This window comes from Chenopodium album, chromosome 15 (assembly GCF_948465745.1).
Source record: "Chenopodium album chromosome 15, dcCheAlbu1.1, whole genome shotgun sequence".
NCBI lineage: Eukaryota > Viridiplantae > Streptophyta > Magnoliopsida > Caryophyllales > Amaranthaceae > Chenopodium > Chenopodium album.
The window spans coordinates 10,474,409-10,538,908 of NC_137848.1; the positions used below are offsets into that span (position 1 = coordinate 10,474,409).

At 35.2% G+C, this 64,500-nt stretch overlaps 3 protein-coding genes and 1 non-coding gene across 6 annotated transcripts; 2 read left to right on the top strand and 2 right to left on the bottom strand.

Annotated features, from left to right (window-relative positions):
• Positions 1–7,677: 7,677 nt before the first annotated feature.
• On the bottom strand, positions 7,678–7,783 carry LOC145583535 (small nucleolar RNA R71). Its single transcript, XR_014100175.1, has one exon. It is a non-coding gene; the product is annotated as a small nucleolar RNA R71 (small nucleolar RNA).
• A 1,684-nt stretch (positions 7,784–9,467) lies between these two features.
• LOC145582923 (transcription initiation factor TFIID subunit 1-like) lies at positions 9,468–36,369 on the top strand. Of its 2 annotated transcripts, none has more exons than XM_081639979.1 (22): positions 9,468–9,602; positions 9,830–9,924; positions 10,366–10,478; positions 12,027–12,089; positions 12,175–12,226; positions 13,016–13,354; positions 15,139–15,251; positions 17,076–17,244; positions 17,611–18,697; positions 20,637–20,839; positions 20,995–21,232; positions 24,924–25,260; positions 25,472–25,681; positions 25,811–25,903; positions 27,964–28,188; positions 28,886–29,089; positions 31,636–32,119; positions 32,252–32,451; positions 32,596–32,715; positions 34,470–34,526; positions 34,602–35,603; positions 35,738–36,369. In XM_081639979.1, exons 2-22 carry the CDS (start codon positions 9,879–9,881, stop codon positions 36,089–36,091), a joined length of 5,709 nt encoding a protein of 1,902 aa, XP_081496105.1. In that variant the 5' UTR covers positions 9,468–9,602; positions 9,830–9,878; the 3' UTR covers positions 36,092–36,369. The 2 variants fall into 2 exon arrangements, with proteins under 2 accessions (XP_081496105.1, XP_081496106.1); XM_081639980.1 differs by having other exon boundaries at positions 10,369–10,478; positions 35,738–36,368.
• Positions 36,370–36,916: 547 nt separating this feature from the next.
• Positions 36,917–51,447, bottom strand: LOC145582924 (BAG-associated GRAM protein 1-like). 2 transcript variants are annotated; one of them, XM_081639981.1, is made up of 18 exons: positions 50,947–51,447; positions 49,887–49,937; positions 49,396–49,493; positions 46,902–46,977; positions 45,116–45,247; positions 44,989–45,029; positions 43,848–43,989; positions 43,358–43,474; positions 42,473–42,502; positions 42,284–42,383; positions 40,417–40,523; positions 39,935–40,078; positions 39,731–39,835; positions 38,761–38,907; positions 38,615–38,668; positions 38,433–38,496; positions 37,479–37,540; positions 36,917–37,376 (listed from the first exon to the last, which is right to left on the bottom strand). In XM_081639981.1, the coding sequence occupies exons 1-18, from the start codon at positions 51,139–51,141 to the stop codon at positions 37,260–37,262; spliced, it is 1,782 nt and encodes a 593-aa protein (XP_081496107.1). In that variant the 5' UTR covers positions 51,142–51,447; the 3' UTR covers positions 36,917–37,259. The 2 variants fall into 2 exon arrangements, with proteins under 2 accessions (XP_081496107.1, XP_081496108.1); XM_081639982.1 differs by having other exon boundaries at positions 49,396–49,503; positions 50,947–51,035.
• A 3,261-nt stretch (positions 51,448–54,708) lies between these two features.
• Positions 54,709–59,757, top strand: LOC145581878 (NADPH-dependent aldo-keto reductase, chloroplastic-like). The gene is made up of 8 exons (XM_081638909.1): positions 54,709–54,890; positions 56,792–56,923; positions 57,085–57,135; positions 57,389–57,465; positions 57,870–57,957; positions 58,191–58,466; positions 58,993–59,238; positions 59,388–59,757. The coding sequence occupies exons 2-8, from the start codon at positions 56,792–56,794 to the stop codon at positions 59,469–59,471; spliced, it is 954 nt and encodes a 317-aa protein (XP_081495035.1). The 5' UTR covers positions 54,709–54,890; the 3' UTR covers positions 59,472–59,757.
• Positions 59,758–64,500: the final 4,743 nt, after the last annotated feature.

Consider the following 64,500-nt stretch of genomic DNA (forward strand, 5'->3'; position numbering starts at 1 on the left):
AAGGAATTTTGACTACCCATTATTTGGGATTAAAGTAAGAGGTTTTAAACGAATTTTCAGCTTTTTTTAATTAAATTATGAGTGGTTTTGTAAGAGTATATATTGCTGGAAATTTGTGTGGAGTAGATTTTAATGCCATATTATGATTTTGGATTGTAGGAGACTTCCAATGAGTGATTTCTGTTAGTCGTGGCGATTTAAGATCGTATTCAAGATACTTTCGCGTACTTGATATTTATTTGGTGATATAGGAACATGCTAGGCTTTGAATAATTGATTCCAAATAGTATCATGATAGTTTTTGGTTGGAATTTATTATTTGGTTGATGTTGGTGATTGAATTATGAAGCATAGATTATTTGCGATGGATTATTAAATGGAAAAAATTATTTTGTCATGTTATATATGATAATATGAACCACACTTTTATTATTGGCATGTTAGAGAGCATGTTTAATTAAACTATATGTTTAATTTGGTTTAGAACATTAAAGAGGAATTTTATTATGGTTTATATAATTTTTATTAATGCTATAAGCATGGGAAAATAGCTATGTAAGTGTCTATGTACACGAGGAATAAATTATATTTTGGTGCCTTAATGCACTTAAGGTGTTTCTAACACCGAGGGATAGGAATTGTGGCGCATTACGCGTTTAAGGTGTCTTTGACACCGAGCTAGATTTAAAAAGGGTTCTACATTAAATATTATGTGGTCATTAATTATTCAAGAATTAAATTGGAATGTTTAATTATTTGGATAATTATAATGTTTGATTGTGTTATGGTTTGAGAGTCATCACCAAGTTTAATAATATGTAAATAACGTAAAGTGAAAGAGATTACGTTCCAAAACTCTTGGAACGTATATACCTTGAGTATGAACATATGGGGGGAGTTATGCGACTTTATTTTTTCCATAACTTCTACTGGGAGTATAGGACGCTGTATTTTCTTTTTATTATTATGCGTAGGAATTCCGCCACTTACGAGTGGTTATTTTATACTAGCACGGTTAGCTCCCGTGTTAGTACCCCTTTATTGGGGCAGGTTAGGGGAAAACCCGTTCGATGCGTAATCAATGTTAAATGATAGGTGAAAGCATGTTAGTGTGTTTAATTACACTTATGTACTCAGTTTTGTTGATTGTGTGTTTGTTGGCCTTGTCTTTACCTTGGCCCTATTGTAACCCATTTTTAATGGAGAGTAGTGGAAACAAGTAGAGAAAAGCTTTTCAGGTGATGAAACATATTCATGATGGGCATGAGTGAAGAGCGAATCATGCTAGTTTCCATAAATTTATGATATGTTTATTACTTTGATATTTTATTATATTATGCCTGTGTGACTAACGCAAAGATTTTAAAGTTGGTTTGGTTTGATAAGGGTCTACAATGGTTCCAAGTTGTAGGTTGATTTCGTTTTACTTTGGTTTGACTTTCCTTTCGTTTGGTTGACTTTTTAAGTCGAATTGTTTTGAATGGTTTTTAAAAGTAGTCTTCCGCTGTGTGTCTTTGATAGCTGCCTTAGCCGTTTTCACGGTGGTGGTAAGGTCTTAGATTTTCTTATTTTGAGTTTTAAAAAGAGCAAAACAAGTATTTTAAAGGGAAGGAATTTCTAGGGTGTTACAGTTGACCCCAAACTCCGGCATTGACCTACCCCACGTGACTTGCATGTGACTTGTAATGAAACACCCCCCCTCTTTTTTTTTCCTTCGAAAATTTTGGTGTTCCACCATTCTCTCTCTTCGATATCTTTTCTCTCACCTCTTTTTCTCTATATCTCCTCTGTTATCTGCAAGCTCTAAGCAACATCCACCACATTAGCATCAGCCATGACACAACCACTATGGTCGCACATTTATCACGCAACACTTGCTATTTCCTATCACAGCCAGAAACTTTCCACCTACTCAAATACAAGGTTGTGGGGTGGGTTTTGGGGAATTAGCGTGAGGATAGGGTGGTGAGTATGGGTTTTCAAGGCAGGGTGAGGTATTAGGGGTGGTGGGTCTAGGGTTACGAGTGGTGGGGGTAGGTTTTCGAAGTGGTGTGGGTAAATTCAGGGAAAAGGAGAAGAGCAATTTAGGTGGTTGTGGTGGGTTTTTGGTTGGTGGGCTTGGATCCGGAGAAGGGGTGGATTTAGGTGGTGGTAGGTGGTTGGGTTTTTTACTTTTCGTGATTGGTGGAGGTGGCTGCGTTTCTAAACCCGTGACAAGTTTGATGAAAAAGGAGCATAAGTTTTTATGGACTCCAGAGTGTGATGAGGCATTTAAGATCTTGAAAGAAAGGTTAACCACAGCACATGTGCTGGCTTTGCCGGATGGAAGTGATCTGTATGACGTGTATAGTGATGCGTCGAAGTTGGGATTGGGATGCGTGTTGATGCAAAATCGAAAAGTGATTGCGTATGCCTCGAGGCAGTAGAAGGTTCACGAAGGGAATTACCCAATCCACGATTTGGAGTTAGCTGCAATAGTGTTTGCCTTGAAAATCTGGAGACATTACTTGTAGAATTTTCACAAACCATAAGAGTTTGAAGTACATTTTCACCCAAACGCACTTGAATGGGAGGCAGAGATAATGGTTGGAGTATATGAGTGATTATACATTGGATATTCAGTATTATGAGGGAAAAGCTAATGTGTTGGTAGATGGTTTGAGTAGGAATTCAGAGCATACGGTGAATGTGATGGTGGTACCAGATCAGTTGTGTGTGGAATTTCAGAAGTTAAACTTGGAGATGGTGGAGCATGGTGAAGTTGTTAGGATGTTGACTGTCTTGGTGGTTCAACCATCCATTTATGATGAGATAAGGGAAAGTCAATTGGAAGATGAGAAGTTAAAAGCAATAAAGAAGAAGATTGATGAAGGAAAAGTGTTGGATTTCACCATTGGTGATGAGGGAAGTATTCGTTTTAAGGGAAGATGGTGTGTACTGCAGAATCGTGGTGATCTGAAACAAAGATTGATGGAAGAAGCTCATAATTCTCCTTATTCAATGCATCCTGGAGGGGATAAGTTGTATAAGGACATGAAGAAGACTTTTTGGTGGCCCAATATGAAGAGAGAAGTGGCTGAATTTGTGGCTAAGTGTTTGACATGTCAGAAGGTGAAAATTGAGCATCGCATGCCTCAAGGAAAGGTCCAATCCTTGGAGGTGCCCAAATGGAAATGGGATTCGATTTCTATGGATTTTGTGGGAGCCTTGCCAAAGACCAAGGTAGGGAATGACACTATTTGGGTAATAGTGGACAGGTTGACAAAGTTAGCAGCGTTCATACCCATGAGAAGTACTTGGACCATGGATCAGTTGGGAAGAGCATATGTGAAGTTTGTGGTGAAGTACCATGGGGTACCCACGGATATCATTTCGGATAGAGATTCAAGATTTTTGTCTAACTTTTGGCAAAGTTTGCAAAAGGCAATGGGAACTAAGTTGTCAATGAGCACAGCGTTTCACCTAGCGACAGATGGTCAAACGGAAAGAACGATTCAGACATTGGAGGACATGTTGAGAGCCTGTGTTATGGAGTATCAAGGGTCTTGGGAAGACCACCTGGATTTGATAGAGTTATCTTACAACAACAGTTACCATGCAAGCATTGGAATGGCACCGTTTGAAGCATTGTATGGTCGAAAGTGTAGAAGCCCAATGTATTGGAATGATATAAGTGCGACTATGGTTCTTGGACCAGAGATGATTAAAGATATGGTGAAGCAGGTCAAGTTGATCCAGGAAAAGATTAAAGCAGCCCAAGATCGACAGAAAAGCTATGCTGATTTGAAAAGGAGGGAGGAAGAATATGAAGTTGGAGAGAAGGTTTTGTTGAAGATTTCACCCATGAAAGGTGTGATGAGGTTCGGAAAGAAGGGGAAACTGAGCCCAAAGTACATAGGACCTTATGAGATCATCCAGAAAGTGGGAAAAGTGGCTTATAAGTTGGATCTGCCTAACGAGCTAGAAAGGGTTCACAATGTGTTCCATGTGAGCCAAATTCGAAAGTATATTCCGGACGTGACACATGTGTTGCAACCAGAAACCATTGAGATGGATGAGAATTTGACTTATGAGGAAAGACCAGTAAAGATTCTTGACTCTAAGGTAAGGAGCACAAGGAACAAGGATGTGAGCATTGTGAAAGTGTTATGGTCAAATCAGGAAACTGAAGAGGCTACATGGGAAGCTGAGGCTGATATGAGGAAACGATACCCAGAGTTGTTTGCCTAAGGTTAGTGGTCGAGTTACGGGGGCGTAACTCCTTTTAAGAGGGGTAGAGGCGATGGAGTTTCGCGCGTTTACTTTTCGAGTCATTTTTGAGTGATTTCGAGTCTTATTTGAGTTTAGTTGGAGTCTAGAGTCAAGTTAGGATGTGCATGAACCAATAATTTCAAAATGATTTTCGTTTCTTTTGACTAAGTTTCGGGTCGAAACTTGTTTTAAGAGGGGTAGACTGTAACACCCCGTATTTTTATACGTATTTTCCTAATTAATTAATTAATTATTATTTTCTAAAAAGGGTATTTTAGTAATTCAACTTACTATTTAAATCTTGGAGCCAAAATGATATTTGAATTTTGGCGCCAAAAGTATTTCAAAAACAAATTATTATTTTGGATAAGATTTATTATCCATTTATCCTATTTTAAAAACCGGATTACTTACATATTTCGGATATTTTAATTAAAGCAAAATAATTTTTTTTAATTAATTAATTATTATGGCCGAAATTACCTAATAACTAGCTAGGATTTTCGGATTTTCCATGCATGGAAAATCTGATTTTTCTTGGTTATTTATTGGTAAATAATTGGTATTTAATTAATTATTTAATTATTATTATGTATTATTTATACAATTATTTTATTCCTTAAAAACCGAGCAAAATATTCCTAAATATATCTAGAGGAATCCGAAAATTAGAGCTATGGTAAGCTCCATATTTTCGGCCCTCATGAAATATTTTGGGGGAATTTAATTGGCAAAATTATATTTTTAATTATGTCCCAAAATCTCCTAATTTCCTTAATTCTAATTCTCCATCTTTTAAATATCCAATCATCATATATTCTTGCCATTCATTCTTCTTAATTATTCCCCAAGTAATTCCAATTTCCTTAATATTTTTCATGACATACATACATTTCATATTCAATTATACACAATCTCTTTAATATCAAAATTTACTTAATTCTTTTACTCACTTCTCCAAGTAAACCCTTAAACCCTACTTGCCATCATTCTTCCCACATTCTCTTGCTATAATTATTGCATGAGCTAGCCTATAAATACCCCTCCATACCTCTCACATTCTTCACACTAATTCTCTTCTTTTCTTCTCTTCTTTTTACACAAATCATCCCGTTTATGTTTGAAGCCAATTTTCGGGCACTTCTGGTCAGTTTTTGGGGTATTGCTGTTTCACAGAAGACCGTTCCTCTAAAAAAATCCTTGAGGTTAGGCTCAAGAATCACCCAATTCGGAGTTATATTCAAGTAGTTATAGCCTGTGCAAGTTCTGCCTATTCTTTCCAACGAAAATCCAATTCTTCTCTTTTCCTTGGTTTCTTATCTTTTCTTCTTCTCTTCTCTTATTCAATTATTATTATTATTATTATTATTACTATTATTATTATTATTATGGGGGATTTATAAAAATTATTATGAGTAGTTTTAATTATATAAAATTAGATTTTTAATGATGTTTATGAAAATTAATTTAAAAGGTTCATGTACATATAATTGGGGGTTTTTAATTTCATTATTTGTGATTATTTGTTAACTGATAAATTGTTATTTGATATGATTTTAGGGTGATTTTGAGCCTTGTTTACTCGATATATTGGCATTTTGGTTCACTTCTATCCTGTTTTCATTCAATTTTTGTGTATCCCTTGCTTCACGGGTTGTTAGTGTTTTTGTTGAGATTGTAGGTCTAAAAACGATCATTTGAGGCATATGGATGATAAACCAAGGATAGAAGCCGTGACAATGGAGCAAAATCAAGGAAAATGTGAAGAGAAGGGCCTAGAAGACCCTGCACGGACGTGCCATGTCCTGCACGGCCGTGCAGGACAGTCCCAGCCAAACCAAGCTTTTAAATCATTAGTTAGATTTCAATTATTAGTTTGGAATTCTCAATCTCAATTATTGTAGAAGACAAGTTCCTCCATTGTTATTCAATTTCAAGGTTCAATTAGTAATTTCTCCAACCTTTTCTACTTAAATTCTGATTTCATTTGCTTTTGCATGTTATTTAAATCTTCTTAAGTTCTTGGTAATTTGTTATTGGATGATAGTTATTTCAATCGTTAACCACTTTTCCCCAATTATTGAAGTAGTTAGAACCCTAATTGTTGATTGCATGTTGATAAATATGAGTTGTGAGTAGTCTTCTTGCTAGGGGTTGGGTGAAGCTCAACCTTTTGGGTTAGTTATGCAAATATGGGAGAAACATTGATGTTTGTATTGCAATTAAATTGATTATATGAGATTGCTTGTTAGTTCTTCATGATAGGATTAGCTACCCTTGACTTAGGAGCTTGATAGCATGATATGCCTAATTTGACATGGAAGTGTAAATTGAGTATGTCATTACTTATTGTAATTTGATTATGTATCATCTATTGCTAGACTAATGAGGAATCTAAGTTTAGTAGTGTGAGTTGTTTTCTTATTGCATGAGGTTGATTTTACATATAGTCCTTGCTATAGCTTGTCTATTTTACTCCCGTTTGCCTAATTGCCTTGGTTGAGTGGATCCCATTCCCTAGTGTCTTTAATCCATTGATTTAGAACCATAGTTTGTTTGTCTACTTGACGAACCCCTATTCACCATTGACTTCGAATTAGCTTAAGCGTTAAGATCTTTAGCAACCATATCCCGTTCCTTGTGGACCGAACTCTTACTTGTCATTATGCTTGGTTTGTAAGGTGTTTGTTAATAAATATGTTTGATTGAGTGTGGAATGAGCGACTGTTCTAACGCTACATCAAAATGGCGCCGTTGCCGGGGAGCGGTGTTGTTGATTGCTAATTGATTACTTGAGTCTAGTTCACCATAAACCATAAAAATTTCAAAAAGAATTGTTTCTTTTTGGCTACACTTGTAGCCTTGGTACTAATTGCGTTTGTTGAGAGTGTATGCGCAGAACTCATAACAGGATCTTGGTACCTTACGATCTCGAGATTGAGCAAACTTATAGAAGGAGAAAAAGAGCCGGTTCTAGGCCGTTCAATACTCCCCCAACTAGAGAGACCAATTTCGAGGAGGATCGAGATCAAATGGGTGACGCGGAACCACCACCTCAAAGACCTTTAAAGGAGTTGGGAACTCCGGGAGCTTATAGAGCTTCAAGCGGCATTGCTCCACCCGTCACTCAAGCCAATGACTTCGAGATTCGGCCCGCGATGATAAATTTGATTGAAAGGAGGCAATATAGTGGAGCAAAACATGAGAGCCCTCTTGCACACTTGAACGAGTTCGAGAAATATTGCAACACAATCAAGGTAAATGGGGTAACTCAAGAGTTTGTGAGACTAAAGCTATTTCCTTTTTCTTTGATAGGAAGGGCTCTTGAATGGCTTGAGAAGGAGGTGAGGCCTAACTCCTTGAGAACTTGGGACGAGGTCACCACGGCTTTCTTAGGGAGATTCTATTCTCAAAAGAAGACGGCCGAGGCAAGGGCTTTGATCCAAGGCTTCCGTCAAAGGGCTAGTGAAACCATATATGAGGCATGGGAACGATACAAAGAATATCAAAGGGAGTGCCCTCATCATGGCATTCCATCATATCAAGTGCTTCAAATTTTCTATGGGGGATTGAGCCCACAAGGAAAGACTAGCTTGGATGCGGGAGCGGGTGGCCCGATTATGAACAAAACGGAAGAGCAAGTCATCGAGATAATTGAGGATGTGGTGAGACACCACATGGATTGGCAGGAAGGAGAGAGGGAGTCTTTAAGCAAAGGAGGGAATGCGGTCTACTCCGTCGATCACCTCAACGCCATCAATAATTTGACATCTCAAATAGCCAATCTTGGCAAGGAGATGACATCTATCAAGGCAAAGCTAGAGACTTCCACTTCACAACAAGAGCATCCCTCCCAATCTAAGGGGAAAGGTATGAATTCTAACTCTTCTCCTTCTACATCTAATAACATGCCACATGGGTGTTTGTTTTGTGAAAATTGTGGGTCATATGACCATGATACCTCTTCTTGTAATTATGATTCCCAACCCAATCCCATTATGAAGAGGGTAATGATAATGAAAATGAACAGGTCAATGCTTTGTCTTATGATAATAGACCTAGGAATGACAATCAAAGATATTTACCACCGAATCGAAGGGAACAAGGGGGAAATGCTTATAACCAAAGAGGAAATGATTATGATTACCATAACCAAAACCAATTTTGATTATGGAGGTGGATGTGGTGGTGTTGATGAGGTGGTGGTTATGGAGGGGGTGGTGATAATTGTGCGATTTTGGGGGTTGAGCAGGGGCTGTGACTGGTTTGGAGTTGCGGGGCTGGGCGGTTGGGAGTTGGGGGGCTGAGCGGTTTGCGAGGTTTGGGTTTGGAGTTTGTGGTTGTGCGTTTTTAAGGGTTGAGCAAGGGCTGTGGCTGGGCGGTTTGGAGTTGCGGGGCTGGGTGGTTTGCGGGTTTGGGTTTGGAGTTGGTGGCTGGGGTTGCTGGGTTTCGGTGGGCGGTGGGGATGGGGTGGCCAGGGAAGGTAAAGAGGGTGGGGCTATTAAATAATTTTTTTGTTTTTTTTTCCTTTTTCTTTTAATTATTATTGTTTTTTAATAATTAAATAAATAATTAACATATTAATAGTTGACACGTGGCATGTAACTTACAAAAACCAGTCATGAACAGGTAATGGATCTGTTGGAGAAGGTAGGGTATAAAGGTTGGATTTTTAGGAGGAAAAAGTACAAAGGTTGGATTTTTCTTTTCCATTTTTCCAAACAAAAACTAATGAGTAAATAACCTTGAATATACAGTACTCCCTCCGTCCCTTAATACAAAACCTCATTTCCTTTTTGGGTAAACCAAAATACAATGTCTCTTTCTATTTAAAGGTTGTATTTTTTGACATTATTACCCTCTTTTTGATGAGTTGTCATATTTATTCTTTTACTTTTAGCATCAATACCCAACACTTTCTCTCTCTATCTTTTCAATTATTCCCAACTATTTTTTCTTTCTCTCTATCTCTCTTTAACCTTATATGCTCATATGTACTTTTAATTATTAGTTTTAAAGAATTTACAACTTTCTTTTTTATAAATTCACTCGCAAAAACCAAAAGAGGCTTTGTATTAAGAGACGGAGAGAGTAGTTTTCTTTTAAGACAAAGGTTTTAAAGATTTTTTTTTTTTTTTTTTTTTTTTTTTTACAGTGCAAATTTCCTACGGTAAAAAAAATTCTTATTAATAAATATTTTTCCTCCTACCACTATTCCCCTTTCCCCCCTACGCTTTTTCACGATTTCGCTGTATCGCTCCCCCATCTTTCTCTCTCCATTGAAGCGTACTCTGAATTCTCCATTGAAGCGTCTTGTGAGCTTTCTCTTCTCCATTGAAGCAGCTTCCGAGGTAAGATGTTTTTTTTCTTCAATCACGAATATCAATTTCACAACCTAGTGTTAATCGCTAATTTAATTGTCACTATAGTAAATTTAGGGTTCTTCTAAGGTGGATTATTGAACTTTTGGTTATGAAAGATTGCCAACCAGCGATCTCGTTGTTAGAATTTTGCTATTCATAATCTTAAGCGAGAATAATTTAATGTAATTTTTTCTTGATTTTTTTTTTTTTCGTAGGGTGAGTTGGTTGTGATTTAAGAGTTCTTGGGAGCTATTTTTTGTTGATATGAGTTTAGAGCCGGCAAGCGGTTCGCATGATGATCGAGAATCAGGTAATTTACCGCGCTTGATTATGATTTAATTTGTTGGGGAAGAAATTGTAAGTGGCATTTACATTCGAAATTGAGTATGAAATTTGAATAGGAAGATACATTTTTACTTCCATGGATAAGAAATGGAGAAAGTCATCTTAGGAAGCTTAATTATTAGTTTAATTCGCAGTATATGGTGTTTGAGAAGTAAAGTTCTATCTAAATTGCTGCAGAAAATGTCGCCGTTAGAATAGAAAACACCTAGGTCGCATGTTATGCTAAAAAAATTCTGTTATTTGATTAGTTTTCTGTTTGTTCTCGACTCTTGAAAGATAAGCCTATACTTTAATTTTGTGACTATTTTGAGTTCGTAGATAGTTGCTTAAAAGGTTGTGAAAATGTCTAGGTGCAAGCTAAATGTAGTTAGGCCCAACTAAATTTGTTTGCTCTCATTTATGCTAGTAGATGATGATGAAGAAGAACATGAAGAGGCTGGTGGAGGTAATCAGCTATTGGGTTTTATGTTCGGGAATGTTGATAATTCGGGCGAACTTGAAGTCGATTACCTTGATGAGGTAATATTCTGTGCTTCACTTGCCATCTTTTAGCTCTCAAGAAAGGTTCCTATAGTGTATGACTTTATGTGGCTGCAATAGTATACTTGAATTTGTACTCAGTATTTATTAGATTTATTGACAAAGATATTTGTGAAAAATTTCTATTTTTTTGCATGTCTTTCACTATGTTTCTACACATTTAATACCTGTTTAATGGTAATATATTGTGAGATATGTGTTGTACATGGACCTACACTAGCATTTTGACATTCTACCAAATTGGTATTTTTTAATTTTATTTAATTCATTATGCTGTTTTTGTTGTGATGCCATTTATATTACAAGTACGAATTCTAAATCCCTAGAATTGTATCTCAAATGATTAAGGTTGTTCTCTTCACCCAAAATTTACTTATTTTATATTATGAGCCTTGAATTCAACTTGTATGAACTTATATCATACTTCCTCCGTTTTTTAATAGTTGCAACACACTTTTTCACGGTATTTAAGAAATGTGGGGTTCACATGATATATAATATGGGATGAGTGGTTGCTAGTAGTGTAATTTAGGGGGCCATGTGCTATAAATAAGGGAAATAGTATAGTTTTCCTCTAAAATAACTTTCCATTTATAGTGTGTTGCAAGTATTGTGACATTTCCATTTTAGGGAAGTGTTGCAAATATTAAAAAACGGAGGAAGTATTGTTTTTGTGAATTTTATTTGAGGGACCCTTCATTGGTCATGAACTGAACTTTGCTGAACTTATTGGCCACAGACTTACTTATCTTGAAATACTAACTAAAAACTATCATATTGGTTTACTTCTAATTATCAAAGGCTTGAAATTTGTATTTAGTCTAATGCTTTTCAATATTAAGCAGGATAGATTTGAATTAAAATTTCATACTGCCTCTTCATTTTGTCTGTCAACAGATGTTAAACTGTCACTATGGTAACTTTCTTTCAATATTACTTAATTCCTTTTTAATGTATGTACTTGGTTATAGAGTGGTTTTAGTGGAAGATGAGTTGTCCCAATTCATATTATTGAGCTCATGGTAATTTTAGATGTGATAAGGAATGAAAGATGCCTTATTAAGTTTATTGATCTGAATTTAATAAAGTTTTTCATGAGAATTATCCTAGGGGTGAGAGCCTTGCTAAATGAGGCTTCTGGATAAATATTACACTGTCAAATGAATCATGTTCTGGACACTTCCACTTCACCCATTTCGAGTGCTGGAATATAATCGTCACCGACTTAACCTGTATTCCCCATGTTCCTTCATCTTTCTAAGGCTATGTGCTTTGTGGACTTCATAGATGCTGTAGCTATTTAAAGTTGACTAGTAATATCTCAGATGTGATAAAAAATGACAAGAAATGTTTCTATCATATTTCCAAGTGATATATGATATGGAATTAGAAAGAAGTTATTGTTGATTGATAATATGTAATGGTGGAGTATGTAAATATATGTTTTGGTAGAGAGAGCGAGAGAGCTTTTTTTTTGCCTGGCAGTTGTTAGATGTTCCATGCTGATTTTGAGGGATTTTCTTGCAGGATGCAAAAGAGCATCTTGATGCACTGGCTGCCAAGTTGGGATCATCTCTCACTGTTATGAATGTATGATTTCCTTTTCTGCTTTTTGTTATCGAACGGTATGTCCTAAGTTTTTTCATATATAATTCTGATACTTGAGTGATTCTAGTTTTCAGGAAGATCCTCACAGACACCAGCTGCTGCTTCTACAGTTGAAGAAGGTTTTGTACTGATGTTTTATACTGATGTTTTATGAAATTAGAGTTCCTTTGGTTTTGTCTTGAGCTACTGATGCCATTTCGTATGTCTTTAAATTTAATACTATATATGTTTATACACTGCTTAAAAGATTTGTTAATATGATATTGTTTTATGTACCTAACTTAGGACTTAGGAGGCATATATGATGGTCTTACACGGGTTACAGGATTCTCATTGGGGATATGATAGATTCCACATGTTGTCAAGAGTTGCTTTCTTCAGATATTTGCTTCATATTAATTTGAAAACTCTGTTGTTTCCATTTTTCTAGTTTTTTTTTTTTCTTTTCATTTTCCTAGATTTATTGCTTGATATTGCTGTTTCAGGATCCCAACTTCATCTTTATATGATTCTATTGTGTATTACTTTGTTGCTATGGATTTTATTAGTAGATGGAACTTTATCTTTGTAATCTTGATTATAGGTGCTGGTATTTGTTTGAATCCAAGCTTGTAGCTTTCCAATTATTTTTTGAAATTGAGATAACATATTACCTGTTAAGAAATGCATCCGAATTGTAAATGGAGTTTGATCTAATCTGTGCACTAGATTGTGGATCTGGGTGCTTGTTATGTTATTTTGATGTTATCTGCAAAAATCAGAAATCATTTGGCTTCACTTTGAAGGAGTGATATTGTTGTAAGATGAGCCTTAGAAGCTGTGCTTTAAAGTTTACTTTTGTCCATATGTTTCTGAGATTTAGTGACTGGGTGTGTCCTGTAAATTGAGAAACTTGTACTTCTGTTCAGATTATGATGAGAAGGCTGTGGACGCTGTTGATTATGAAGATATAGATGAGCAATATGAGGGTCCTGAGATTGACACTGGTACCGAGGAGGATCATCTGTTGCCAAAAAGCGAATATTTTCCAGCTGATGCTCCTGCAGCTAATTTGGATCACAAATCCTCTGTTTTTGATGATGAAGATTATGATGAAGATGTGGATGATGAAAAGGAATTTGATGCTGTTGCTAGTGAAGCTGACATTGAAACACGTGCTGTTCAAGACCTAGTTTTGAAGCCACTGGATGATGAGAATATCGAGCCCGTGGATAACAAGTTGGTGATTCAAGCAATTGCGTCACCAGGTTTTTATCCCCCCTTTTTGGAATCGCCAACGTCAGTCTGTAGCTTATCTTCTGGTGTCTATGGCATGCACAATTTTTTTTTTTTTATTTTTTTTTTATTGGATGTTCTGTTCTTGATTATAAATTTAATGGCTTTTTTGTCTTTTATTTATTCCCTCAGCTATACATTATTTTTCACATTTGCCTTATACTCTACTATGAAAATAATTTTTCTCTCGATTTTCAAGTAACGCTTCTCACATTTTATATTTCTCTCACCCCACATATGTTTAGTTATTTTTCTTTCCAAATTTCTAATCTTCTGGCCTGCCTATTGCACACATTTTATTTATTATTTATTATTTTTTTCTGTAGGCTAACTATTTTTTCCAAAACATTTGTTTAATTAGGGCCTCTTAGGTGGATGATATGTTGGTAGTTGATATTTCTCATTGGCAATGGTCTGTGGTCTCTTTTTTTGCCATTTGCTATTAAGTTTTGATGTTTGGCTGTTCGCTAACCTGATGAAAGGAATGCGGCTACTATTTTTTTTTTTGGTAGAAAGGGGCAATTAAATTATGTAGTAGATTATGATAAACCATATTTCATCCAATAAGCCTACATAGTTGATGGAATAAACTCCAGGGGGTTTCTACTTTCAAAGTTTTTCTGATTATCGAAAGAATTGAGCTCCTTGCTTCTTTTTCTAAATCATCTGCTACCTTATTGCATCCTTAAGTCTTGAATAGAATGTGAGACCTCAAAAGCTGTTTTTTTTTAATGCCTTGCAATGTATTATAATCTGATCAGCTCGCTAGAATAAATGTAATTCGTTATTAATCCATATTAACATTAGAAAGGCAATTGAGTTGTTTAGTTTGGGATCTGGTCAGTTCATGTTTAGGTGTAGAATTGTTAAGGTTGGATCGGGTCATATTCCATTCTATTTCCTAATTCCTATTGGCATATTATGATAAAATAATTATTAGTAGACGCATTGGATTTGGCGGGACAGTTTGGATTAACGTAGTCACATGATGTCGAGTAGATTATGGGTTGGGTTACCGGGTGTGGGTCAGTTTTGCTGGGATTAATTAACATTTCTCCATTTCTTATGGTCCAGTAAAACCAGAGCTTGCTCTGCTGAGAAATTCTGGCTGCGTTTCTTTGCCTAACACTCTTTATCCAAGTCCTGTCCTGGTCTGACTAATTTGATGCCTGCCAAACCCTCAAGGCCTCAACCAAATAAACATCTTTCCGTGAAGCACCAACACTAATTTTAAATAACTTGCTGTAGAAGGCATCCATGTCTGGATTGAATGGGGTGGCCTGGAAAGGAAAAGAAAAGTGAGGCTGGAAATTAGATAAAATTTCCAAGCAGTGAAGATTGCTGAAGCCTGAAGTGACACATTGGGAAGGGAATATAACTTCTATCTTCTTACAAAAATGCCACTGAAGAAAATGGTTAAGAATTTTAACACAATGACATTAGGATGGTTGGATTGATTGTTGATTTTAGGAAGAGTTTGCTGCAGCACTTCTTGTGGACTTTGTTCCAAATTTTGTGGGACTAAGTTGTTTAGGTCAGGGATCTCTTTTTTTGTGCTAGGACTGCAGTGGGATCTGACATTTTTGAGAATTGAAATCCTAGAAAAGATGCTTCTGTTCTCAGAATATTTTTAAAATGAGGATATGTTCATATCAGTTGTGGGGTCTTCTGATTCTTTTTGGTGATTCATTGCTTTTCTTTTAATCACAACGAGATCCAAATCTTTCTGAAACTTACTGTATTAAATTTCTTTCAGTCGAGAATGCCAATGATGTTACAGCAGCTAACCAAGATATCTATCCTGAATCATCTATGGATACCAGTCCAGCTCAGACTGAAACTTCTGTTGGTTTTACTGAATTTCAAAAGGTATACTTGATGACCTTAATTACGTGTAATGGATGATTATTTATTTTCTCTGTTAGTCTGTTCAGTTGCTATATATATTGCTGGAAGTTCTTATGCTGATGTTCGACACCTAAAGTTTATTAAAATATATGCTATTTAGTTTTGACAGAATTACTAAGAGGGTGTATATTATTCTACGGGAATTGCTACACCACGTTGGCTATATTAATTCTGGCAGTAGCTTTAACAGTAATGTAAATGACCTAATTCCTACAGATGTTCATTGGCCGCCTGAATGTTTTTTAGTCAACACTTCGCTGGTTATTACTTTGTAAATTTAGGAGGTATTTAATCTCAAATAGAAGCAGAATCAAGTCTTGAATCTTGATGCTTTTAAAAGCAAATTGTCAACAGACAAAAAGAATCAAGTGCTACAAGTTAGTTTGTGTGTGAGAAAGCTGCTGCTAATTATTTTTGTCACTCACATGCTCTTGCTTCAATTCTTAGTCTGCTGAATCATAAATAATCTTTGGCTTTGTTCAAAATGTTAAGCTAAATATTATATTTTTGCTTGATTGGTGCTAAATCTTCAGTTTAGTACAAATTAGTTAAGCAACTAGCGCAATATCTGGAAGCTCACTCACTTGCAGGAATCATTGAGCTTGGATTTAATAATGTGGATGTTTAAGTGCTTCTGCATCAAATATCTATTATGTACTTTTATGACATGGTAATTTTTTTTTTTATTGCTGGTTATGAGGCACTATGGCCTCTTTTTCTATAAATTATGGCACCATGTGTTCTGAGAAATTCATGTATTAATTTTATCGTAAAAAGGGCTCAAATCTTTACTGGGAACTTGTCTTGAAAAATAAAGAAAATAAAATAAAATTATTTCGGCCATTTCCAAGTACAGATGACTTGGTTGGAAGGAGTGAGGAAGGATATGAAGTGCATGGATTTACGTGAGGATGAAGTTTTGGATCGTAAGGGATGGAGGAGAAAGATTTATGTTGATGACTACACGGAATAATCAAATTTGGTTCATGTTAGCCGACCCCACTTTTGGGATTAAGGCTTTGATTGATTGATTGATTGATTGATTGATTTCCAAGTACACTTTGGAACAGCAACTTTTTTTTAATAGTTATTTTGTCTCATTTTTAGGCTTTGCTTGGTTTCAATATTAGTAAAGAAAAGGAAGAGAAAGGAAGGGAAGGGAAAAGAAAAGAAAAGAAGGGAAAGGAAAGAACTATATTATCCAATGTTTGGTATGATATTAGTAAAGGAAGGAAAGGGAAGAGAAAACTAATTTTAAGCTTGATAAATTAAATTCCTTTCTTTCCACCCAAATTCCTCCAATTATGGGAGAAAAGGAATTGGAAGATTTTGTGAAGGAAGCTTTCCTTCCATTTCCTTTCATTTCCTTTCAAATCCCATTTAACTTTTAGAACCAAATAAAGGAACATATATTTTTCCTTTCCTTTCTTTTCTTTTCCTCCCAATTCCTCCCAACCAAAAAGGCCCTTAGTTTGGGGTTATTAGAGTAGTTTGTTCCCATTCATGTCTTTCTTGTTGATGGTGCTTACTTTAATTTTGATTACCTTTTATTTAAATAATTTCATTGTATATTCCATTGGTGTCAGTGAATTATATTAGGAAGAACCAAACTTGTAATGTAGCTGTTGGCGTGCACACGAACTGCTCTATTTGACTCTTGGTTTCATTTACTGCTCATTTTTTTTTTTTCAAATTAAAGTTTATCTTATTAGAAGGTATATCAATTTAAATGCACTTTTTAGAGATTGGCTAATCCATGGATTAATTCTGTTTCTTTGTCAACAGGATGAACCTGTAGTTTCCCATGATGTTACTGATACTAAAAGTTTGGTGCGACTGCCTATTTTATGTGTAGAAGATGGAATGGCAATTTTGAAGTTTTCTGAAATTTTTGGTGTTAGTGAGCCCTTGAAAAAGGCTGGAAGAAGGGGGCACAGGTATTCCATTCCTAAAGGTAATATGCCCGTACTATTTTTGTGATGTAACCATTGTATAATTATGATGTAATTCCTTCTCTCTCTTCTATTGATTTTTCTCTTTTTTGTTTGTGAGTGAGTGTGTGTGTTAATTTTCAATTTTATTTTTTTTTAATTTTTTTTTTTTTTTTTTTTTTTTTTTTTTTGGGAGTGGTGGTATTAAACATTTTATGGAATTTCTTTAACTACAGTCTGATGTTTCTTCAATAATGTCTTTGTTCCCTGATAAATAGTGTATTGGCTATAGATTCCCTAGTTCTCTAGTGCACGGGTTCTACTGCATCTGATGTTATGTACTAACGAGCTACTATATATCTTGACTCTGACTTATTTTCCTCTTTCAGACAAGTATATTTCTCTTGATTCATCACACATGGTTGAGGAGGATGAGGAGGAATTTCTTAGGGGATCCTGCCAAGTGATTTCTGACAGAAGAAAACACATGCAGGAAGCGCAAGATCATTCTGAAGTATTAGTGGATGATGACTCAAAGTTAGATTCGATTGAAGGAATGTGTACCGTTCATGTTGTGAAGAAAGACTCTTGTCTTAGTTCTGAGCCTATGAGAACAGATTCGACCTTTGATTTTTGTGCTGAACGAAAGTCATGTATGTCTACGGAATTTTACTCACTAGATCAGCAGGACTGGGAAGATAAGATTATCTGGGGCAACTCCCCTACAGTGAGTCCAATATCCGTGGAAAGTTGTGAACTCTCTGGACCTGATTCTGAGTCCCTGACTCATGAAGAGAAAGAAATCATGTTGAGGTCCCACGAGCAGTTGTCTGACTCCAAAAGTATGCCTTGCGAGAAGGATAATTTGTGTCACAATAGTTTGATTAACTTCTCTGTGGAACCATTTGGGTTTGGAGATTCTGCTGCTCCTGCCTTCTCAGAGAGCTTTTTCCATCCTCAACTCTTGAGGTTAGAGTCTAGATTGGAAAATGAGTCTTCAAATCTTTCCGATACAAGGAAGGGAAATGAATCAGAAGAACCTGAACAACTTGACTTTATGAAGCGATTTAAACAACTAGCGTTACAAAACAAAGAATTAAATGAAGGGTCTTGGATCGATAATATAGTATGGGAATTTGGGAAGCCAATTGCTAAACCAAAGCTAATATATGATCTTCAAGATGAGCAGATGGTCTTTGAACTCTTAGACAACAAAGACTATGAGCATCTACAGGTTCATGCTGGGGCAATGATTACTACACGAAACGGAACAACTGGTGCTGAAGTTTTCGAAGTTCCTGGTCATCTGACATTATCTGGTGGACGATTTAATATTGCTAATGACAAGTATTACTCCAACCGAAAAACTTCACCGCAGCTAAAGTCGCTTTCAAAGAAACGAACTGCTCATAGTGTGAAAGTTTTGCATTCAATTCCTGCATTGAAGCTGCAAACAATAAAACCTAGACTGAGCAAGTAAGACAATTCTTTTTGTTTCACCTTTTACCATTCGTTATTGTTTGCCATTTTATGATTATTCATAGTAGTGCTGTGCTGTGCTGTGTGTCTGCTTTGGATCCCAAACTCCCAAAAGTTCATGAATTTTCAAGCATTTCTTAGTAGTGTCATAAATCGACATATTTTGGATCAAAAGGAATTAGCTAAAAGGACGGTTGGTATAGATTAGAGTTATTATTAACGAAGGAACTTAGGGCTTGTTTGACATCGTTTTTAGTTTTCCATTTTTTTGAAAACAAAAATTCAAAAACAGAAAACAAGAAAAATGTGTTTCCTTTGTCAGTTTTCAAAATTATCATGATTTTAAGAAGTTTGACTAATTTTTGATTCATTATATGACATATATCATAGGTTTTAAATAATATCATATGGTTTTAAATAACAAAAACCAAAATACAGAAAACCACAAGAATGCCAAACGAACCCTAAAGTTAAGCATTTGAAGTTTTGGATGAATGGTTAGGAAAAAATTTCTTGCATTTATGAACTTAGTTAAGCAGTTGATCACTCTGATGTGTGGAATATATAAATAACAAAAAACCAAAATACAGAAAACTACAGTAATGCCAAACGAACCCTAAAGTTAAGCATTTGAAGTTTTGGATGAATGGTTAGGAAAAAATTTCTTGCATTTAAGAACTTAGTTAAGCAGTTGATCACTGATGTGTGGAATATATGAATAACAAAAAACCAAAATACAGAAAACCACAGTAATATCTTTTATATAAAATAATAAAGAGGCCATTTGATTTTAAGGGAATGGCACGACGAAAAGGTGATAAAAAAAATGAAGGTCTTTAAATTGCCTCCATTATTTTATTTGTTTATTAAAATAATCCCTACCTTTTGATAAAGACGGAACTTAGCCGCTCTCCTGGCTCTTACACATCTCGCAGGGTGTTGGATTTCCATTGTGCAAGCATAATGCTGATATAAATATATGTTAAAACTCCCTTTGGCCTTTGTTCACAATAGTAATGTATGAATTCATTCCTCTTGCTACTGGCTCTGTTTGTCTCTGACAAAGTATAAAAAAGCTCAAGGCGCAATGAAGCTAGGAGGGGTTCTGCAGCGCCTTGGTGCGCTTATATGGCCATTTAAAAAAATTTGGCTGAAGTTTGGTTCAGGTGTGCCTTGGGCGCTTTTTGTGCGCCTAACCAAAAACGCCTCGTTTGTACCAAGTTAAGCGCATACCCCTAGGCGCGCTATTTAATACACTGGTCTCTGGAGCTAGCCTTTAATCACAACTTTGATTGCTTAAAAATCCTCTAAAGCCCCGCATTGAATTCTCTGTTTCTTATGTAGCCTCATCCCTTGCAAACCATCTTCGCAGTGATGAGTGGCAGATGTGGTCAAGAGATGTCCTCACCTCATATTTGAGACTTTGAGCTTGTAGACCACGGACCTTAATTACAGTGATTTTCATTTCACTAGAAATGTGTCATTGTAGAATAATATCTCACAATCTTCTTCCAATTATTTTTGCTCATCATGGTGTTTATACTGTTTTATTGACCACTCCTGTAGTTGGTCTTACTTGGAAAGCAAGAAGGTTGTGAGTAACTGTTGGAGAGGGGAAGAACCAAAGTGGTTGTGAGCTACTGCTGGAAGGTTTAGGACTTGTGATTGAGTATTTTGGTGGGGTGGGGTTGGAACATCATAGCTAGGAGCCTTGGATTAAGCCTTTAGTTTAGTTGAATGGAAAAAAAAAAATACTGGGGAAAACTGAACAGATGACCCCTGTCATATCATAACCCGTGTCACATTATTGTTTTACTTGGTTTTTCATCTAGTGAAGCTCTGATTGCTGAAAGTTTTCTGGAAGCCTAGATGTGCTTGATGTCATATAAAATCTTGGATGTCTATGTTAACCTGCTTCTTTTTGGATGTCTTGCAGCAAGGATATTGCTAACTTTCATCGTCCAAAGGCAACATGGTATCCACGTGTAAGTGAGTTAGCTGTTAAAGAGCTGGAAAGGCTTCCTGTGCAAGGGCCTATGAAGGTTTTACTGAAAAGCCTGGGTGGCAAAGGTTGCAAAATCAATGTGGATGCAGAAGAAAATATTAGCTCATTAAAATCAAAAGCTTCAAAAAAACTGGGTGAGCCACCTTAATTCAAAATCTGTGCTTGTTTCAGGTTTCAATGAATCTTACTAACTATCTAATATTTTTTTTTATGGCTCCTGAGTATTTAGTTAATAGTTATTGCTGGAAGTTTGAAATGCTCATGCCTAGTTGGTTTTTTTTCATTGCAGATTTTAAATTGACTGAAGCTGTTAAAATATTCTATATGGGAAAAGAGCTCGATGACCATATGACTCTTGCTACCCAGAATGTGCGGCCTAATTCATTGCTTCATCTTGTCCGTACAAAGATACATTTGTTGCCAATTGCACAGAAGCTTCCTAATGGGAGCAAGTCCTTGCGTCCACCAGGGGCTTTTAAGAAGAAATCTGATCTTTCACTCAAAGATGGTCATGTTTTCCTAATGGAGTAAGTTACTTGTTCAAGCATCAATGCCTGGTTCATCATTGTACATGCAAAGCATAACTTTTTCTTTATATGGATAATTAGGATTTAGGAAGTTCAATGTACTGGCAATGGTCTTGTTGACTTGTCCATAAGCTTACAACATTGTTCTGTTTCTGTTTCTGTTTCATCATCCTCTGAAGGACAAATAGTGTTGTAAGCTTGTGTGGTTAGTCGGTTAGTGGTTTCTGTCAGATTATTTACCTTGGGTGAAAGCAATTTCATTGATCTCTATATATAAGTGAGGGGGCAGGTTGTGGTGTCCCCCTAAAAAGACACAGCGTCCTTCTTCCTTTAGACATAGTGTAAGAGATAATTGTAAAAAAAAAAAAAGTCAATCAATTAGCAAATAAAATAGGAAACATCAATCAATCAGCATTTACAAAAAGGAAACATCAATCAATTAGCAAAGAATATATAAATAAAAATAACATTCAAATATTCAATACTAAAATTATGTCAATAATAAATAACTTACATAATATAAATTTATGTCCATCGGCAAAACCAATCATTTAATACACATATTTAAATTTTTTAATCAAACTGATTCTATCTTTTCTGTTTTTTTTGAAATTCATTATAATAAAAAATAAAAATCAACAATCACTTGTTACCATTTTTAGTTGGGGTAACATGCTCAACTACCTACCTTATTCTTTTCTTAAACATGAATTACAGTAATATTTATATTTTCATGTAATATTTTATTTAGGAAATTTTAGATTTTAACACCCGACAAAATTCCGAAAATGGTCTTTAACACCCCCATAAAAAAAATATTATTTTAACACTGGACAAATTTTTTAGAATGGTTTTTACCACCACTTTACGGTCTCCGTCCAAAAATTCCGTTAAGTGGGGTCCACGGTGACACGTGTCACCATTTTACTTGTTTTAAAAAAATAAAAATTAAAAAAAAAGAAAAAATTAAAAAAATAATAATTCCTCAATCTACCCAGCCCCACCACCGCCCCACCCAGCCACCTTCACCCAACGCAGTTGCTGGCTCATCCCCTCCCCTCTGCAACTCTAATCCGCCCCAAAACTACCCCGCCACTAATGGCTGAAACCCTAATCCGCAACCCTCCTCCAAAACGGCAACGAATTCGGCCATTAATGGCTGAAATCGGCCGGTTTTGGGGCTGGGTGGCCTTAACCGGCCGATTTCGGCCATCAATGGCCGAATTTGTGGCTGTTCTCGGGGAATGGCAGCTGTAGTTAGATGGTTTTGGGGTGGTTTAGGGCTGCGGGAAAAGGGTTTCAGATCGGTCCGTGAGGGAGGGGGAGGTGGTGCGCCGCTGGCTGCGTCGGCGGCTGTGGGTCAAGGTGGAGAAGAAGGTGGCAGTGGCGGGGCTGGGGTGGCTAGGTAGTTTTAGGTTTTTTTTTTTTATTTTTTTCCCTTTTTTTTGGCCAATAATAAAGGGACACGTGGCTTCATGGCCCACTTAACGGATTCCTAAACATAATCAGTTAAGTGTTGGTAAAATCCATTTTTTTAAAAATTTGTCTGGTGTTAAAATATTTTTTTTTAAAATTTTTTTTTATTTTTTATTTTTTATGGGGGTTTTAAAAACCATTTTCGGGTTTTTGTCTGGTGTTAAAATCTAAAATTTCCTTTTATTTATAACATTTTTTCTTATTGTATACTTACGTAAAATTGTAATTCTCTATTAGATAGTTAAGATAATTGTTTTTTGACATCATCGTGTGCATAGTAATTTAAGAAGGCAAGCACATCAGTAGAGGACAAGGAATCTTCTGAATGATTTAACAGAAAAATAGCGGGCTTGTAGGATTACAACAAATATAAACATGGATACTATTATATCCTATACAGCCACAGGACCAGCTATTTTTAATCTAGAAGTTCTTAAAAAAAGAAAAAATCATAATAAAAAGGTACTCTAGCCCAGAAGTTCTGTTAATCCTGTTGAACTCTAGTAGCTATTAGTAGCTGCTGGAATTGGAACCAATTATTTGAAGATCAATTGACTTAGGATACCACAAGCAGCTACAATAACATAAGTTTTTTTTTTCCCTCTTGATTCTGGATGTGTATCTTTCAAGAAATACCTAGCAACCTTACGGAAATTTGAAATGGGTGCTTCCTTAACCATATGCAATAGCAATCTAAGAGTTAATCACTTATTAATTCCTCCGTTCGTTTTTACTTGACCCGCTTTGACTTTTACACTATTCACCACCCTTCTTTTGACTGTTTTTTGTGAATTATGTAAGGAAAAACATATTCATGTGGGATTTTTTTTTTTTAAAAACTCGTCTCAATAAGTACTATCATAATATCTAACTTCTATAATTTTTACTTATGAAGAATTAAAGTTATTGATCGTTAAAGTTCTGCATTGGGACGTGTGATAAAAGAAACAAGTTGCGTAAAAAAGAACGGAGGAAGTATGTTTTTCGGTTTTTTCCCTGTGGAAAAAATGACTGAAAGATCACTAGTTTTTCTTGGGATGAGTGGGTTTCAGTTTCACGCAGCCCAAGATAATCTATTGCATAGAACAGAAGAATATAGATAAAGATTTGAAGGCTGAAGTGCTGAACTGGGGAATATTGTTCCACTGGCTTTTGGATTCTGCACTTGAGAAGAAAGGAACCTGTGGATTTTTAGGGTTGAGCTTGCATTTGTCGCAGAGTGCTTTCTCTTTATATAATGTACTTTCTGGAGTCTGGACTACCTTACAGGCTGTTTTTACATTTGTTTTCTTTAATCAGTGATTAGCTTTGTTATGTGAACTTTATCAAGTTAATTATGCCCAACATTGTTCAACAGTGTATCATTATTAACTCCAAAACAAAATGCAAGCAAACAGGGGCTATAATAGAACTGAGACTGGGACCTTTTGAGATAGCTATTTTTCTATGGTATTCTCTGCCAATGTGCAGATAGTTTTAAAAAGTATTTACGAGCTGTGGAAACTAATGCACAGTAAGAATTCACACGGAGGCCCTAAATTCACAAGGAATAAGTTTTATCTGACATTTAGAGCTCATTTGCTTAAATTATGGCTCTTGTGCTTCCTTTTATCTTTGTCTTCTTCTTATCTTCTTTAAATTTCTCTTTGCATTAGTTATTACAATTTTTTTGCATACTATAGCAACAAGTATCAAAAGGTAAGGGTATTTCTCTCCTAATATGGGTATGTTGCAAAAATTTTTATTTTTGTTGAACTTCCTAAAGAGGTAAACGTAGCTATATTCAAGGAGTGGAGGAAGTATTTCAATTTTTTGTGATGTACGGAGTATCAAATAAGTCTTCACTCTAAATATGTACCCCATCCCTTAATGATTGCTCTATTTGACTTTTTATGGTCTATATTATTTCTTATAGGTTTAAGATAATTAATAATCAAAACTTTTAAAGGTTGACCACAAAACTTTTAAAAGAGTTTTTTTTAATAATTTTACGTTCATAGAGAATTATCTAAGAGGAAAATAAAGAATAGAAAAAAGAAACAGAAAATGCCTAATGGAAATGTTGGTAAAGAAAACCAAAAATAAATAGTTGCCTGAAGTAGAATATGTGAACAATTTATAAGGATGCCTAACTGGAGCAATAATATTATTTTGTTTGCTTATTCTGTTTTGCCTAGGGGGGCCATAACTAAAAGACCATTGTTTTATTATGCAGGTATTGTGAGGAAAGACCTCTGTTGATTAGTAATGTTGGAATGGGTGCTAGACTATGCTCTTATTATCAGAAATCATCTTCAGATGATCAAAATGGTGATATGTTACGTAATCTGAATAGTGGATTAGGGACAGTTCTGGCTCTTGATCCAGCTGATAAATCCCCCTTTCTCGGAGATATAAAACCGGGTTGTAGTCAATCGTGTATTGAGACAAACATGTATAGGGCACCTATATTTCCTCATAAAGTTGCTTCAACTGACTACATATTGGTTCGATCAGCCAAGGGGAAGTTGTCTATTAGACGAATCAACAAGATGCATGCTGTTGGTCAGCAGGTGATTTGTCTGATTGCTTTTGTTTTACGTTCTCAACATCTGAACAGTTCTAAATTCTGATTTCCTTTGTTGGAACTTTGTTTATCTTTTCATGGAAACCATCCTCTTTTATTTTTGTTCTCTTGCTTTATTCTTCATTCTGCTTGGAGAAAGGTTTAGTTTTCTTTCTTGATTAGTTCATTTGATTTTGTTAGCTGTTTGTTGATTGCAGGAACCGCACATGGAAGTTATGTCTCCTGGTGCTAAGGGTCTCCAATCTTTTATGATTAATAGACTTCTTGTGTATATGTATCGTGAGTTTCGTGCTGCTGAAAAACGTGGCATGCTTCCCTGGATTCGTGTTGATGAGTTGTCTGCACATTTTTCTAACATCGCTGAACATTTTCTTCGTAAAAAGGTGAAGCATTGTGCGGATGTGCAGGTACTTTTTTTTTTTCATTTTTGATAATTTTTATTTGATATTTCTTTATATCAATTAATCAATACAGTGGCTTTAACTCTGGTTTTTACGGTGTTATGATTTTTGGAATGTATTTCTTCTGTGCACCAGAGAGGGCCAAATGGACAATCTTATTATGTTATGAGACGCAATTTCCACATTCCACCAGAGGAAGAGCTTAGACGGATGGTGACACCAGAAACAGTGAGGCTTTTCATTTATTGTGCACATTTTATGCTCTTTCTTTTGTTTTAAAATTTAAATTGTGTCGGAAATGGTTTTCTTGTATTCTGATCAGTGGACTGTATATCCTAGTCTATCTCAGATTATTGCTGGAGAATGATTTTGTGTACTTCAGGAGGCTGTAACTTTAATTTGGTCTCTTCACCCCGATTTCGCTGAGCTGGCCTTTTCACCCAAATTTCGTTGATCTGAAGTCTATTTTATTGATTGAACTGATAATGACTGAAACTGACTTCTCGGATTATAGTTGATTTTTATTGATTGGACCTGATTTGTGCTAATTCTCTTGTGTTTTTTCTCATCTGCAGTTTATTGATTTTTTTTCTGCCAAAAACTAAATATTTCCTGTTAAAAATGTTGTTTTACTGATTCTCACCCAATATCACTCCCTGTTTTTTCTTATATGGTTTCCGTTTTAGCTTGTTTCTATTTGTTTTCATTGTTTGCTACTCTTCTTTTAAGCCTTTCACTATTTTTTTTTTCCTAATAATGAGAGATAGAACATGTGGGAGTTTTCCTTTCCATTCCTCAATACAGAGACTGTTTTTTTTCTAGAAATGAAGCAAATATGTAGTGCTCAAAGTAATAATCCATGCACATGTACCTTTTTTCCCGAAAATATGAGGTCAATGATTATTCTCTCTCCGTTCCCGAAAGTTTGACTAGCTTACTGTGGACTCTTGTTTGTAGGAATGCATGGAAAAAGTGAGTGGATGTAAGAAAAAAGTGAATAAAGTAAGAGAGATGGGATAATAAAGTGGGTGAGTGTAAGAAAATGGTGGATAGAGTAAGAGAGGTGTAAATAGTGTGGGGTAGGAGGGTGAGATAGTAATATGGGTTTCCCAAAATGGAATAAGTAGAAGTGAGTCGAATTTTGTGAAATGATGCAAATTGGAAAATGAGTTGAACTTTTGGGAATAGGGAGTTTGCTCAATGGGTTTGAATCAGCTTAAGAATACAAAGGGGTTTGATCCAGATGCGTTTAATATGTATTCCGCCTGCTTAAACCAGCTTTAATCAAGATTTTAATACTGGGATGCACTTGCGAATGCGTATATACTTTTGGGGGAATTATTGATAGCTGTGGCTGTATGTCACAGTCACGGTCACAGTTAGCTCAACAACTCCTTTCAATCCGGTGATGTGGCTGATATTTTAATGCTATGGCTTTTCTGGGTTTCATTATTAGCCATTACAATTTTCCTTTGGAGTCTACCTATTTAAATTTCATATTTAAAATAAAAATCTAGGATATCCTAGAAGCACATGTGTTAGCTACTAAGCTTTTTATATGATATTTTCCCACCTAAACCTTTTGTTTTTTGCGAATACTGTTATGCTTCAAAATTTTGAAATAATTTTTTAAAAAAAGGGGGAAAAAAATTGTTAACTATCAAAAGTGATTTATCATTTCAAAAACCAACAATATCTCTTAGGTCTTAAAAATAAACCAGATTTTTAATTTTTGAACTAAATTTGATCTTAGCCAATCTTCCATGTTTTTTGATAAACTAATCTTTTCATAAGTTTGATTTTGTTAATTTACATAATTTTAATAATATGCAAAGAAAATATTTTCAGTAAATAATGTACTTCAACTATATCTCGGATCAAAGATTAGTTATCGTTAAGTAAGAAAGAGATGAGTTTTTTGAAGAGATATGAAACAAATTCCATCTCTTTTGAAAGTTTTCCAACTACTATTTTTATAGGCATCTATGTGGGCATATTACTTTGTTTATACACTGAAAGTTAATAGCATTTGTGGATGTCATTCTAGGAAGCAGTGTAAAGGTGCTACAATTGTCTACTTTGGCAGTCCTATTTTAATGAATAATGAATGGTCTTATCTTCCTCTTTTTTTGATGTCTTGACCCATTGGTGCAAAGTGATGCAAAGAAGATCAATTTGAGCTGGAATGTGTGCAACAATTTCAGTGTCGATATCTATTTTGTTATCATTTCTCCCTTTTCATAACTCAGTAAGATGCTTGCCTCCTGATCTCATGCTTCTCGTTACAGGTCTGCACTTATGAAAGCCTACTGGCAGGCCTTCATCGGCTCAAACGTCTTGGAATAACAAGGTTGGCACATCTAACAGGCCCAGCACAGCTAGCTGCTCTTTCGTCTGCAATGAATCAGCTTCCTGATGAAGCAATTGCTCTGGCTGCAGCATCACACATTGAGAGAGAATTGCAGATAACTCCATGGAATCTAACTGCCAATTTTGTTGCTTGTACCAGTCAGGTAATGCTTCTACCCTATTGGGCTTTGCTTCTATGCAGTGTTTCTTTGCTGTTGTAGTTCATCTTGGTATAACACTATTATTGAGAGGCGCGATAACATGACTACTAAACAAATTATCCATAGCGGTTGATGGGAAACATTCTTGTATTTAGAAGATAGGATGCCATAGGAAGAATATGTTGTGTTCTTGAACTTGTGAGCCTCTTTGTAGTAATCTACTAGAAAGTAGCTCTCTGAGATATGTAATAGTAAATTTTCTATGTCTTCAGTCTTGTCTTTAAGTTGCTTGTCTTGAGTTACGGCATAATTTTCCATACCCTCTTTGTAGTTAAGGTTGCTTGTCTTAACTCTTGGATTATATCTGTTACTGTATTTGATCATGCCAGTTTTCGAATATACCTTTTTGTCATAATTCTTGCCTTGGTTTTCTTGTAAAACGGATTGCTATAGTAGCATGTCACCGTAAAATATATGTATTTGTCAACTCAGCCAAATTTACTGCTGTCCTTGGTAAACAGGCTGTCTAGACTCTAGATTGTATTAGGTATTTAGGTCAGTTGACCAGCATAGTTATTGATAGTTCTAGCTTAGATTTCTGTGGTCAAATGAAGGAAAACTGTTAGAACTAAAGATTACAAATTTTTTGTGCTTCTACAATTATGTTGATATTTGCCTTTTGTCTTTCTCCTATCATCAGGATAGAGAAAATATAGAGCGGTTGGAAATTTCAGGTGTTGGTGATCCATCTGGTCGAGGCTTAGGCTTCAGTTATGTTCGTGTTGCTGCAAAGCCTCCGTTGTCGAATGCTCTGGTGAAGAAAAAGCCTGCTGTTCCTCGTGGTACTACTGTCACTGGGACAGATGCTGATCTTCGACGATTGAGCATGGAGGCTGCAAGAGAGGTGTGTAGGTCTTAATTATATAAAATCCTTTAGATTTTGAATGCACAAATTTATCAGTTTTTCTGTTAGTGTTATTTTCACGGTTTATGCCCTGGAATTTTGTAAAGTTTTAACTCCCTACAGTCAATGAAAATGTTGAACACATGTAGTAAAGCATATTTAGATAACCTGGAGTCTTATAAATTTATTACTTCCATGTCCATCTTTAGGTTTAAACAGTGTGAGGTGATAAATGAAAGCTTCTAGAATAACAAAAATGAAAACAGATTTTTAAGTCTGCAAACTCTACAAAAATTTACTCCCTCTGTCCCTTTTTGATGTGACTATTTCCTTCTTTGGTGCCCCGCAATGATGTGCCTGTTTCTAAAAATAACACATAATCATTACTTACTTTGTCATCCTTCCCATACAAAATTCACATATACCCAAAAAATCATTACTTTTATCTTTCCCATACAAATATTCTCTACTTCTTATCTTTCCCATACAAATATTCTCTACTTTTTACTATTCCCATACAATATTCTCTACTTGTTATTTTTCCTATACAATATTTCTTTACTCCATCCATTCTCCTTAATTACCGTTTTTTTGAGGAATAGGCACATTAATAGGGGACGGAGGGAATATAAAATAGTTAGTAGAGAGAGGAAAATAAGTGAAACTTCAGTACCGACTGGATACTATATATAAGAGAATTTTTAAAAGAGAGAAAATGGACACCTCAAAAGTGCCGAGTATAAAATAATACAAAACAAATGATTGATAAGAGTAGAATACGAGTGTATAACAGTCGTATGTAACTAAGAGGTTAACGATAGCTCAAAAGTAATCATGTCCTCCACATCTGAGCCACTAATAGAAAGTTAAGGCCTAAAAAGATGGTTGGTGATGATCACCGGCGGTAATATGAGGCCACTAAGCAGTAATGTGTCCAATTTTTACTATATTGTAATTTATGGTGTTGTGCAAACTCTATTGTTTTTAACACACCTTTTTCTTTTGTTTATGCCTAAGTTTTTTGATATATATGCAATAGAATGCCCTATTATAGTAATGTCAGCGGCGGATCTAGGATTTCTTACTAGGGGTAGCATTGGATAATTAAAAAAATCGATTTTTTTTTTAAAATAATATTTTACTCGCACAAATAAGTTTTAGGTATCAATGTAATGCAACGATAAAATTAAAATTTACTCCTTATGTAACATGAGTTACTTAGCACTTTGTATCTATTATTCATGATGTCCAAATTTTTTAAAGAAACGTAAAACAAAGGTGAACGACGACCAAAATTTGATACATATAGAATAAAAAATAACAGAGGGAGTAGTATCTTTTTAAAAAGTGTGAAAATGAGTAAAACGTAAAAATAAAGGTGATCAATCGAGATCTAATACATAAAGAATAAAAAGTAATATAGGGAGTAGTATCGTAGTAGTATCTTTTTTGAAAGTCTTAAAAATGAATAAAACTACAATATTATTGTTGTTGATTTTTTTAAATAAGTAATTGTTGTTGATTATTAAGTGAAGGTTCTTATCTTAAACAATCGAAAAAAATTGTGGAATAAAGTAGGAAATTTAATTGAGCAATAGTAGCCTTTTCAAATAAGAAAAAAATAAAAATAAATATTCCAGATAACCCCTAACCTCTGGAATGCACAAAACCCATTCTTACCACTAAAGCAGCGCGCATTGAATGTATTCTTTTTACAAAGTATATTAAGTATGGCAACTTTCGCAGGTTGGTATTTTTGACCAAAAGTTTTTCTTTTTTAAGGATGTACTAACACGGGTTCCTTCATAGGTCCGCCACTGAGTGATGTGCAATTAGTTACAGGTTCTAGTTGCACGTTCATATAACATTCCAATTTCCATTTGGTTCTTCATATATTTGCGATTTTGTGTTCTCTATTGTTTTTGACACAACGGCTTTTTCCTTTTGTTTATGCCAAATTTCTTGAGATATATGCAATAGAATGCCAAACTTTTAAAAGTTATTTTAGTATTTACTTTTATTGTTTTATATCCAACAAGTGTTTTATGAACTGTATTGATTTCCTTTGCTAAAGTTTTCTCAAACCTTTATTTTCTCACTCCTTTAAAACTTTATTGAATTTTATTCTTAGTTCTCTTTAAAACTCCCTTAATTTTTCATGAATGCTCTTACTTTTTCTCACTTTACTCGCCTTTTTTCAAACTCTTTCAACTGATTATCTAGTTATGTGCCTTTAATTATATCTTACGGTTCCTTATGACGATTTATGTTAGCAGACTCCAAATCATTTTGGGACTAAGGCTTTGTTGTTGTTGTTGTTGTTGTTGTATATGCAGTAGAATGCCCGGTTATTGTATGATAATTTTTTGTGGCCTAATCTCAGGATTCTCTTGAACCTAGATTTTCCGTCCTTTTCTCAGTGTTGTGATGTATTAGCTAGTTTATTTAATATAAAACTCACTAGTAAGTTAGTTTTTTTTTAATCATTTTTGAATGAAGAGGGATATTACTGGTTATCTGAGGCTTGGATCTTTTGCAATCATTAGGTTCTTTTGAAATTCAACATACCTGAGGAACAGATCGAAAAGTTATCTCGGTGGCATCGCATTGCATTAATACGCAAACTTTCAAGTGAACAAGCTGCCTCAGGAGTCAAGGTTGACCCAACTACTATTAGTAAATATGCACGAGGCCAGCGGATGTCATTCCTTCAGCTTCAACAACAGACCCGAGAAAAATGTCAGGAAATTTGGGACCGGCAGATTCAATCTCTTTCAGCAGCTGATGCTGACGAAAATGAAAGTGACTCTGAAGCAAATAGTGATCTGGATTCTTTTGCTGGAGATTTAGAAAATTTACTTGATGCAGAAGAAGGTGAGGAAGGTGAAGAGGGTTTGGAGATTAAAAAAAACAAGTCTGATGGAGTCAAGGGGCTAAAAATGAGACGTCATACTTCGCAAGCTCGGTTGGAAGAAGAAATGGAAGATGAAGCTGCTGAAGCTGCTGAACTATGCAGGATTGTCATGGACGGTATTTTCTGGCCCATGTATTATGATGAGAAAACAGGCTATAACTGTGTTCTGATCACGTTTTATTGCCCTTGAGGAGAGTTGTACATGGGGTTTCCTATGATGTTTATTTGATATAGATAATTATGTGCAGATGATGAAGCTGAATGGAAGAAAAAGAAGAAACCAAGGCCTAGAGGAGAATCACTTAGACCAATGCAAGGGTCCCAATTGAGTTTGGGCTTTGAAAATGCAGAGCGCTTCAAGAAGCCTATTACTATGTTAAAGCATATGGATGGACCTGTTGTACCTGATGGTATATGGATGGGAAAGCAAAATGCTGATCCAGAGGAGGTAATGACTCGAGAAAATTCTCTTGGTTTTAATAAGAAATTTTTTTCCTTATTGGTTATTATGTTTATTTCTTATGTCATTAAGCTTGTCCATGTCAGCGTGCGAGCGAATTAACTGTTGGTAAATATATTCTGTTGATGTTAGGTTGAAAAGTTGCATTCTAAAAAACCTATGTCAACCAAGCCAAAAACATCGAAAAAGAACGAAGCATTGCCTTTGGATCTACAGAATAAAAAAGTCAAAATAATGACTGAAGGGATAAAGGTAAAATCTACTTATTTTGTAGCCTATAAATTGTATATGCTTACATTTTTGTGACATTTATTATGTGGAACAATTTAAAATTGACCTTGTGATACAATACTCCGTATGACTCTGTGATATGATATAGTTTTGTTGGGAATTTCACAAATTATATGCAGAAGGCTACTTATTTTGTCGACATCAAGACTTAATTTGTAGGGCTTACATATATTTGTGTCGTGGGCTGGGGGATTTATCTAGGTATACTAATGTGACCCATTTTTGTAAAATATGTCATTATTCATAGGCAACCTAGATGAGACCAACTGACTGATTTGTGGACCTTGTGGTTCACCAAATAATAATACAATAGCTATTCATCCTGATCAGTGGGATCAATATTACCTTTTGGATCTCTAGGTCTAGGCTCTTTTTGTTCTTTTTTTAGGGGTGTGACCTATAGCTTAACTATCCTTGTGTCCAGTCTTGTTTGTTTTGTATCTGCCTAGGCAGTAGACAGAGGTGGATCTATCTAGCACAAATGTAGATACACTTTAAATTACTACCTCTGTTACAAATAACTATTAAGTGCAAAAACTCGTGCACAATTCCCAAAAAAAAATTCTTAATGGTTGTTTAAAAAAAAAAGGGGGCATATCATTAAGGGTATGAGAGAAAATGAGAATAATTAATAAATCAAGGGACTCCACCTTATAACCACCACCTTGCCGTTCTTTCACTGGCAGCACTACCTACCAGTTTCTCGGCAGCCACCATAATCAACTTCACCGCCCTCAACACACCAACCTAGCCTCCGCAATCAACCCTACCACCCTTACCTCCCTCACCACACCCCACCTACCACCACCTTCAATCTCACTGCCCTCAATACACATCTCACCACCCTCAAGGCCTCAACAAACCCTCATCGACCACCGCCTTCAACCTCCATTTCAGTCACCACGTCTCCATCTTCTTTAGTTGGGCTCCAACAACCCCAGCCCCCCCACCCCCCCCCCCCCCCCCCGCTTCCATAAGTCCCAGCCACAAGCACTGACAAAACCACCCAAAACCGCGTACTATCGAACACCCCGACAACAGCTGGCCAATCGCAAGCCGCAACGAAACCCTGAAAACTTACCCCACCCCACAGCACCTACCCGAAATCCACCCCACTCACCCCAAAACCACCCAAAACCGGTCTAAAATCAGCCCATCCACCCCAATAAGTAGCGCACCTACCCTCAAAATCATCAGATCTGACTAGGGCGGGGAGGCTGGGCGATGATGGGAGGAACTATGGAAGGAGACGATTCTGACAAGACCATGCCTGCAACACGATCCTTTTATCTGTGAATTTTGCTTGTTCCTTTATGAAAGCTCAAGTATCTTTTATCTTGTATACTTTGCAGTTCACTTGCAGGCTGAACTCTATCTGTTTTGTTACATGCATATTCTATTTTAAAGGAGTCTTAAATTCTACCTCTGTTTTTTATTAGTTGACACATTTCATTTAGACACGTTTGCCAACGCATATTTTCAAATGTAAATATCTTTAATTGCGTATTAGCAAAAAAATATAAAATTTTGATATTAGGAAACTAGACGCTGAGACAAAGCTAACAAGACACCACATACTGTTTTTATCTAACACTAAATCACAAAACAAAGTCAAACTAAGTTATGTGAATAGTGCACAAAGTCAAAACGTGACAACAAAATAAAACGGAGGTGGTATTAATTATATAAACGTAATTCAAATCCCTTTTTTCCAGGTATATAAGGAAAAGAAATCAGCTCGGGATAGTTTTGTTTGTGGTGCCTGTGGACAGGTCTGTTCATTAGATTTTCTTGATTTGCTGCTTTTGTAATTTTATGAGCTTACTATACTTAAAATTTATTTTTAGCTTGGCCATATGCGAACGAACAAGAACTGTCCCAAGTATGGGGAAGATCCAGAAGCTCAGGTTAACAACCTAGATCAAGAAAAGGACTCGTATAAACTTTTATCTCAGGACCCCCCTTCTCAGGCCCATGTGAAGACTTCAAACAAGAAACTCGTGACTAAAAGTTTGACATTAGCTCCTAAAGTTGAATATCTTGAGGAGGAAAGGTCTAGTTTGAAGACCAAATTTTTGAAAGTCAGATATGCTGCTGCTGAGAAGGTTCCGGATAAAGTTACATCTGTTCCAATGCCAAGTTTAGAACAGCCAAGCACATCTGAAGTTGAAGCTGTAAATAAATCTGCACCTAAAGTTATTAAAATAATAAGCAACAAAACGAAGCCTGATGATGTTCAGGCTGAATCTGCAAAGCTCAATGTTATTATACGGCCACCCAGTGAAACAGTCAAAGAACATCATCATAAAAAAATCACCATCAAGCAACCCAAGGAAGTCATAAATCTAGACCACTCCAGCCAGGAAGGTGCTGATATAGAGTACAGAAAGACCAGGAAGATGATTGAATTAACAGGATTTGGAGTAAACAGACAGCAAGAAAGAAAGCATATAAGTGAAGATGCATTAAGAAAGAAAAATAAAGAAGCTAAACGTATGTGGGAAGAGGAAGAGAAAAGGAGAAAAGAGAGAGTTAGGGAAGAACAAGCAAGAAGGATTTATGAGGAAGAAATGAGAATGCAAGAAGAGCGAGATAGATTGGCTGAGCTTAGAAAATATGAAGAAGACATACGTAGAGAAAGAGAAGAAGAAGAACAGCGAAAAGCCAACAAGAAGAAAAAGAAAAAGAAGAGGACAATTGACTTGAAAGATCATTTGGAGGATTTTCCAGCAAAAAGGAATAACCGATTGCCAGAGAGGGAAAGAAATGCTAAGAGGAAGACCGTTGCAGACTTGGGGAGGTATGGCGCGGAGTTTGTCCCACCAACCAAACGGCGTAAGGGCGGAGAGGTATTTTCCTTAGCTAGTGCTCTCATTAATTTTTCCAGAAATTGTGAAGTTCATTTATGGTGAGACTGATGTGATTAGTCTATTTTATAGCTGGTATCCTTGGGCTTTTGGTAATGTTGTTTGATTGTTGACAGGTTGGCCTAGCTAATATTTTGGAGAGCATTCTGGACACCCTCAAAGAGAGAATTGATGTGTCGTACCTTTTCTTAAAACCTGTATCCAAGAAAGAGGCTCCCGATTATTTGAACATAATTGAACGCCCAATGGATCTCTCCACAATTAAAGAGAAGGTTAGACGGCTTGAGTACAAAGACAGACAAGATTTTCGTCATGATGTATGGCAAATTGCTTATAATGCCCACATGTACAATGATGGGAGAAATCCAGGTATCCCACCCCTCGCAGATCAGTTATTGGAGATTTGCGATTATATGTTAGAAGTAAAGGCTGATAGCTTAGATGAGGCAGAGTCTGGTATACAAGATTAGTGACTTATTGCCCATTTGTTGTTGTATATACCAATTTTTCCCTAAATTTGCCTGTTTGGCCTTAGTGCTGGTAAATCATCAATGATGTGCTAAAAAAATGTGACCTTGTACATATTTTGTTTGGTAAATTGTAGTTTTAGGTGTTGTAGTTACAACTTACATCTTTGCTGTATATATATTGTGGTTCATCAAAGATTTGGCAGAATCAACGATCTAACTGTATTCAATTCAGCACAATCATTCTCCCCAAACTGTAAATTATATCCTTTTTTCCCTTCTTTTTTCTCTTATTATTATTATTATTTTTTTTCCATTTGTACATGGTAACTACAGAATACATGAACACCATTAGCTGTCTGTTACTAAATTTATTTTGACAGATATGGTTCAGCTTGACGAATTTGGAAACGTATCTTATCATTTTTCATTTATATAAAAAAATACATAGCAAAAGTAAATAAAAACTAACAAAAGTGAAGGCACAAAATATTGGTTGTATGTGGGAGGCTATGAAGGCGGATTTATGAATGAGCAGTGATGCTGTTGGTAGGTTTTTGTTGACGGGAATGGTGTTGGTAGGTAACTTTGGTGATGGATGTTGGGATAGCAGTTGGCAGCAGGCATGAACTGTTGATGCCCTATTGGTGAATTTTGGTGAAGGAAACCATATCTGTAATTTATCCAACATGATAATGTTAAAATTGGACTACTTCGACAATCGATTGCTATCTTAAATTATTCAATCTATTTGTTGCCATTGACCAATATGGCATGAAAACAAAACTAGTCTTTGCTCAGTGTTCAAAAAAAATGAACAAACAAAAATCGCAAAACAAAATACACGGGTTTTTATAAATGTATAAATGAAATAAACTTCTTAGTAACATGCTGCAGCCCTAATTACAACAGAATAATTATTCTTCATACTACGTACAACACGGGCTACCACCACCACCACCACCATTAGCTTTATTGCTAAGGGATCAGGGCGAATTCACAACTATAATGCTATCCAGACCTTACATGGAAAAACAATGAACAATTATGACAGCGAATGTAGAAAAGGGATGAACAAGGGTATAAATATAAGCTATGAACAGAGCTGCAGTGCTGCACCCATATCTTGGGACCAAAACTGAAGAAACTATTGAAGTAGAATTGCTTCTAGTCACGCACTTTCTTGTAAATCAGAAGCCATTTGGACGCTGTCATCTGCATTGGTACTAATCCTAGAATTAATGTAAGAGCAAGCTGCATCTAGCATCATGCGCACCTCTCGTTTGTACTGCATGGAAACAACTCAAAAATTAAGTTTAACTGCAATCTCTGCATCAAACCAAGCTGTCTGCTTTTCAAGAGAGAGAAAACATAAGGAGAGGAGATGCACCTCATCAATGGCCCCAGACTTAATTTTAGATTGCATGACACACCATTTCTTAAAGTGAGCACCTATAAAAGACAAGAGCATAAATGTAACTAGTAAAATTATCTGCAATACAGTGTTTAAAATGAAAGAAACTTCAATCAAAAACATAAGCCAAAGCAGAACAGAAAATCAGCTGTGAACTATCGCACCATTTAAATAATTTCACATAGCTCTAGATGCATAAAGTCTCACTCCTGGCAAGTGAAACCAGCAGCAAGGCACTTTTAGAAGGAAGAATGGATAAGAAAAACAACAAAATGTAGAAGGGGGCAGAAATTGTTTAACATAGCAATATTGCCCTGACTTCCGTTGCTTTAAGAGGAATTTATTAGTAAAAATAAGTTTTAACCAGCTAAAATATTTCAAAACCAGTAAAATTCAGGATCTGTATCGCCAACAAACAAATAACTAAGGGAATCCGGAAAAATAATCATGAATCATTTAAATCAGTTTTAATGTAATAATAATTAGTCCAACAAAATTAAAGCAAAAAAGATAGGGCCTAATAATTGTTAATTGCATATTATAAATCAGATATATCCTAAAACAATTGCCTATAGTAGTCAGATTCTTTGAAACCTTATACAAAGTAAATCTATATTTAGCATAATGAAAAGCTCCAAGAACATATAGAATCATAGCATGCACTACAAGAGATAAAGAGAAAAGTAGGGTAAGGGATGATATAAATTAACAGCCGTCACCAACAAAAGTAAGAGAAAATATAGAAGCAATCAGGTTAACAAAATTGAAATCACTGAAGACTTGCAAGGAACAGCATCATTCAATTTGTTGAATCAAGTATCATGGTAAACAGAATCACAGAAAGTAAATCAGACAAATGTTATGCTGTACTAAACAACCAAACAAAATAGAAGTTAGCGGAAAAGAAAAAAAAAAAAAAAAAAAAATTACCTGCTTTTACGTCTATGGTAGAAGATGATTCAGAACAAGTTTCAAGACGCCACCTACAGTGCACCTATTAAAAATGCCAAACATAGGACTAAATTGATATTTTTTTTAAGCCTTGCTGCATGATTAGTATTAATATCAATTAGAAAAATTGTAAATGCAATAATGACTCAGAAGCAGCATACCTCAAAATAAGACCCGAATGGGACATCATGTGCTTGTTGTACTGTTTCAAACACCTAGGGTCAAAATTTTGTACACCGATCAGCCCAAAAGTAGGAACAAAACAAAGAAGTCTCAATAAAGTAGGTTATGATGTACAAAGTCATACCAATACTGTATTGTCTGGTGATAAAACTACATGCTGCCACTCTGTCATTGCCGTGTCTGGGGGGCACATAGGGCTCTTGCATATAGAGCGAAAAGTCATTTCTCTAACTAAACCCTCGTACTCGTCTGTTGAATGCCACTGCCCTATCTGAAAACAGTGAAACAGATGCATATCATATTCAAAACACTGAACAGGAAAACTAATCACAATAAACTTTAGAAAGGACAAAATCTACTCAGTTTTGCACAAAACTTAAATTATGATGAATAGGTCACACATTCAAGGGTGAGAACTTGATAAGAAACAGATACAAAGTTAAGCATCTTGTTACAAAAAAATATTTTTCTTCAATTCAAATTAAGACAAATCATTCTCTAAGAAAATGTTTACTCAATATCTGTAAGCTAAAACAATAAAGTTTGGCAAAGAAAACAACTTACTAGTAGCTACTGCAGCAAAGGAACATAATCCAGACTATTTTATGCTACTGAAACAATGAGGCTTACTGTGCTCTATAGCCAATGTAAATTATTGTCTACTATGTGCAATTCAAGTGGTGCTAAATGTTGAAGACATTATCCCTAAATTCACAATTAGAAACCATCTAGGTCTTCATTATAAAATCTCAATCAGAACACACTAAACTTTTGCTCATCGCCAGACTTGAATTCCCTTTATTTCTCTATCAGACAATATATGTAATTAAGACCAAAAGAAGAGAAATACAGCAAGAAGACAAAGTGTCTTCTAGATGAGCACAAATTAGCATAATTCCATAGTAAATCACATAAGAGAGGCGTACAGAAATATGCTTCAAGATGTGGCAGGCAGATTGCTGGGAACACTGCTTCCGAACAGAAGGGAAAATTAAAGATACATTTTACTTAACTTTGTAAAATATTAGCAAGTGAATAATAAGGTTCAACAAGCAGCAGTTACTTACAAAAAGGAATCAATAAATTGTACTTACACTAAGATTAGAATCCTTCCGTGCTGAACGATAGTCATTTATATAGTTTGAATCATCACTCAACAATAAATTAAAAAATTGCTCAGCTGTGCATGGAAATTTATCCTGAGAAAAAGTTCAAACATTTAGCAGAATTGCATGCAACACAGATACTAACAAATAACCAATTACATGTGTACTTGGAAAAGATGTGTTGTCCCATACATTATATATACTAACAAGCACTTCATCCTTGACAAATGGCTGAAACTTATCTGTCTTTGGTATAATTTCTTCAAGAACTTTAGGCATAAGTTGACCTGTCCGTTTTGAACTGCTATGTGCACGAAGTTCTGATAGTGCCTTAGCCTGTTCAGCAAGTTGATCATAATGGCATTAGGTAGATGAAGAGCACAAATTAATTAATATGATATGATGATGTCATAAATGATTTTGGGGAAATACAAAACAAATTTATTATTTCCAATACAGGCTGAAAATGAGTATGTTAATGAGGGAAAATTCCCTCCAAAAAACTCCACATTCTGTTTCCTTCATATCTTCAAAGTTCATACACAAACTAAATGACCTCCACTTTAAATCACATTGCATAGTTTCTTTTAAAAAAAAAATTAAGGGTGGATGGATCTAATCTACGAACCATTAATAAAAGGCACAATTTAAAGAAAGATTCAACAGATAACAACCTTCTTTTCAGCCTCTAGCATCAAAAGAAAGTTTTTTGCAGAACGTTGCAATATCTTCAAGGCATGATTCCTGTTCCAAAATGATGCAAATTTGTACCTAACTCTCCCTGCAAGGAACAAACAAAAAAATAAGTTAATATAATGGTCCAAAGTAGGTGGCTGTACGACAACAGAGAACATTTTGTAAAAAGGATGAATTCATAATGTACATTTGAAGTGGACAATAATTCTTTATCAAACTGGATGAATTGATGAAAGAGATAATCTAGTAAAGGCCCCAGGCTTGAAACCAAGAAGAGGCCACAATTCCCAGGATAACCCTAAAAAAAAACCCAAGTGAAAAGGTCATCAATACCCTCCAACCGCAACATCACATGATAGTCACATCATCCCAAATAAATGGATTTCTTTGATATGACTAGACATAAATCTCTTCAATAATAAAAAGGCATACCCTAATTAAATACTAACAAAGCTCTTTTAGACATGAAAAATAACAATAATATAGAGAGTGTAGAATGATATATATGTGTGTATATATCAGGACCCAAGCATGGCTCCCTTGGTTAAGTAGGTCGTAAGAAATGATTAAACTTTGGAGGCAAAAGTAATCACACTTGTAAATGCTCCATGACAGACCCTGTACACGCCCATCATACATCCAAATAGGGAAAAAAAAAAAAAAACAATGCATAATGAAATGACCTTCAGACTATTCAGTACCAAGAACCCAAGACACGTGATACATTCATTGGTTCTTGATTTTTGCACACTTTTAGTGGGTCAAAGCATACAGTCTGCATAAATGCCATAAAAAAGACATGGTCCCAATGCGTTTGTAAAAGGAGCTTCAGGAAGGGGGGGTGGGGAATCCTCAAAGAATTCTCAAACTAACATTTCAATCCAGCCAGAGGCTCAGAAAAGAGAGAGTTACACTAAGACACCATCTATACCTATACTGTTGTTAAAAATCAAGGTCAATACAAGTCATCCTGCCACCTGTTTCTCATTTCTAACACCACTGTAATTACAGGCGCACCTAGGTACCAGGTGATAGATGTCAAGCAACTTTACTAGCATAGAGAAGTGATTGCGAAGAGGCGCATCCAAGGCATACAGCTGTTTCATTACACCAAAAATGATCAATATTTAATTGACAGTGCCTCACTTCAATTAGGCACCAAAGAATATTGAAGGACAAAAGTGCCAAAGAATCCTATCCTATTCACCTCCATGCATCTTGAGCTTTTTTATTTACATTGTCTAACATTGCCAATTGACATGATGAATATCAAATGAGTGTCAAGATCCTCTCATGCAAAGATCTTCAACTGCAACAGACTTCCTCCACGTTAAAAATGTATCTACCAAGAACTGAAACCGTAACGTCTCATTTGCAATGTGATGGATTTAACAGTTGATCTATAAATATCATGTATCTATTCAAAGTGAATTATGTAGTATAAAACATTAACAACCCATTCGCATTAGCTTGCTAGACACTACTCTTCCCTTCCACATAAAATTAAGGCTGTTCCTAACGTTCCTCAATGGTTGAAAAGGAGCTCTAAAAAAAATAACTGAACCAATGCCCCACATAAAGTTTACCCATACATCATATCTGATGCTAACTGATAAGATATGCTGCAGTCGACAATGGAAGTAATCAGAAAGCAATTGACAACATTTTCAACAAAAAAGCCACTAGTTGATAAATAACATTAATTTTAAAAGAACAGATACCTTTTTCAGCATCAGCCATGAAAAATTATGAACAAATCATGCAATGAGTTTCTACCACAAGCTTTGAAATAATCCAGACTTTGAATCAATAACTAAAAGCCTAACATCATCAGTCATCACTCACCATCAGAACTTCCCAAAGGCGGTACACCTAGGCCACCAGCACCAAGCCTAAGGATGATTGTAATAGCAGGATTAATTACAGCATGTTGGCTTCTTCGAATCTACAATGAGAAATATATAAGTTAAATGAACTTTTACTGTTTGCCAAGAAAACAGGGACAATGATGTAAATAAGAACAGGAAAACTTACTTCATCTATGTCTTCAAAGGGAATAATCACCTGTAAATTGGACATGTATACAGCGTGAGAAATATATGTTGGCCACAAATATTAGTACTATGTTCAAAAATTCATCTAACAGAGGGCAATGCAAGCCACCAGTAAAGTCACACAGCACCATGCGTCTCTGAATTAAAATAAAGCTAAACATGATATATATATATTCTAAAATATAAAACTTTAAGCCACTAAGCAAAATCAACAGTAGGGTCCCTCAAAAATAACATAAAATAACACAGGAAAATTCTGATAAGAATTTTAGGAATAACAATTGATAAAATAAGGGGCATGTAAAACAGTAGAAGTTATTAGATGGTTAAAATTGAATGAACTAATAGACTTTCTTGTGTTTAACTTCTATGAGACTTTATAATGTTTATGTTACTATTAGACTAAATAAAGCAAAGTCAATCCAATGAATACCATTTATTAAGTACACATACAGGACCCAACATGCCACTGGTATTGTTATTTATGTTAAAAATTATATTTTTACTCTAATTTAAAAGCAATCTTTGCTTATAAATTCTTTTAAAGATACAACAAACACAAATCAAAATTATTTTTCTAGGATTAAAAATACAAATCCACATATATATAATATTAAAGCACATGTGAAGTATCCCCAACCCACTTGCATATACTTATTAATTAAAAATACAGATCCACCTATTTGTTTAACAATTTGATATTTAGGTTGACAAGTACTCAGACATATTTTAATCTTAAATTGGTATATAACGTGTAGAGGCAAGGAAACCTTTCTATACATACAATAACAAAATAAAAAGGGAATCAACTGTGATTACAAATAATTACTACAGGTAAAAAGTAATGTGTGAGGAAAGAAATAACCTTCATCTGCTTAGAAAACACGTTTGAGTGAAAGCAAATGTGCCAAGCGGATATATACATACGACCATGATACAAAAAGGATCTCTCCAGTGCACAGGAATAGCTGTGCTCAACAACCTGCAATATATAATCATCAAATCATATGAAACATGGAATGACCAGATCAGAAAAGAGGAAAGGACATGAATGCATTAAAAACTTTGAGTATAAAACCCACATAGTAAAAGCTATAGATTCCAGTCATTAAGCTTGGGATTTTTACAGTGGCAGAAAACCATAAACAGAATAAAGCAACATTACCAATGGCCACAAAATAACAATCACCAAGACCAAAGTAAATGCAACGCTTTTTTAGAACACTAATCCTTTGACAACAACAATATGTTACCATCTCAAGAAGTTACTTTTGTTTCTGGACAACCTATACAAGAAACATACTCCCTTTACTTCTACTATGAGAAGCGAAATTGTAAGTTCGACAGTAATTCACCTCATCAGCGGGTAGATCAAATATCATTTGCAATGGCCCAGGCTTTTGGTAGACCACCATCGGCTCTTGCTCATCTTTTGGCCCTTGTTTATCTGGAGAAACCCTCCTGTGACCATTTCCTCCACCATAGCCATCTAAAACCCTAAGAAAAATTATTTCAGTCAATAGTGGTAAAAAATTATGCTTCCAAGTAAATTTCCAGACAACCTCAACTATACTAAATCACGAGATCAACAAATTTCATAATATTCACCATATAATCCAGGCTCACATTCAACAACAAAAATAATTTTATAAAAACACAAGACCACTAAACTGTACTCCTTTTGTCCCACATTAATATAGGCCATATATGACTAGAAATGGTATACAAATTTCCTTCAAAACCAAAAATTATCCTTGATAGTTTCTACAGTTGTTGAAAACAAACAATTTACTAAGATACCATGCATCAAAAATCCTAAAAAGAAGTATAGAGTAATATGGAGAATTTCCAATTTTAACTAGCTAGATATGATGAGTGGCCTATTATATTGGAACATCCCAAAATAAAATGTAACCTATTAAAGTAGGACTCTGTAGGGTAGGAAATACAAATGTGTTTTAACCAATCCAGACATGAACAAGCTGATTGCTAGCATCAATAGAAGATTTGATGTGCCCGACGGCTAAAATTACACAAATTTAAGCTTCTAAACTTAAATCAAATAAAAAAATTCTAGCACTCGATACATACTCCAATTCTGAAATAAACTTGCCATTAATGGAGACTCAGAGTACTCAGGTGACTTTGATAACTATTCATTATAATCCAAACTTGCTGATTATAATGTGGCTTCTAGAAAATCTTAAAAGATATTAGTATAAAAGCATGCACATCTCAAATCATGTACTCCAGGGCAGCTGACGAGGCAACAATCTATGGAGGAACCTGGTTCATCCCAACTTTTCTCCCTTACATTGTTGCCACATCACCAAGAAACATAGCTTGCAGGTTCACTAAATAAATTGCCCAGAAATATTCAAATCACTAAGGAGAGTGTTTTCTGACATCCAAAATGGGCCATTTGGAAAATTATTTCAGTAGGCAATAATAAACTGTAAAGATTGGAGAACTTGGCTCACCAAACCAAAATAATACCTGGAAGTGTTTGTAGGAATAGCCTTGATATCAAGACAAACCTGACAGTAATAACACATCAGAACCAAGCTAAAACAGTGAGTTTAACAATATATTTGACAGAAAATAGAAGTTTCAGTGTGAATACCATTCCTGAGGAGCTATCCAGTGGATGCCATACTGCCCCAGAATTATCACCCACAGAATCCACAGATACTGAAACTGAACCGAGAACTGCACTTTTCCAGATTATATCCCAGTCATAGATTGTCACTTTAATCTGCAAATAAGTTGAAGATGAAATACAGTGATTAGGAAGGAAAGGAAAAGAAGGAAATGAAAGGAAGGACATTTGTTCACAAAAAGAATAGAATACGAAGGAAAGGCCTAAACAACATAAAGAACATATCTTTAAATGTAATATACTATATACACATTCCATTGTCTAATACAATAATCCTCATATCATTCAATATAAAGTCTAATTACTTTTCGGCCGAAGGCTATGAGTAGCCTAGGAGGTGACTGAGGTCTGAGGCTCAATAAAGTTGCAACCAGGTAATTTATATTTCTCATTTAATAAATTTGGTGATTGATCTGCTTAATCGTCTTCTTGCCAAGGTTAAAGCTGTTGGCATTTTGTGGATCTGAAGGTGGGGGTGGGGTTCCAACCTTTCACTAGCAATTTGCAGAGGACACAATCCTCTTCCATTCTGATGATCTGTCAGGGTTTTAAAATGTTCTGACAGCTTGTCAGATATTTGACAAGGTTAGAGGCCTTAGATTAATCTAGAGAAATCCCAAATTAAATCTTCTTCCCTAGCCCTTTACATCACTTGCTATGAATGACCCATAACCTACACTCTCACCTTACCTGGTATTCAGCTAAGTCTGAAACTTGGAACAACTTTTTGAAGCCCTATGATGCAATGAATTTCTAGGAGCCTTGATAGATGGGGAAAAAAAAACACATCCAGTCATATATTTCAAGTTTCCCGTTAATAGCCTATTTATGTTTAAGTTCTCAGTTAGTAACAACACTAATAAGGTGGGGGAAGATAAAAGTGACCTGTCTTTGGGTGGTATTACTTAGGATTGTAGGACTTAGGACCTGTCTTTGCGTTGAGCTAAACTGAACTGAACAAAATTGGAGCTGAACTGAACTGATTGGAGCTGAGCTGAAATGAATATTTTATGAGAGAAGGAAATTAGGAGCTGAACTGAAATTAAGTCAAAGTGAACAGGCCCTTAACAAGTGGGTGTCTGAATCTCCAAATCAAGTCCAGAAACATTTTATTGGCATCGAGATTAGTTACAGAATTTTTCACTTAAACCTGATTCACTTTGACATCGAGCCATTAGTGGCAGGTATGATGGTCAGAACATCAGAGGACCGGACAATATGCACAAGTGGGTCCCCATACCTAGCCCTCAAGGATTTTTTTGGTTTGTATGGGTAAAGAGGATGCCTTTTTCCTTTGCTTTTCAAATCTTAATAGTACCTTCTAATTGCACAAGGGTTAAAAATCATATTTCTTGGGATGTGAAATCTAATGATTTCTTGGAACTGTTTTCAACAAAAGACTCCAGAGTCCAGATTTATTCCAAGTCTCTATATAGATTTGTTGGAAGCCTTTCTAGTGTAATCTAAGTCTGACATACGAACCCAGCCACGATGATACAATCCCCTTTCCAATCATCAAACTATGACATGATTGTATCTTGAACTCTTGATAGTAGCAGCACATAGATCAGAATTTATTTATTAAGAAGAAAGATATAGCAAACAAAAAAAGAACCTCAAAGTATATGTATGTGTGTGTCCCCGAACATGCATGCGTGTGCGTATAACTGTGTATACATGTATATATATATATACAACTATTAGTTCATGCATAAATTCACATAATTTGAAGTTGCACCAAAGAAGCTACCTGGATGGGCAACTCATCAACAACGAAGTTAAACTCCTCTCCCCACATGGGATTTCTTGATCCAGGAATCATCGAACTGCAGTGAGAAACGGGCAAGCCTCAAATCAGCAACATAAACACACAAAACAGAGATATATAAAAACTAAGTCATCTCTAGCAATAGCATCCACAAACAAGTTATATAAAACCTGAGCAGCATATAAACAACATAATTAATACTGTTAATAAAGGATAATAACATAACGAGATCCAAGTGCTCACTCCCTGCTATTTTGCATATGTTTCTAAAAAATTTTAAGCTTACGCAAATGCAGATTTACAAAATATAATCTATGTTACTACAATCAACGAGGCAGAAATTAAAAAAAATAAAAATAAAATCCATGATGTAGTGAGAAGTATATATTAAGATTTTATTCTTTAATGAAACATATATTTTAGGGGGTTTAAATGATTTAAGTCTCTTTTAATGCCAGAGTATGCAATGTAGTGACTACATCCTACCTCAACCAGACTAGCATTTGATCAGCAACTAAAAGAGTGGTGGTGATTGTCATTACGACATAGTAGGACAGATACAACACATCTAAACCAAAACCCAGTATATAAATAAGAAAACTCATACACAATCTAATCCTCTAAATGGAAATAGAAGCAATATAGTAACGCACACAAAAGGGGAACAACGGTAGAAAATCGCATAACCCCTATGTCTAGTTGACACTAAACCTGGCAAATGGGTCATTCGGGTCGGGTATGGGTCGGGTCATTTGGGGTCGGGTCAAAAAGTTATCGGGTCAAGTTCGGGTCGGGTATGGGTCGGGTCATTTGGGGTCGGGTCAAGTTTAGGTCGGGTCATTTCGGGTTTCGGGTTGATTTTGGGTCAACTGATAGTCAGGTCAGGTTTTGGGTCAACATTTCGGGTCGGGTCAGTTCGGGTCAATCTTCGGGTCGGGTCATATTCGGGTCGATGCATTGGGTTAAATTCAACTCTATATAAATATATACTACCTCCGTTTCATATTATTTGCAACGATTTGACATAAAGTAGAGAGGAAAAATGTCTAATGGTTGCAAATAATATGAAACGAAGGTAGTATATAATTATATATTTTTTGACGAGAAACTCACTATATTTATTAAGGCTACTTTTTTCATGGAATACAGTAATTGTTTGACTTTAGATTATTTTGTAATTTCATTTGGTATTGAACATTATGTTATGTACGCATTATTATTGTACTATTTTTTTTTCTAGACTTGTGAGAATTGTGACTTTTATTCCGAGCTTTAGTTAATTTTTTTAATCTTATGGACACACTCCGTAGAATAGTCGTTAAATTTCAATCTTTTTACAATTTTGTAATAACTTATAGAAATAAAAGGCCGAAGAAATCGAGAAAAGTAATGCTCAAAATATGTAAATTACTTACACTCTTACATATTACAAATTAATAAAAAAAATTAAGTCAGTTTGATTGCGGTTTTTTTCTATTTCGGTTTGCTCAGGCCAAGTCTTTAGCTTAAATAGATTCTGGTCATTTAAGGTATAAGATAATTTAGATTCGGGTCACTTTGGGTTTTGAGTCTATTTGGGTCAATTAATTCAAGTTAAAAGTCGGGTCAACTTCGGGTCTCGGGTCACTTCGGGTTGGGTCATTTCGGGTATCGGGTCGGGTCATTTTGGGTTTCGGTTTAAGGTCGGGTCAATTCCACTTCGGGTCGGGTCGGGTTGATTCGGGTTTTGGGTCAATTTCGGGTCATTCGAGTCGGGTCATCGGGTTTGGGTCAGAGTTGCCAGGTCTAGTTGACACTGTCTAAGACACTAGCTCAAGTGTAAAAAAAATTTGGGATAATGTGGCGTTCTAGAACAAGATTATGAAGTTATGATGGTAACTGCATATATATAATATCTACATTACAATTTTATAGGCGGAAACAAAACAGAACAATTTTCATAATTTTTTAAGCTAAAAAAATCTAAACAACATAGCAACTCAGGTCATATCAGACTATCAGTAACACGGTAAAGCTACCACCTGGCCTATAAAGAGCAAATATTACTATAAACAGCTGAATATACTGAATTGACAATAATGACAAACACACAGCAGAAGGGAATTGCCAAAGCAATAACCAGTAACCAGTGACTCGTCCTTCACAAGAGCTTCCTTGCTATGACTGTTATTTTTTTTTTTTCTTTTTAGGTTGGGGGGGGGGGGGGGGGGGTGGGGGGGGCATATTGATACAGCCTTGCCCTCATGGATGCATAAAGGCAACTCTGTTAAGCCAATAATTGCAGGATTTTAAAATCGAATTCAAATAATTACGTATGTGATCAAAATTGAAAATAGAAGCAACATCAATAGAAAAGTCTAAAAACAAAGAAACAACTTAACCTTGTTTTATTTATTCCAAAAAGCTACATTAAAAGTCCTATATTGAATTAGGCGTGATAAAACATCAAGGTATTAAAGTCAAACATTCTTAATACCTGAATCTTTTCTCCATACCGCAAGTAACAATAGCATAAGGATCTGATGTGCCATTCAGATTTGCAGCGATAAGATTCTTTGCAGCCAAAAGCCCAACCTATAGGGAACTAGATTCAATATAAGTGGTGCTCAAACAGAAAATCAATTTTAAATCCACTCCTCAATAAAATTCCTTCCATAATGTTTGATACCTTTTTTCCAAACATAATGAAAGTAAGCATATCACAGAGCACCCCAATAGTTGAATAACTCTTATTCAAATACAACATACATCTACATCAACATCTTTGAAACACACCGACGTCCCAAAAAGGTTTAAACATTTTATAAAACAAACGCAGTAGATGTATTTTGTATCTACATCTTACATAACATGTCAAAATTTACACTTTAAAATCAGAATACATGCTTTGTCTGTGATTTACTGGCATTACGTGAATTCTTCAGCACATATCAAAAAAGAAAATTTGATGCCGAACCTTGACCATACCTTGATCAAATACCCTGCGTGAGTTTGAGGATCACATTTCAGCTTGCCAATCTACAAAATAATTGCAGAACTGCATGTCAAGAAAGGTGGAATTACTCCAAGATATCAAACAATCAGATGTAGCATGCCCCCTAGATTAACAAAGGTATATTAGCCTATTAGGCTTCTCTAGCTGGCTGATGTTGGCAATCAATTGAACATTACAAACTCAGAAAAGGACAAAAAAATTGATACGATCAAAATTGGGGTTAAGGTACCAAGTGAAAAGCGGGGAATACCCCAAAGTTGAAAAGGCAAAGAGAGAAAGGGAGCAAGAAAAACATCACTTATCACTGTTCAAGTGATTCCACAATTCACAAATTATGGTATCACAAAACATATCTTAAAAGTGTACTCTAGAATAACAACGCAAACCCTTTCCCCTTATTCATGGTTCTCTCAATCACACAGACATATGAGTCACTACTATCAAGTACGATATCTTCCATGATATCAGTATAGCACTTAGCATCGCGCTTCACTGATACGTGTAACTCCAATTCATTCTCCAAAATGTTAATGACAAAAAAATCAACCTTACTAAACAAGTTCTATGGTCAAGATTGATAAACCATTCTAATAATGTTGAAGGCAATCAAAAAACTTACTCAAAGTCAAATCGCGCCATTGTAATTCAAGTAACAAAAATTAGTGCACTACCACAGTACCACCTTTCTAATAAAACATTAAATACAATCAATAATCTTACATTACTCATTTCCTTTTCTTTACATCCTACAACAAGTAAGAGCGCACTTACTCCGAAAGCGAAAACAATATAAAACCCAAAAGGGAAAAGAAACCTCCTACCATAAAAAAAGCTTAAAGTAGTACAAAACCAAATTAAGAAAAGAATCAAAACAAACTACACATTCAATTTTCCACCAAACTATCCATTTCCACTATCAAACTAATCAACAAAACAATAATCCAATAAAGCAATACTTCAAAGAATACCAAAATTTACCAAAAATAATGCCAAAATTTTACAAAAAAATAGGAAAATTGGAAGAAACCTTACTTTATCTCTCTCCTCAAGAGTATCAGCAGAACCAATAGTCTGACCAAAACCATGACTACTGCAATCAACAAGACTGAAGTACCAGTAAGCAGCAATCACAAAGATGGCGGCGACAAAGGTAACTTCAATCTCCCACAACGACGGAAAAAGTGAATCAAACGCCATTTGAACCATCAATCTCGCCGGAAAATCCATCGGAAAATGAAAAAACACGCCAGAAAATCGGAGAAAATCGTTAGAAAAACGGTTTGAAGTGATCGATTTCTAGGGTTTTGCGAAAATGATGAAATTGATGAAGAAATTCCATGAAAAAGAGGGAAGAATTAGAGGAGAGAGAAAAATGGGTCAATTAAGGGTGGTTGGACTTTGGAGGGAGAAATTGGAATTTTAGGAATTTTATGTTTTTTTGTCGGGAATTAATGACGTGGATTTTTGGTGGTTTTTATTTTTGTTTTTAATGCCGCGTAACCGTTTTTTTGACGATTTTGCCCTTGATGTTTTTAATAGTGGTGTTGAAAGAAGGGGAGTTTAAAGGGGTATTTTGGTAATTTTTCGGGGATGATGCGATGAAATTGTAAAACGAACTGTTTGAAAGAGGATTTTGGGGGGAGGTGGGGTGGTTTGAGTGTGTTAAGGGAGAGTGAGAATATGGATTAGCATAAACATAACGTTTTTCAAGTTCCAAGAAGGTAGGGAATCAAATCTAAATCTTTTGTTTTTTTTTAATAGAAATTTAAAATTTAAAATCTAATTAAATACTTTTTGTAACGTGGTTCATGATTTTTATTTATTATAGATTTTTAATTTATTAAACTTTTTATAATGGTTGTGTGAAAAGATTGTCGAGGAATAGTATGAACTATTGAAGTGTAACGTGTTTTTTTTTTTTTTTTTTTTTTTTTTTTGCTCACGAGGGGCTTGAAGTGTAACTTTGTCCGTAGATGAGAGGTCGCTTAATTGATTATAGTATTAAGGGATTGTACTCAAGATTTGTGATCAAATATGGTTCAAATTAATTAATTACAAGTAAAAAAATCCAAATGTAATTTGTAATAATTTGACTTGACGTAATAAATTTCAACTAAGTTTAATAAGTTCAGATGAATAGATGACACACGTAAGCTATACAGTGATCAAATATTATTCGCAACACTTATAATGTATTGTATTAGATTAATCATATTAGCCTTTATAATGATACTACATACTAGGCATATTTGGTCCACATTTTCACTTTATTTAGGAAAAATAAGCTAAGATAATTTTAAATAAGATATTCTTGGGAAATATAACATCTAATAAACTTTTATAAGGGTTAATAACGATTACTGTTAAAATAAGCTTTAATAAGATCTTATAAATTTAGATGAGGGATATATATATTTAAAAAAAATAAAAATAAATAATGTTCGAGAAAACTAGACATATTTAAAAAAACAGTAGGTAAATAAAACACACCCTATATTAGTGAAAATTTGTTATTTCAATTGATAAACCTTGCAAGTGATAATTTTCAATTCAATGGACAAAAATCATGTTTTGAGACGGTGCGTATTGTCGTATTGTACGAAACAATATTGGTTACGTCTAATTTTTCCGAACGTTCATATTTTATTTATCTTTCTTCCTATCTAATAGCTTATTGACCTTTGACCATTAACAACTTCTATCACGAAAGTGAGGGATAACTCAATTGGTTAGAGTTTTCTCTGGATATCATAGATCCTAAGGGCCTGTTCTTTTCAGCTTATTTTCAGTTAAGTTCAGTTCAGCTCCAATAAGTTAAGTTAAGTTCAGTTCAGTTCTTAATTTCCGGCTTGACCACTTCAGCTTAATTTCAGTTCAGTTCAGTTCGCTCTAATCAGTTCAGTTCAGTTCAGCTCCTAATTTCCTTCTCTCATAAAATATTCATTTTAGCTAGGGCTGTTCATCAGTCCAAGACCGGAAATTAGAATTTTAAGAACTGAAGACCGGATCGATTAAGCTAGGACCAAACCCAGATCGGATCGAAAGAATCGATCTAAAACCCGGACCGGACCGCTTTGGACCTATTTAAGAACTTTTTTTAAAAAGAATTCTACTTTTTTTAATAATTTTATGGAAAATTCGAAAAGTAAAGGAAAGTCTACACTTTAACGTCTTTTTTTTTTGTATATTTAGTACAAAATTAAAAAGCTCATAAATTTAAAGTTTTTTAAGGTTATTAAGGATAATTTTAATCATTATTTAAATTTTCACGCATATTTTTAATAAAAAAATCGGTCTGATTCAAAATCGGTTTTTATAAGGTTTTGGATCGCACCGGACCGAAGATCGAAAAAACACATTTCTAGACCCGAAGACCGGACCGACGGTTCGGGGTCGACCCGAGGTGAACCGGTCCATTTTTTCGGTCTGTACCGATTTATGAACACCCCTAATTTCAGCTCTATTCAGTTCAGTTCCGTTCCAATCAGTTCAGTAAATGTGAACAGACTCTTCATTCTCTCATAAAATATCCAGTTCGGTTCATCTCAGCTTAGTTCAGTAAGTCAGAACAGGCCCTAACTCCAATGGCAAGCTAATTGTCAAATTAGCTTGCCATGCCACCTAGGATTGCAAAGTTATTTTTCCTTTAAGCTAATTTATACCACGATGGTTAAGCTAATTGTCATTTAGTTTTTTCAACTATTTTTTAAAATAATTAATATTTTATTAGAGACAATTAATTTCTAAGCTAATTAGTTAAGAGATTGAGATTGATTCTATCTTTGCCCTTTTGGCTCTCTAAACCTTTTTTTAAAAAAATTCTACCACGCCTAAGGCCTAAGAATCACCTCTACAACTATATTTTGTCGAAAATGACCTTCGAAAACAAGGGTACTATTTCAACCCCAATTGAACATAGCTCCTCTTGTGTGCGGCTAGCCACATTGTATGATCGTTTGTAAAAAATATAAAGTAACCCCTATAACACTGACTGAGTAACCCTTATAATACTGACAAAGTAACCCGTGTAACATTGACCAAGTAACCCCTATAACACCAATGAAATACCCTCTATATATGATGGCTGGCCTCACAATGTGGCCAACCACATATAAGAATTTGTGATTTTATTAATATATCAACCGCTCTTTTTGGCAAGTTTTTTTTGCGTAAAACTAAGTTGCTCGACTAAACTAATTTCACTTTTTTTTTTAGCTTAATTGGTCAAGCTAGTAGCTACGGGATTTCTAAATTGCAAGCAAATCTCTACCTATAGGCTTACAACCACTAAAGATGTTTCAAAAAAAAAAAATGTTACTATCCATAGGACAACATGCTAACGTCATGTGTCACCTTTCATTCAATATGAATTGGTGCCATATGTGCGCCATGTGTCATCACCCTTATCTATAAAAAACTCTCACGCCATTGAATTGTAATGATGTTTAATATAATTGAAAAACTCTTCATCAATGTGATTTTAATTCTCTATAATAATATTTAATCTAATTGAAAAATTCTTTATGTGTATATCCTCCCTATTTAAATTTGATATATTCTTATATACATTACTGAAAAATAATATAGTATTATATTTTACATTCACTTATTAATATTGTTCAACATTAACCTTTCAACTTTCATAATTAATTTTGAATTTTGAACAAATTTATAGATTTATGATATACCGGTGCATCACCCAACCCAACAGGTAGTTTTCCTTTAATACCCAACCACACAATTCCATTACACGAAAATACAAAATCAAACACTTATTAAAGAAAGTGATTTTATTGCCTACACCACCACGTGTACTATTCTCGAGGAATCCTATTCAAAAACCATTTCATCAACCGGGAAAATCTCTTTTCTGTTTTACACTCTTTCTCGCCGGAAAATTCGCAACTCCGCTTCTCAACGCCGGAACACCGCCGTTACGCCACCATCTCCGCCCATTTTCCTCTTTTTCTCCTTCGGTTTGTTCCTCTTCTCTGAACTTCATCATTTCAGCAATTCCGCTTTATCAATTGCTAATTTATCATATTATTAATGCGTATATCTTATGGATTTTAGAGTTGTCTGAAATTATGGCATGGAATATCGTATATGTATGTGATTGTGCATTATGGTTATTGATTGTGATTTATATGTTGATGATATTGGTTTTTGGATGTTGGTATTGTTATTGATTTTGAATGTTGTTTTTCTGTTTTTAATATCTATATAATCAAAATTATTGGTTGAATTTGCATGTAAATTTGTAATCCCTGGTTATTATAATGTTCCGATGATAGACTGAGAGTGAGTGAACCTCGGGTTTGGGTACGTGTACAAGTGTCTGATGCAGCTATTTTGTGAAATTATTTCATGATTTTAGTTTAAATTAAAATGGAGGGTTGAAGTGTCCTGTACTCATACGAGTCATACCCATGTTTGAGTGTTGAGGATCTGAGATGAGTACCTAAGGTTATAGGATGAGTTTGTGTAACATAGGGTGAACTAGGTAGGTAATTGAGCTGGGTGAGTTGTTTTCGGTTGAATTTGAATTCTGTTTGGAGTTAGGTTTGGTTTTCGTTAGGAGAGTTTAGGTGAGTTAGACTAGTCCTTGATCATTGGGAATTGTCCCTTCGGTGTATTTGGCTTGTTAACCGATGGGAATTGATTAGTTTACGAGAGTGGGATGTAGTTTTATGATTTTGGCTTATCTTGGATTGAGGGTTGAGGTTTTCAGTAGGTTGGTAAGTGACAATTTGATCATTTTAATTCGATTGTGCTATGGGTTGAATATCCGAAAAGGGATTTCATGATGTTATGAGGGTCTTACATGATGACCAAGTGTTAATAACCAAGATCATGGCGCTGTTGTTAGATGAATCAAGTTCTAATGGTAAAAGGGGGGTGAGGTTGATCTCAATGGAGGATTGTTTGTCAGCTATGTATGGAGCAAAGTGTCTTAGCTCCAGTGAGTGTCTTTCCTAATGCTATTGGTTTGTTTGAAATCTTTGAATAATGCATAAAAGCATTAAATTCTGGATCAATAAAGTCATATTCACATACGATGAGTGTTGATTACTTACCAAAGCTGGCATTAATGTTTTTGTGCTAAGTATCTGTGCTTCAATTTTTAAGTTTATGGTGGGCTTGTGGTGAATATTTTGATGAAAACTCAACTGGTAACATTGTTCTTGAGGATTTCACTGGAGATGTTCTATGTTTATTAATTTCTTGCTTATATGTATAAGAGTTTTACATTTGGCTTATTGGACTCATTGGCTGGTTTATGTACCCCTGTATTATATGATTCCCAATTTGGGGTTCTGTGTGTTGAATTATTTACACAAATTTTCCAATTTCCTTTTTGTGGTTGATTATTTCGGCAAGGCAAGGAATGTTAAAGATGGTGTGATGAATTGGGTATAGAGAAAGAGCTAATGTTGATAGTGCATAATAAGTTTGTGAGGATTTGTTTGGAAAGGAATCAAGTGAGTTCATTAGAGAGAAAGGAAGGGGAACTGCTATGTATATAGAAGAGATCAAAGGGAGAGGTGGAATGAGGAGTATAATTGAGTGAATTTAACTCGAATATGCTTATGATGAGAGTGTGCAATTGCTCAAACAACTCCCATTTGATGATTTAATAGCACCAAATTACAGTTTACTACATTTTTTTAGAGATATCAAGAGAATATCTCTTGATATCAATAGAGTTATTAAGAGAATATCTCTTGATATCAATAGAGATATCAAGAGAATATCTCCTTTCATCAATATAATCAAGCTTTCTCTCTCTAAGATTTCTCATAACTCTATCACAATTTTCTCCCAAAATTTACTTCTTTGTCATTTTTGTATATCTGAATTTTCAATTCTTTAACAGATGGCTGCTGAAATTGTAAATGGGCCAACCCATTTTGAATTGAATACTGGCACTAAGATTCCATCAGTTGGTCTTGGTACCTGGAAAGCTTCTCCTGGTGAAGTTGGCCAAGCTGTTATTCAAGCTGTTAAGGTCTGTTGGTTTTCACTCTCTTTTGTGCTGATTAAATGCATCTTTTACTTTTAATTGATCAATTTTATTTTTCCAGAATATGCCAGTAAACTATACTTCATAATTCATAGTTTGGATAAAATGTTCCATTTTCACCATATCTATGATACTCCTTTTTGCAGGCTGGTTATAGGCATATTGACTGTGCTGCTGTTTATGGTAATGAGCAAGAGGTAAGTATCCCATTTATCTCATAAGAGGGGGTGCTTCTTTATTTAATTTATCTTATTCGTTTCAGCAACACTGAACTTATATACTTCTGGCAATCCATAGTTCCTGAAATAGATGTGCAATTCGTAATTTAGGATGTTATACTTTAATTTCTGCAGTATTTGCATTTTGTTTGGGGGGCAACGATTGGCATTTGTTTTGAATAGTTGTCAATTATTACTGGTTAGACAAATTTGATTGAAATTGTTTTTTTAGGTAGGCAAGGCCCTTAAAGAGTTATTTGACAGTGGAGTAGTGAAACGTGAAGAACTCTGGATCACATCAAAGCTCTGGTAAGTGTTTTGAATGCGAAGAAAAAGATTATTTTTCTCAAGCAATTGTTATACCGTAATTGCCCTATTCTTAAGGAAATTCTTCAGTGATTCTTTTGCCTATTATAAACTTATCTGATGTGATGTGGACTTCTTATGAATCTGAAGGTTATCAGTGTTACTGTTCTTGTTGCTGTTGTACACTTCTACAGTTGTACTCCTATTAATATTGCTACTGTTGCCTTTTCTGTAATGATTTATTTATTTATAGTTTCTGAAATTGGTTGATCTGATCAGTAATCTCTTTTTGATTTAAATAAAGATGAATTCATGAATCAAACATGATTATACTGTATGCAACATGAAATTTCAATTACTGTTTCAGCTTTCTCATACAAGAGTATGGCTGTTGTGAAATTCTGCAGGTGCAGTGACCATGCTCCTGAAGATGTCTCCAAGGCCTTGAGCAAGACTCTCAAGGACCTGCAGCTCGACTATATTGACTTGTATCTTGTATGCCTCACTACTCTAAATTCTGATTGAGAAATATAGTGTACTAAAAGACGAGTCATTTTACCACCTTCTAAATCCTTACTGTTATGTGTGTAATTTAGTAGGACTGTAAGGGCTTCATTTTCTAATCGAGCTTCATTAGAATTCATTTTGTTATTGGTTTATATCCAATTTTCTCTTCTTGCTAATCTTGCAAGTATGGAAATTTGAATTAGTGCTACTGTACAATGCAGATTCACTGGCCAATTCGCACTAAACCAGGCTTGCAGGGATTTAGTGCTGATGTTTTGGTTCCTCTGTGCCTTCCTGAAACATGGGCTGCAATGGAGGGTTTATATGCCTCAGGTCAGGCACGTGCCATTGGAGTGAGCAACTTCTCCACCAAGAAGCTTGAAGATTTGCTTGGGTATGCTAAGGTTCCTCCTGCTGTGAACCAGGTTGAATGCCACCCAGTCTGGCAGCAGCCGGCACTTCACAATCTGTGCAATTCTGCTGGTGTTCATCTGACTGTAATGGCCTCTATCTTACATCTTTATTCCGCAAACAAAATTATGTGCTCCAAATTTTTTGTTGTTAAACTGAAGTTCAAATTAAAGCTTTCACTGTTGATTTCTAAAACACTTTATCTATTTTTGATCAACTTCAAAGTTTTGCCTAGTGCAATTCGAGCTATGATTATTACCAAACTGTTATACCTAGAATCGAAGACTATTGTAAATCTGATTAATACCACCCATACATTCTTTAATGGGTGTGAAGTGTGACGAAACTCTTATTTCAAGGTAAAATGTAATGCAAGTATGCAATAGGAATTTCTATAAGATGTCAAGAGATTAGCATATTACTTCGTATAAATTTGTTAGTCATCTGGTTAATTGGAGGAGCATGCTATGAACTGGTTTTTGGTTTATATTCTTCAATTCAGTTGTTTACCCCTAACTTTATATTATATATTCTTTTAGCTTTGATCTTGCTTTACCACTTATATGTGTGGCCGATTTGATGGAGAGAATCTAATACATGAGTTTCTGGCAGGCCTATAGTCCATTGGGATCTCCAGGGAACTGGATCAATGGGGATGTCTTGAAAGAACCAGTAGTGATTGAAATAGCTGAGAAGCTTAACAAAACACCTGCACAAGTAGCCCTTCGCTGGGGAATTCAGAGTGGTCATAGTATCCTTCCTAAGAGTGTAAAGGACTCACGGATCAAAGAGAACTTCAGTGTTTTTGATTGGTCGATTCCATCAGAGCTCTTCTCCAAGTTTAATACCATCCCCCAGGTCAGTAAACCTCTGAAAAATGTTACACTCTAGATTTCTGGAAGAGCATAGATAAAGAAGGCACACACAAAGCTATATATTTTGCATGTTTTCCTGTTGTATAGTCCTTCCATCATGATTTATGTGCTTGTTTCTTCTGTTAATTACAGCGAAGGCTGCTGCGTGGAGATTTTGCAATTCAAGAAACTGGCCCTTACAAAAGCGTGGAGGAGTTATGGGATGGTGAAATCTAATGGCAGTAAAAGGTCTTCATTTTCAAGATTTACCCCCCCCCCCTCTTTTTTTTTTTTTTTTTTTCTTATTACTAGAGTGAACTTGTGCATTAGCACAGATATATTCATTTATCTAATTTGCTAAGAGAGATGATTTGACTTAAAATGTGGAAGTTTAAGATTTGATGTGTTTATCAACAAAAGTCCGGAACAATTAATATAGTAGTTGTTTCGGACTTTTGGTTATTGAATTTTGATACATAATTGCATGTGTTCATTGCCAAACTTTTTCTTGGCACATAAAGAAAAAAGGTCAGTCAGTGTGTATGGTTAAAGTCATAAAAAACCTATGCTTCAATGGGAAGTTTTATGGGCAGCCAGCAAGCAAGTCTTGTCTTTCAATTGATCGAAGAGCATCTTTTGCGTGGTTGTGCGAGGATCACATTTTCATTTGATTCCAAAACTTTGCTTTTAATGGAAAGAGAATCCATTTGTTTTAAAAAAGAGAAAATTCATTGTCTTGATGAAATTTTTAAAACATTTCAATAATTGAAGCTGCCCTAGTCAAGATCAATTAAGAAAGGAGAATTCCTTTTATTAATTTTAATTTGACGGCAACCATTGGTATGAACTTAACACTAAATAAAATTATAAATGTGTCAACATATCGAACCCAACAATTCTCAATTTAATGATTATCTAACTTGATGTCCTAGCAGTCTAGCACACATTTTCTGTTTGATATAGCTCATTAAGTCACCAAATTACAACACTATAAACAACATTTTTTTAAAAAAATCTCAATTTGTAATTTTAGATATTCTCATCTCAATGACGAGTAAAATCATCCAATTCCATCGATATTCATTTCAAGACATTTTTTAAATAATATTCCTTAAATTTTGACTTGCTTCTTCTTTTCTTTTTTTCTTTTTTTTTTTTTTTTTTAGGAAATTTTGACTTGCTTCTTATTATAAGATGTTACAAAAATTTGACTCATTTTTAAAAAATCACATATATTTTACCACTTTATCCTCGTATGCTACAAAATTTATCTTTTATTTCCACACACGAAGTATTTATGTATCGACCTTCTCAAATGGTTCAACTAATTGAAGAAAAATATTTTAGTAAAAGCATTAGACTTTTAGCCAAACTCATTCATAAAAAGTGACATAAACATTATAGTTGTGTTACCCTTAAACGTAACAGCCTGGCCCTTGTTAATCATCCTTGATCCCATGTGCTCGATCATCGCAAATTTCTTAAATGGGCCCATCTAATAAAACCTACCATAACTTACAACTCTTTTCTTCAATAAACCAGCTGAAGAATATAATAAAACAGAGAGAAATATAAAGCAAAAGCTAAGTAAATTAATTAAATATCATTCCAAATTGTACTTATTAAGAATATTTTGAGAGATTATGTAATATAATGATCAGAAGTTTGTAACAGCAAATTATAATGGAAGAGCAGTACATAAACTTCATTCAAGCATTGGCAACAGCTTGGGCGTTTATGATGATGTTAGGTCTTGTGTGTTGTTGTCTTAGAAGATGGTGATGTTCATCATGCTAGCTGCAGTTGCGACTCCGGCTATGGCGCCGTTTAGTTCTTCTTCTTCTCCTTCTTCCTCGAGATATCCATATATATGTTTGTTGTATTCGGTCTTTAGAGGTAGGTATGCATTACGGCACCTCTGTCTGAATTTAGTTGTCACATGTTTTAGTTACAGAATATACGTCAAAACGGACAACTGCATTTAGGATGAGGAAATAGCTTAGTCTAGCTAGATGCAATGTACAGTTTTATGAGCTTCATTATGCTCCATTTTGATTATTTTTTTTGGATGTTAGTATTTTATTTATTTTTTATTTTTTCTTGATTTACTTCTTTGGAGAGTTGGAGTATTTAACTAATTTTGCATAGGTTCTTTGCTTTCCATCCAAAAGAATCCCATAAAAAGAAAAAATAATAGCAAAAGAAGCCATGAAAGAGCTTTTCGATAACAAAGTTGTCTTAAAGGATTACAAACTAACAATTGGTGTAAAAAATGATGCAATCATGTATGGAGTAATTTTTTATTCATTCCATCTTGAATTGTTTGTTACATTTGGTTAATTTATAAATTTTCAATTCTTGTTTCCTTAAATTGCAATAATATCAATCAATCAATCAAAGCCTTAATCCCAAAAGTGGGGTCGGCTAACATGAACCAAATTTGATTATTCCCTGTAGTCATCAACATAAATCTTTCTCCTCCATCCCTTACGATCCAAAACTTCATCCTCACGTAAATCCATGCACTTCATATCCTTCCTCACTCCTTCCAACCAAGTCATCTTTGGTCTCCCTCTTCCTCGTTTAATCCCTCCATGGTCCCACTCTTCCACTCTTCGCACCGGTGCACCCTCGGGTCTCCGTCTTACATGTCCAAACCAACGCAGACGATTTTCCCTTAGTTTATCTACAATGCCCGCCACACCTACTTTCTTGCGAATAACCTCATTTCTGATTCTATCTCTTAAAGTGTTTCCACACATCCACCTTAACATGCGCATTTCCGTAACCTCCATCTTTTTAATATGCTCTTTCTTAGAAGCCCAACATTCTGTACCATAGAGCAACACTGGTCGTATGGCAGTCCTGTAGAATTTTCCCTTCAACTTTAAGGGAATGCTGCGGTCGCATAACACTCCCGTGGCCGCTCTCCATTTAAGCCACCCTGACTTAATCCTGTGGGTCACGTCTTGATCAATGTCACCATTCTTCTGGATGATCGACCCTAGGTACTTAAAACATTCACTCATGGTCAAATCCTTTCCATCCAAACTCACCACTTCATTGCGTGTCCCCCTCTGAGTGCCAAAACGACATACCAAATATTCAGTCTTACTCCGACTTAGCTTAAACCCTCTAGATTCCAACCTTTGCCTCCATTGCTCCAACTTGACATTAACCCCATCCTTAGTCTCATCCACCAAAACGATATCATCTGCGAACAGCATACACCATGGAACCTCATCTTGAATTGGTCTAGTTAATTCATCTAGAACCGTTGCAAAAAGAAAAGGGCTTAATGCAGACCCTTGATGCAATCCGATTGTAATAGGGAAATCTTTTGTCAACCCTCCGCATGTCCTCACATTTGTTGACACATCCCGATACATATCCTTAACTAGGTCTACATACCTTCGTGGGATACCTTTCTTCAACATTGCCCACCAAAGTATCTCTCTTGGCACCTTGTCATATGCCTTCTCTAAATCAATAAAGACCATATGAAGATCTTTCTTCTTTACCCTATAAAACTCCATCATTTGTCTTATCAAATGGATTGCCTCCATAGTAGATCTCCCAGGCATAAAACCAAATTGGTTATCTGAAATGCTTGTGCATGCCCTCAACCTTTGTTCAATCACCCTTTCCCACAACTTCATAGTATGGCTCATAAGCTTAATTCCTCGATAGTTAGAACAATCTTGAGCGTCTCCTTTGTTTTTATAAACCGGGACCAAGGTGCTCTTCCTCCAATCTTGTGGGATCCTTGTAGCCGTCCATATCTTGTTGAAAAGGTTTGTTAACCAATCAATACCAATCTTACCCAAACACCTCCACACCTCTATCGGTACCCCATCAGGGCCAACCGCCTTCTTAGGTTTCATCTTCCTCAGTGCAATCTCCACCTCTACTCTCCTAATCCTTCGCACATACTCCATGTTGATTTCTTCATCACTCATAGAGGTATCTCCTATCACAACTCCATTACTTCCATTAAATAATTCATCGAAGTACCCCTTCCACCTGTCCTTGATGCCCTCCTCTTGCACTAGGACCATTTGGTTCTTATCTTTGACACACTTCACCATGCCAATATCCTTCCTTGCCTCTTGTCTTCTCTTTGCCATCTTATAAATGATCCTTTCTCCCTCCTTGGAATCAAGCTTTTCATAAACCTCCTGATATGCCTTTTCTTTTGCTTGGCGAACAGCTGCCTTTGCCTTGCTCTTAGCCTCCTTAAATTGCAATAATATGATTATTATATTTTACTTGTACTCTGTACTCCGCAAAAAAAAAAAAAAAAAAAAAAAAAAAAAGAAAAAAAGTTTTGTTGAATTAATATAAATGCAATTAATGTCACAAAAAAAATATAAATGTTTCTCTCAAAAAAAAAAAAAACATAATTGCAATTATTCAATACTCCGCATTACAACTTTGTATAATTTTATTTTACTTTATTTTATTTGCGGCGTAAATGAAAATGAAATGTACTACCTCCGTTAACCTTTGGTCACAACTTTGGGGCATTATTTGTGAGATATAAAATATTTCAAAGTTACAACTAAAAGTTAATGGAGATAGTATATATATTAATAATAAAAGTATTGGTCAACACATATTGCTGCATGTAGGTATACAAACATATTTTGTGTAATGAGCCTAGTTACTTTGGTGTTAAATGTAAATACTACAAAGTATGTACATATTTCTTATATTTTACAAGGAATAATAGTATTAATATTGCTTGTACATAATTTTCTCTAAACGTGATAATCACTACTTAATATTTCAATGGAAAAAAAATAATAAGGGTATGATCATCCTCTTCTTGTTCTTAAGACTTAATATAATTGATTTGTAAAATCTCATGAAAATCTTATAGAATGATCCTGCCAGCAATATTGTTGAGAAATTATTAGGGTGGTATCCGACTATCCAGCAGTCCAACAAGATGTGGTAATTTTATTTGTAATATTAGATTAATCGAGAAATAAAAATTATAAAATACTCTTTTATATGAGTTCGAACTCAAAGTGAAACGGATTAACCAAATACATACTCTATATTTCATATACATACTTAATAAAAAGTTTTTGAATACTTCGACATTTTGATATTAGATACTTCATAATTCATATAACTTTTTCTGTTGTTTTGGACATTTCATATAAAGTTTTTGAGCTTAGTAGTTGGTACTTAATATCTCTTACCTTCTCCCTCTCTTTAAAGTGTTGACTTGTATAGTTGGACTAATTAGCTGATAATA

Bases quoted from the DNA above. Each gene is read 5' to 3' on its own strand.
- LOC145582923 (XM_081639979.1), top strand. From the start codon at position 9,879: ATGAGTTTAGAGCCGGCAAGCGGTTCGCATGATGATCGAGAATCAG. The intron at 18,698-20,636 runs GTAAGACAATTC...GATGTCTTGCAG, and splicing joins ATAAAACCTAGACTGAGCAA to CAAGGATATTGCTAACTTTC. The intron at 35,604-35,737 runs GTATTTTCCTTA...GATTGTTGACAG, and splicing joins AACGGCGTAAGGGCGGAGAG to GTTGGCCTAGCTAATATTTT.
- LOC145582924 (XM_081639981.1), bottom strand. From the start codon at position 51,141: ATGGATTTTCCGGCGAGATTGATGGTTCAAATGGCGTTTGATTCACTT. The intron at 49,938-50,946 runs GTAAGGTTTCTT...ATTATTTTGTAG, and splicing joins CTCTTGAGGAGAGAGATAAA to ATTGGCAAGCTGAAATGTGA. The intron at 46,978-49,395 runs GTATTAAGAATG...TTCTCACTGCAG, and splicing joins GGTATGGAGAAAAGATTCAG to TTCGATGATTCCTGGATCAA.
- LOC145581878 (XM_081638909.1), top strand. From the start codon at position 56,792: ATGGCTGCTGAAATTGTAAATGGGCCAACCCATTTTGAATTGAATACT. The intron at 57,136-57,388 runs GTAAGTATCCCA...TTGTTTTTTTAG, and splicing joins TTTATGGTAATGAGCAAGAG to GTAGGCAAGGCCCTTAAAGA. The intron at 57,466-57,869 runs GTAAGTGTTTTG...GAAATTCTGCAG, and splicing joins TGGATCACATCAAAGCTCTG to GTGCAGTGACCATGCTCCTG.